At 37.9% G+C, this 72,089-nt stretch overlaps 3 protein-coding genes across 3 annotated transcripts; all 3 read right to left on the reverse strand.

Moving 5' to 3' along the window:
• Positions 1–19,668: 19,668 nt before the first annotated feature.
• LOC108598664 (thioredoxin reductase 2, mitochondrial) lies at positions 19,669–21,305 on the reverse strand. Its single transcript, XM_017985377.2, has one exon. The coding sequence runs from the start codon at positions 21,249–21,251 to the stop codon at positions 19,710–19,712; it is 1,542 nt and encodes a 513-aa protein (XP_017840866.1). The 5' UTR covers positions 21,252–21,305; the 3' UTR covers positions 19,669–19,709.
• Positions 21,306–24,041: 2,736 nt separating this feature from the next.
• LOC108599327 lies at positions 24,042–24,898 on the reverse strand. Its single transcript, XM_017986133.2, has 3 exons — positions 24,769–24,898; positions 24,550–24,713; positions 24,042–24,492 (listed from the first exon to the last, which is right to left on the reverse strand). Exons 1-3 carry the CDS (start codon positions 24,851–24,853, stop codon positions 24,208–24,210), a joined length of 534 nt encoding a protein of 177 aa, XP_017841622.1. The 5' UTR covers positions 24,854–24,898; the 3' UTR covers positions 24,042–24,207.
• Positions 24,899–30,917: 6,019 nt separating this feature from the next.
• Positions 30,918–34,908, reverse strand: LOC108598134 (adenylyl cyclase X E). Its single transcript, XM_017984752.1, has 11 exons — positions 34,828–34,908; positions 34,635–34,775; positions 34,423–34,582; positions 33,601–34,366; positions 33,449–33,549; positions 33,060–33,396; positions 32,190–33,005; positions 32,043–32,137; positions 31,839–31,990; positions 31,654–31,786; positions 30,918–31,595 (listed from the first exon to the last, which is right to left on the reverse strand). Exons 1-11 carry the CDS (start codon positions 34,906–34,908, stop codon positions 31,078–31,080), a joined length of 3,300 nt encoding a protein of 1,099 aa, XP_017840241.1. The 3' UTR covers positions 30,918–31,077.
• Between the last annotated feature and the right edge of the window lie 37,181 nt (positions 34,909–72,089).

The following is a 72,089-nucleotide window of genomic DNA, read 5'->3' on the forward strand; positions in this document are numbered from 1 at the left end:
GTTACGGGTGCGGGTGTTTTCGGCCTGGTACATAAAATGTTACGTATTGTCGACTGAAATGTGTCTCTTGGGGGCGAGCAGCAGCTCGCTCCTCTATTATATGCACATAAAAATAAATTCCAAGACTTTATTATGCCCATGTACTTGTCGTTGTTGTCATTGTCATTGTCAATGTGTGTGCAATGGACTGTGTGTGTGTGCGTGTGTGTGTGTTGGGGGTGAAAGCGTTTGCACTTTGCATTTTGTTTTGTTTACCAGTCACACAAGCGCTGCTTGACTTGAATTCGTTGCTGTGCAATTGAATCAGCAGCGAACGCCTCATTGAGCCTGCACTCAATTGCAAGTTTGTGTGGCTTGATAAAGTCATTTTATTGCAGCTTTAATTATGCCCAAAGTGCTTGGCAACAACTTTAAATTACCTGCGCCGCGCTCTCAACTTGCCAAAGTTCATTGGAGCACAAACTGGCACAAACTGACAACTGAAGTTGCCACCGCCCCCACAAACAAAAACAAGTTTTTGGCCAAGTTCGCCTATTGATAAGCGTTTTTGAGTGCTTTTTTAGCCAAAGAGTCAAAGAGTTTTTGTTGCAGTTCTTGTTTGTTGCATGCAACTGTAATTTTGTTAATGTCAAGTGCTCTTTGCTGCTCATCTGCAATTCACATGACGACATTTTGTGCTCTTAAGCACTTGAGCATGTCTTTTGGTCGCTGTCAAGTGGCAAATTGTGGTCAGGCCATTATAACTTATAAGTCGACCGACCGACCGACCGACCAAGCCCAGCCGCCTGCCTGTCGCTCAAGTGCGGTTTGCTAAATTTTTGCTGCCCCTCTGCGCTCAGCAATTTACCAAATGAAATTCAAACTGACATCGTATCAATTTAAATCAAATGAAGTGCACTCGTACAGCTGCTGAAATATTGAGTGCACAACATCCATGGGCTTAAATCAGGCTTGGCTTTAGCTTTAGCATAGTTTGCATTTAGTTGGCAGTTGACATAGTTTTGGGCGCCCCAGCACGTGCGAATGCGAGCGCTTCAGTTAAAGTTTAAGTTGAAGTTCGCACAGTTGAGAGCGAGTTTCTGAACTGAGCTGAGCTGCAGCTCATTACGTGGTCAGCAGCCCAAACGATGTGACAAGTTGTTGGCCAAATTAGAATTTTCTGCAATAGTGTAAAGACTACTAAACGACCCAGCACAGCGAGCGAGCACACACCTGAGCAAATTACAGACGCAAAACGCTGCCCAGCAATTTAATGAGCTGGGATTTATATACAAAAAGTACGAAAAGCGGGGTGCAGTCGACTTAACGAGACCCGATACACAGCATGAATATATGCAAGTTAACAATTATAAAAAATGTTAAGTAATTATTTTCTCATAGCTTTGGGCAAATTTGAGGCTTAAACAGCAAGTGGAGAATGTTAACAACTGTAACTAATCAAATAATTTAAATTAATAAAAATAAAGGCTGTACTTAATAATTAATACAAAATTAGCAGCATATATTAAAATGATTATAATATTATGAACTTTTCACATACCGATATGAGTTTTTTTAATTTATCGATTTTTAAGTAAGCTCGATAAGCTTAGAACCAAGTTGGCTGCATCGACTCAGTTCTGTAGTCTAATAAAGAATATATATTTATAGAGCAATAAAAAGGACATCTTAGCCGGAATTCAATCACGAAATTCGAATAAAATCTGTTGAGGAGTTACATTGACAAATTTAAAAGTTAGAATAATAAGTGGGGAATATTAACAACTGAAAGTTTTCATCAGATATTGTTTCCACATTAACGTTTGTGCTTATTATGTAATTGATAGAAAGTTAACAGCATCAATAAATATGACAGTTTTGCATAAACAAGTTTGATATCTAGATAGTTGTGATTGCTATAGTTTGTCTTTTTTTGTGGGAAGTATAAGTATTTTAAAATAAACAACATTTACTTAGGAAATAAATGGACTTACATATGTATCAAGCTTTGTGTCTCTAGCTCTTATAAATGCTGAAATCTTGGCGTTCATACAGACAGACAGACAGACTTAAGAATATATATTATATGGATTGCCACACTTTCCATGTATTTATCATTTGACTAACTTAGAAGACCGTTTTGCTCATTTAAATGTACCGGGTCTAAAAAGGCAGTCGAGTAAACGAAAGGTAGCTAAACATTTAGCAACACTGCGCGTCCAGACGCACACCCAGACACACACACACATACGCAGAAGGTGCTCGGCATTCGACACTCGACACTTGGCGCTCTCGACACTCACATGTATTCTCACTGTGATTCATGCAATTCGCACAGCCAGCTGCCTTCATAAAAATGGCTTAAAATGATCATCATAAACGTTGAGTGAGCAAATATTGCAATAAAAGTAAATGACTGAAGGACGTCGTAAAATATTTATACGTGCTGCAAGACACACGCACACACACGAGCACACACACACACACTCCTTGCCCCTTATGAATATCATAAAAAGCGGCAGAAGCAGCAGCAGACACGGCAGCAAATTAGGGCAACAATTGAGCAAGTGATGCAAAAAAGTGCTAAGCAAGCACAAAAGTAAGCTCTGTATGTGTGTGTGCGTGTGTGTCTGTGTGTGTGTTGGCAATAACAAGCTAAATTTAAACGTTATGCGTTGCGTATTTAGCGACAGGTGAGTCAAGCATCTAATTTGACTTTATTTATAGCACACTCTGTGCGGCATACATAGTTGGTAGCTGTTAGTTTCGGACAAGTTTATGGCACAAGCGACTGTTATAAAAACGCACAGTTTTATGCCAGTTGCAATCAACTCATACCAAAAGCTTCGTAGACACAGCGCCATAAAAGCGTCTCAATTGCCATAAAACTGTGCTACAAAAAAATTAATGTCATAAAACTAACAACATTATATGTTAGTTAGACTTAAAAAAAACTTATGCGCTTGCTTTAAATTTAGCAACAATCTTCTGCGCCCATATCTTTGATTGAAATACAGTTTGAAATCAAATGCGCTGCTCTATTCGCTACCCCAAGCTGCCTGCTTCGCTCTCTTGTGTACTCAATTCCAATTTTACTACCCCAGTTTGTTAAGCTTTGCAGCAGTTTCGTCAAGGTTGCTGCTTTATCTAGGGGTAGCTGCAAACAGGGGTAGTTAGATAAATGTTAAATAAGCTGCAGGGGTGCAACATAACAGCAAATGTTAAGCGCAGTAATGTAAGTTGTGCTTTTAAATAACATTTGGCTAACATAGCATCAATTTAACATTTTGCTGCATTTATTTAATTTTGCTTTAATATTAAAATAAATATATTCAATTTTTTAAAGTTGCATAAACTATTTTGTATAATTTATTTGATATATATTCTTAATTTTTCTAGCATATAAAATCGAAGCATATTTATTATAGAAAATTCAGCTTATTGCTCAACACTTCATTGACTATCGCTCATCAACTTTGCTTAGCCAACTACTTACAGTCCTTACAAACTTTTAGTGAAATATTAACATCAGAATCAGCAGTAAATTCATCAACATACGTCTGCTTTGTATCAAATTCTAAAGCAGTTATTAGTTATACCAAAAAGCAAGCTTAGCAGTATTTGAACAAAATGCATTTGCTTAAGTACAAGCTATAAATCAACAATAACTAGTGTTGGTGAACACATTGCAATCAGAAATAAATTCAACAATAACAACAATAGCCAAAATATTATTGCTTTACATTTCTTAAGTCTTAAATGTTTACAAACTATTTTTAAGCCTCATAGAATATTTCCAGCTGCCATAGCTACTGTTAGCCTTACAGTTTACTCTTCTGTCTACCACATACAGCAAATATAAATGTTTACTAACAGCAGCTCTACTAAAGCTTACAAAGCTTAGAAGCTTGCAAGCTTAGGCTGCCATAAACTTGCAGGGGTTGGCACCCTAAATGCTGCAAGCAAAGCTTTTGCTGCAAAGCTGCGCTCAGTTAGGGGCAAGCAAATTGACAAGAGCGCAAAGTTTTGGCAGTTTTGGTTTCTCATTAAGTTAATGCTGCTTGCGTCGACGTCGCTGCTGGCGCTGACGCTTACAATGAATTTTTATGCTGTAACGGCTGCTAGGTGGCCCTTTGCATAACTTTTATTGTGTGTGGCAAGCATCACAGCTGGCGAAATTCGGAGCAGCGAGAGCGAGAGCGAGAGCAATGCGGAAGTTGAATCTCTGAATTTTGCTCTCAGTTGAAGTCGCTGCTGCCAGCGTCGTCGACTGTTGCTCATCTCCCAAATGCACAAACACACAGTCACACACACACACACACACATTGTATGTATGTATGTGTCGACAGCGTAGACGATGATGTTGAAGCTAAAATGCGGCCGGTAGTCGCATCGTCGCATCAGCCAAGCGCCGCCATAACGCAACGCATTCAATGTGGCAAGGCGCAACAATGAGCTGCTGCTGCTGCTGCCGCACTTCGTTGCCGCTGCTGCCGACGCTCTCGCTAGCGTCGTCGTCGTTGTACTTCTCGCTGTCGACGTCGTCGTCGCCGTCGTCGTCGTCGTCATATTCGGTTCGTGTGAATGCAATTTTGCATTAATTTTTGTTGCTGCATCCAAAAACTTAACTGCAGTTTGGCGTACATTTTCAAACGATGTGCTACGAAATGCCATCATCCAAATGGCTAACGGGCAAGTGCTGTGAATATCAAGTATACGCCGCTTGTTGCAAGTGAACAATTTTTGGGCGCTGTGTGTGTGTGCGGCAAACTGAGTGCGGCAAAAACATTTTTCATTTGGCGCCAAAACACACTAGTGTGCATGTGTCTGTGTGTGTTGGTCAAAAATAAAGCAAAAACCTAATTTTGAGCTGTGGCACTTGCAGCAAACTCAATTTTCGTGCCTCTCTAGCTATGAAGCTTGCCTGCTTATTAGTTTGGCTTTCAACAGTTGCATAAGCACATGTGTGTGTGTGTGTGTGTGCGTATGTGTGTGTGTGTAGCCAATCAATTGGCCAAAAAGCATTGCAAGCTGCGTTTGGCGTATACGTAATATTGTTTGTTAGTCTAGTCTGTACCAAATTGCTGCTCAACAGGCTGTTACAATTATTAAATCACACACATATATATGCGTGTATATCATATCTGACTGGCGCTCTGCCTTTGTGCACTTAATAAACAACACTTTCAATAAAATAAGCAGCCGCAGGCAAGTCATAAATTTCGCCAGCTGACGACGCTCTGACGTGCAGTTTACGCATAATTCGCGTGCAAATAGCAGTAGATGCGAAACTCTTAAAACTAACTGTACACAGCAACCAGGCAAAACACTTTCCCAAACAGCCGTAAGCGGTTTTTGCGTTATATGCGCGCGAGCATATTCAAAATTTAAATTAACAAGCAAACAGACAAACAAACAAATAAACAAACAACAGCCAGAGCTAGCGCCAGCGACGAAAGCAAATAAACAAATAACCCAAGCTACACACACACACACATGTGTGTGTTTGTATGTATGTATGTGTGTATGCTGCTGGCAGCGGTTTGTAGCTATGCAGGCCAAAGCCAAAACCAACGCCAAAACTCAATAATTTGCCAGGCAAATAGTCCCATGCAGTTGGCACAAATTGAAGCATAAATCGAACATTACCCCGCATGCCAAAAACTAAGCAACAATAACAACAGCAAAGCAATAACATTCAATATATAAAAGCATAAGTGCGCAAATAATTCAAGTGTATATAAAAACAGTTAAAGCCAAAGCCTTAAATGTTTGAACTTTAAGCGTGAACTACAAGGCTCGGCTCGGCTCCGATGTACAATGAAATTGATTGTCCAAAAGGTAAGCGCATAAAATAAAATAAGTAATAATAACAATTTAAAATGCAGCTAAAATTTATAAACATTTATTGTTAGTATCTAATTAATATTTTATTAAAATTCAGCAAAATTGCTGACTAACAATAAGCGTTGTTTTTGTTTTGGGCTTCAAATAAAACTTATAATAATTGCAGTGCCTAAAAATTATTAAACTAATAGCTTAAGTAGCTTGAGCTGCTCAGCTGTTAACTTCAAGACTTAAGCTAATGCTTTGTTTTATTATTTACAATAAAAACTAGTAAAGTATAGTATATAGCCTGCTTTAATAGTAAATAAATTAAAATATATACTACCAAAATTTATATATAAACTGTTGGCTTAAAGTTAAAACTTAAGCTTCAGGGGAGGCAGCCTTAGCTACAATGGGGCTTTCGGCTAGGAATGTGAGGATTTACCTAGTGTTGGGTGACTTATTTACATATGCATATGATATTTACATTTTTGGCATGTTTTCCATTTATTTCTGTTTCATTTGTTTCTATTTAATTTTTCATAGTATTCTTTCTAGTTTGGCTTTCTTGAGAAAGTCGTTAATTATTATAATATTTTCTATCGTTGGGTGCGATAGGAGGAATGTGAGGGAGTTATTTGGGCTGTGCAGTCGTCCAGTATGTGGTCTATTGTGATTGTTGCAGTGTTGACAAGTTGTTTCACTGTTTTGTAAAAATCTGTGTTGGTGAGTTATTTTAGTATGTCCGAGTCGGAGTCTTAGAAAGAAAAATATACTAGCATTTATTTATAAACGCTTTTGCTAAAAGTAGTTCAAAATGCCTGCTATATAAATTAATCAAATTTAGTTTATTGATTCGTTGGGCTTTTACTAAAAGAACTTCAAAGTATCAGTATCAATGAAGAGCAATTCAATTCATTGAATTCTGTTCTATCTACCTAAATATTAATTTAAATCAAATAGCTTAGCTTATTTACCTTGTCAGCTGAACTTTCAACTCACTTTGGCAGCTGCTTAACTCTTGCTCTGTCGTTAGCTATAAACTTAACTAAAACAATGCTTAATAATGTAAGAGCGCTTGGTTTGTGGACTTGGCAGCTCAGCTAACAATTAGCTTGACCCAATAGCTAACCAACTAAGCAACAAGCATAAAGCAGTAAACTAAGTGCACTAATTGATGCACTAAAATTAAGCAACATTTTTAAAAATCTAAAGATAAGATATTTATATATTTTTTTAATTTATATTGCAGAGTATTTTATGATTCTTTTATACATTAGCGTTGCTGTTGTAATAACTTGTAGTAAAGTATTTTCGTTTCGATATTTAAATGGCTAAATTTTATGTAAATCTTTAGCCTTCTACGCGTTGGCTAAGACTTGATTTTAGACACATAATTTCTTTATGAGATGTTTGAGAATTCTGCGTCGCTTCAGACTTTTTTGGTTACTCGAATAATTAAATTAAATTTTGTAAGTCTATTATTTTTAATGTAGTTGGAACTTTAGTTATATTATATTTACATTTTTTTTTTATGAAATGTTTGAGAATTCTTAGAATTCAAACCTTTTATTACTCGAGCACTTAAATTAAATTATGTAAGTCTACTAGTCTTAATATAGTTGGAACTTTATTTATATTTTATTTATTATTTATATTTTTTTGTGAATTCTTCGTAGAATTCCAACCTTTTTTTACTTGAGATGTTTGAGAATTCAATACAATTTTTTGTTTACTCGAATAATTAAATTAAATTATGTAAGTCTATTAGTTTTACTGTAGTTGGAATTTTATTTATATTTTATTTATTTTTATGTATTATTTATATTTTTTTGAGAATTATTCGTTGAATTCTAACCTTTTATTACTTGAATAATTGAATTAAATTGTGTTAGTGTAGTTCGAACTTTATTTATATTTTTACTTCTGCCTAGTTTTTAATATTTGCCACTTAATGGCTCTAGCCAAGCTACAAAGCAACTAAAATATTGAGCAGCTTAGCCAGTGGCTTTATAAGCAACACACTTGTTGCTCAGTTTAAAAATAAGTGCCCACATTAAATGCCAAGCTCTTCTTCATGTTGGGCACAAAAACTTGTGCGGCAAACACTCGTGAAGGAATTGAGCGAAGGCTTTTAACGCATTTACCAAGACCACAATGTGCAACCAGCTGTCTATGGCTGCCTGCTGGGTTACATATTAAAAGAGAATACAAGAAAATGCTGGCAAATATTTTATGAATAATGCAGACAACAAATACAAGCAAAGAGTTATAGTAAAGTACAATTCAAATTGAAGCAAAGCAATAGACTTGTGTCTATGGGGCTTCTGGTAACGCTGCTTATGTATTAAATGCGTGAAACCATGTGAGTGAGGCAGGAATCTTATGATTATCATATTACGCATACGCCAGGGCATACAGCAAGCAACGCATGCAGTTTGTAATAAACTTGCGCAAGGCTTAAAATGAAAAAGGCTTAAAAATGGTATTTGATTTAACTTCGGTGCGCATTTGATATTTTTTCATTTGAATTTTCAATTGTATTAAGATTGCTGCTGCTGCTGTGCTAAATGCCTTTGAATTGAATAATAAACGTTGCTCACTTTACTGTGTGTGTGTGTGGACTTGGCCTAGGTACGCGTCAAGGAATTTTTCAATTTTATATTTTGCAGTACAATATATTTATGCATACGTATGTGGAATGCAAATGTATTTGTGATGCTGCTGCCTTCTACTTCATTCGCTTTACATAACATATAAAGTGCAGGCAGCACACACACACACACATGCATTTTGTATATACTTATAGAGATGTATTCATACGCACGCCTAGTGTGGCACAGACAGGATGCCAAGCAGGGGCAGGAACCCGAGCAGGAACTACCACATGCGATTTGCATAGGGAAAAATATCATCAAGTCGCTGGCGGTTAGCTTGTTTGCTTGTGCTTGTTTGCTTGTGTGTGTTGCAAGAATGAGATGTTGCTCTAGTGATTGTCTCTTATTCTTACTCAATTCGCCTTTCTTTTGTTTGCTGCTTCGGGCTTACGCTACGGTTGCCCAACGCAACCAACGCAAATGTGCTTTTCATATATATGTATGTGTGTGTCTCACACACACACAAGGTGCACAGTTAAATATACATTTGAATTCCGTTTCAAGTTAGCGCAACAAAATAAGCCAAACAAAATGTTAACGGCCCAGACGAAATGTAGCTTGGAAATTATTTTTTAAAGGTAAGAAAAATATGTAAAAATTTATCCTTTCACACATTGAGCGTGCGTTGCTGTCTGTGTGTGTGTGTGTGTGTAAAAATTGAAAAGCTGGCAGGGCGTGGCGAAGGCCAAAGATGCTTACAAAAGGCGTTGTGGAAATAAAATAAAAATGTTAAAACACGAAGCAGCAAAAAAAATAAGATGAAGCAGCAGCTGCCGCCAGCAAAAGGATTTGCATGCGTGTGTATGTGTGTGTGTGTGTGCCTTTTTGCCGAGCTGCGGCACTCGGCGCTGCTGTCTCTCCCCGGGGAACTATTGTTCTTATTGTTGCCTTGGATATTTTCTACACTGTTAAGTTGACGCAAAAGGATCTGAGGATCTGCCTGCATTTGCAAGTGGCTGCTGTGTATGTGTGTGTGTGAGGCACTAAGTCGTAACAAAGCTAAAAATTATGCAACATTTTTTTTATTTTATTTGCGTTGCTCGAGCTACTTTGCCTGCCAGCATTGTCAGCTATTTATTGCGTATTAAATGAGCAGCTGAGCAGAATATAATTGTATAGCCTACACATACATTGCTAATGCAGCTTACAACATATTTAATTAAAGTTGCCTAGCATAAACAAATGCGCAAAACAAATAAAAGATTCGAAAGCTTTGCAATTTTCTAGTGCAACTTTTTTGATAGAGATTGAGAGTGAAGGCCAAAAACTTTAGTTTTTGACTGTACGTTTTCAAATAAATTAAATTCAATGTCCTTTCAGTCAAGTCAGCAGCAGCACAATGGGCACACGTTTGGCTCGCTCTCTGTCTCTCTCTCTCATTGTGCTGCATTTCGATGCTGCGATCCATTCAGCAGCATTCACAGACTTTCGGCTTTCACACAGCTTTTCCATAGCCTGCTGGGCTCTCTTACTCGTCGTTCGTTGGGGCAACTTTGCAATGTATGCAAATTGTTTGGCACCAAAGAAATGGCCAAAAGCAAAACTTTTTGACACTTAATGAATTGACAGTGGGCTTGTACATGCGCAAATAGCACAAGAACGGGCAAGGGGACGGACTATGGGAATTGCTTGATTGGCTACTAAAAAGTACAAGTGCTTTTGGGGCAGCCAGTGCGTATGCTTAATATGCCATTGCACATGTTTACTTTGACATAGTTCTAATTGGAGACTTTGGGCAAGACAGAAAACTTGCTCAGTGTATATAGTTGGATAACTTTGTAGACGTAGCAACTTTTGACATTGCGGTTGCCATCATAGCGGCTATTTTAATGCCTATTCAATTATGTGCTTAGGGCATGCGTTAATAGAATTTAAAAAATTAATTTCATTTATTAGTTGTAGCTATATATGAAATTGGGTATATGTAGCTTTAAGAGTCAGCGAGATATTGATGCTCATACAGACGCACTCGGCTTAATCAACTTAGTTGCTGGCACGCCTACATCTTTTTCAACTTTTATATAATTGTCAATGTTTTAAACAGGGAGCATAAATCAGAAAATCATGGTGAATACGCATAGAGAATCCAAAAAGTATTAATATGACGTTATCCTTTTTTTTTGTATGTCGATTCTAAGTGGTAATCATTATATACGTTCCCTGATTATAAGTTTAATTATATATACTAAGTCTCATTAATGCTTACTCATTGTTCATTATTAGTTTGCATTAATTTAACTAAACTTAGATTGATCATAAAATATTTTCACTACGCTCAATTCAAAACTCAATTATTTTGAACACTTTTAATGCCGAATCAGACAGCCAAACTATTATTCACTTTGCAAGCGCAAGTTGAAAGCTTTTTAAAGTAAAATAAATTTGCATATGTCCACTTAAAGAATTTAGATTTCATTTATCGCAAAAGTTTAGCAGGCGAAAAGCATTAAAAATAGCTTGAAAATTCAATTGGCCAAAGCAATAAGCAGCTGTATCTGGCTCAGACCACAAAAAAACAAGAGTGTGGCTGGTGTGACAAAGAGAGAGAGAGAGTGTGTGTGAGTGGGATAGAGATGTGGCAAATTTAGTGTAGCTGTTAGCATAAAATTCACTTTAGCATTTCCTGCATAGCTGACTAGTTTGCGTGGGCTGCGTTTAAACTACGCAAAGTGCTGCTGACAATTATTACATCCGCAGGATATTCACACACACATACACACGCCTGACTGTGTAATAAAGGCAAAACGGAAGTCAAAAACGTACTAGACACAAACGAATGGAAAAAAAAAAACTAAAACGTTCACATGTCATACATGTAAACGTCGCAGCGCGTCGGCTTTGCTTCAACCCCCCCCCAAAAATTCGTAAGCGGGCAGGCAAGCAAATTAAAAAGGAAAAGGAAATGCATAAAAAATGCGACGATTGAATTTAAATGCTTGGCCACTTGAGCTTAGGACAACGCCCAATTGCCAAAAACGCCAGCGAGCAAAGTCAAAGTCGATGGTGCGACCCTTGGCTTCATTCATTTCCTACTTGGGAACTGCCAATATGCATTTGACTAAGTTCAGCCAGTTGCTAAGATTTCCCAACCACCCACACACAGACACACACACACAGACACAAGCAGCAAGCGAGCAAAGGCATGCTAATGGCCACTGGGCATTTGGCAAAGTCGTTCTGGTCAGTTAGACTTTACCCTTGGCAAAGGCAAAGGCAGCAGCAACGACAAGGCAGCAGCCTAGTCGACATTATAAAAATAGGTTGTTAATATGCATGACCATATGCCAAGTGGGCCGTACGTAGCGAATGCCAAGTTCGTCTTCTTCATAGCTTAAGCTGCTTGTGTTGGGACCAACTAAACTTAGCGTCGTTTTGCGCAGAGCATTGACTGACAATATGTCCTGGTAAACATTCAAATAGTTTCTCTTTCAGCTGCTTGCAATCAACTTGAATATGAGTGTGATTTAGCTGCTGCAGCTATGCAAATTAATATTGAATTTATTGATAGCATTGATAACATACAAATTGAAAAAAATTACAATTATTTTGTTATTTAATTAAACACTTAAGTGTCTTATTAAGCTTTCAATTTTTATTATTTGCAATGCTTGCTTATTGCTAATGCTGTTGACTGCTTCGGCAATTAAATTACACATACGCAGCGTAAATTTCTCTCTGTCTCCAACATCGAATTACCAATTATCCAACACAAACATTAAGCGCACACATGTAAGCAAGCAGACAAACACACACACACACACAAGCAACTAATTAAGCGCATTGCTGTCAAGTACAAAATACTATATAAAAATATAAACAAATCAAAATCAAATAAAAATAAAAAGTTGGCTTAAACATTTTTGTTTTATATAATTTTTAGCTAAGTTGCATATACCCTTTAGCAATTAGCATATAGTGAAGGGTATAAAGTGGCGGAAGAGCAACAGTAATGAAAATGCAAGCCAGCGTAAGTGTGTGTGTGTGTGTGTGTGTGTGTGTGTGTGAGCGAGAGTCTGCATAAAAATTGCGCTACATGACAGCAAAATGCATATTATGCATAATTAACTGTTTATGCGACTGAGTGACAAGCGAAAGGACATAGACGCAGTCATGGATAAGCGTAAGAGAGAGAGAGAGACTGCTTGATGATAATGATAATCACGTTGATGATGATTACACTCACTGAAAGTGAAACAATGCTTCTGCTGTCGCCCTGATTGTCCTGCTCGTCCTCTCTCATGCTGCGCCTTGCTGCTAATTTAGACATTGGCTGCTGTTCTAGTAGCTGCCGCCGCTGTGGCTTTTAATAATTCACACCCCAGAGCCAACTGCGACAGCAACAACAAATAAAATGGGTTAAAAAAGGAAAGCGGCAAGTCTTTGTAGGGGGCGATCGACACCACGCCCCGTCTCCCTGACTAGGCAACTGTCTGTTGCTGCTGCTGCTGCTGCTGCTGCCTTTGTCATTTGTCCGACGTCGCTTTCACTCTGCACACTGTCAATTTGACATGTTTACCATGTGTCTGGAGCCACTGCTTGGGTCTCATATAACAAAAGCCTTGTTAGAGCAAAACAATAAGCAAAAAAAAAGAGGCTCATAGCCAATCTATGGCAAATAGGCTTTAAATGTGCACAGACAAAAAAAACTTTAAGCTTCATAGTTGGCAGCAAAATTACAGTAAAAATTCTATTGAAGTAATATTCTATTGTTGCTGAAATTAGATTCAACAATAGTGTACAATTTAAATTAAAAATAATAATAAATTGTATTTGAATTAGACTCGAAAATATATACATTTAATTTGAATTACAGTTCAATGAATTCAATCAGTTAAATGCTTTCAAAATTAAATTGAATTCTAAGAAAAGTCATCAAAATAATTCGTCTGTTAAAACAACAAGTAATAGGCTTGCTTTTTATAATAAATTTATAAAAACTCCTCATTATCGATTTTATTAATAATCAAAATAAATCGTGGCAAATTAGGATTAATAGAAAATATTTTGTAAATTACAAAACGAACTTGTGCTAAAATCTAGACTTTTTTTATATAGCTGCGAGCTAATAATTAATTTAGAGTCTTTACTTTATGAGTATTTAATTAATTTTTTATTTTTATTTTATTTATTTATTTAATGTCAACTATGGGCAGTCGACGATAAAAGAAAAGAATTACAACAAATATTTAAAATTAAATTTAGAAAATATTTAAAATTAGGTTTTTGTTTTTAGATTTGATAAACTTATAGATTGGGAGTGTTCAGCACACCCAACATTTGTTGCAAGGATTGGGGAAAACCCAAAAACCCAATCAAATCATAAATATATTATACAAAAGCCTTATCAATTATCATCAGTAGCTCATTTAAGTTGCAAATATTGCATTTTGTATTAAAATGTTTACAATTTACAAAACTTAGCATAGCTGTAGCTATAGCTGCTATATAAACATTAACAAAGTGTTGCAATGACGAAATTATTACCGCAATGCCACATGCAGAATTTTGTTTCTTTTTTTTCTGACTGGCTGGCTGACTGTCATGTGTGTGTGTGTGTTGTCTCTCGTACCCATTGGTGCTGCATAATTAAATGAATGATTCCATGGCAATTGCGAATTGTGCAGAAACTGCAGCCAACTATTCAATTTCAGTCATGTGCAAATATTTTATTACCCAGACATTGCAAGCAGGCCAAAACAGCAACAGAGAGCGACAGGCAAGTCGCACACAGCTACAGGATGACACACACGCACACACATAGATACAGTGCATACAGCCGCAGCAAATTAATTAATAACGCAGCCAACAATGACAATTTTCCGCATGGAAAAACTACAAAACGCTGACTTAACACCCCAAACAGTAACAAAAGTCGAAAATAATAGAAAACAATAGGCTATGCCATTTGATTATGATCAGCCTGCCGCTGTTTATAATGATGCGGGTTATGATTATATCGACATGCAAAATACATTGATCAACATAATGGCAAAAGTACTGTGGCGCCATCTGTTGGCCACACACACACACGCACGTTGGTATGTCTAAAATGTATTTCGATTGTTTGTTTGCTTTTGTGACGAATGCCTGTCAGGCCTGTTGACTGTTCTGAGTCGCTCATAACTCTTTGAAGCTGCCGCAGCTGTTGTCATAATTTCTTCAATGCTGATTTTTGAATGCCAGAACATACTTGGGCTTAGCATTGTTGCTATTGTCATTAAACAACAATGTACTGTACGCTTATGTGAAGCTTTTCGTTTATTTTTTGTAAGTCAAGGCGTATGTCAAAGCAAAAGTCAGTTACTTATGTTAGAATTTGTTACAGTTGTTAAGTGTCTAAGCGTTTTTTTTTTGATATTTCTTTAAATATTTGATATTAGAGTAAGCAAATCAAAAGCTGTGCGCAATAAGTTTAAAACATAGCAATAACTTTAGCCTAAGTCTTAGTGAAGCGATTGTCAAGTAGCGCAGATCTTTGATTTGATTTGATGAGATTAATTAGTTGAGTCTTTAAGCATTATTAACATGCCTTGACTATATCCTGAATAGGTTTTTGTAGATAAATCTGCTGTACTAATTTCTTTGGGCGCCATTATAAATATTTAAACTTTTATAGTAAGCTCATTTATTCTTCACATTTAATTTAAGAAAGCCACAACTTCTATGTTATTTCTGCATTATAAATTAAAGACTCTAATCTATATAAAGAAAGCAAACAGCGCATATTCGAATTTCTGCATTTTTGAAATGAAAACAATGAATTCCTTTTACTTCACACAACTTCGCTTCGCTAGTATTTGATGCTATCAAACTTTTAATTAAAACTAATGCAACAAAGCCAATTAATGAATTGCGTTTGCCATAATTTCGCTTATGAAAAGCCAACGCTTATCTTTAATTTACCCTTATATTTATTTCAATTAATTACATTTAGCAACTGCGCTGCACATTTGTCATTATTAGTAGCACTAAACAATTGCAGTCAAAGCTTAAATTTAATAACTTTAAAACCCACACACCAACACATTTGCATTTATTGTGCGGGCTTATGCTATTTTTATTCTTTTTTGACTGTAACTGCGCTATCTTTGCAGTTACATTTGCCGTTTTCAGCTGTTGGCTGCAATTTTAATTTAATTTGAAAATGCTTAAAACGCGCGTTGCTCTTATGCCTTTTGTTTTCGTAGAAAATGCCATTGCACACACACACACGCACACATGTGTGTGTGTAAATTCCTCTTTGTGGTTAGGCTGGGCTTGCTAACTGGCAAGGCTTTGGCCCTTTGCCTCATATCTTGGCTGTCTTTAACGTAAACTAGCATCAAAAAAAAAAAAAAGAACAAACTGCGCACAGCAGACAAATAAAAAGGCAGCCGGCGACTTTGTTGCATTTGTGAGCGCCGCCAGAGTTGGCAACGTTTGTGCATAAATGACGATGCGAGTTGAGTGTGTGAGACGTTGCGCATACGTCGCGTTGCCATGAGGAAAACAAAAATCACACATACGTAAGTAAACATGCAGAATTATATGTGACTGTGTGTGTGTGCTGGCAGTGTTGCCAACCATTGTGATTGTTTTGGCTGGCGCAGCTATCAGAGCTCACAAGTCCAATGTCAAAAATGCGACTCTCGCGTCTCGTCGCGCGTTTTTAGCAAACAAGACAATGAAAATACTTGCCGTGCCGTCTGTGTTGGCTCTCGGCGTTGGCATTAAAAAATAAAATAAATACGCACACACACACACACTCGCGCTCTCTTTAGGCAGCTCGGCTGCTCTGTTCTTAGTTTTCACTGGCGGCGGGCAACGTCATATTGTCATTCCCGTAGCATTGCTAGAGAAGTTTGTCGAGTCTCTCGTTTAATGCCATTCTCTCTGGTGAATTCAGCAGTTGCCACATGGCTCGAATACAATTGCTTTTATCAAATTAAATTACGGTACACATATTAAGACACACGTTGCGGCTAGCGCAGCTCAAGAAATGTGAATCGAGAGACAATTGTATAAAAAAAAACAAAATTCTATTTCAACTGAAGACGCGTAAGAGCTTTGAAGCTTGCTTTCAATTTTATAAACGCAGAAAAACAGCCAAAACTCTTAAGAGACTTTGATGGGATACCGACTCAGCTTGTGACTTTCTTATTGAACAATAGTTTTAAGCATAAAGCTTAGCAGATACTCCAACCCTAAAATCATTGTTGAAATGAAATAACTAGTAAATTGTCTAATTATTTATTAAAATGCAATCAACTGTAATGCAAATGTTTGCATTAAGCTAAGATTATGCTACACCTAGTGTTGAATAATTCATTGGTGAAACCATGCATACTATTGGTGAAATTAACAGTAAAATCAACAACATTTGTATGTTTTTTTTTCTTATTCTCATACAATAAGCTGCAATTCAAATGCTTCAACGAATTTTATTTATTTCTACAATACCAAGCATTGGTGAATTGTTGAATGCAGTGCAAATATCAACAAAAATAAAATCAGCATGTGCTAGCAATTCGCCTAACATGCTATAGCTAACTGAAAAACATATTGTATGCTCATAAATAAAAATATATAATAGCAATAATATTTAAATATAATACTATCATTTATTTATTTATACAATACCAAGCGTTGGTGAACTATAAAATAATCAACAATTGCTACAAATCCTCAAGCGTTTTAGCTAACTAATAAACATATCATATGCCAATAAATTAAATCAAATAATTATTTAATAATTTAATATAATAATATTGTTGAACTTACATATTTATAGCTACAAAATATTGTTTTTATTTGTTAGCTACAGCTGTCAACTGAAACGAGCACTTGAAATGCATTTAAATTATTTAAAAATTATTTAAATTAATCCTACAGCTGACGCTGGCTCATTCACTGCTCAATCTCCTGCTCTTGTTGTAATCGTTGTCTGGACATTACAAACAATTCCACTTTAGGCACGCAGCCACATCAGCTTGTGGTCACACGGCTGTCGCACATTACGAGTTTGTGCTGAGTACTGCTTGTTGTATTGACACACAGATACACACATACAGACACACTTACCTTGGTCAAGCTTAAGTGTTGTTTAGTAATTTGAAATTTTTAAATGCCATTAAATTTGTTTGCCAAAGACTTCGGCATTGGAATTGCGATTTGTATTTTATGCAAGGCAATCGATACTCGAATGGTTGGTTCAATAGTTTAATTTAGTATTTTGAGGCACATGAGCAAATAGCCTTAGGATAAAGATACATAGAAATGATTTCAGATTTGTTTAATTTACTTCTTAAGCACACAATATTCAATTCCATTTGGCATATTGCCTTGCAATTTAGCAACAAAAGTGAGTCTTGTGTAAATTTATTACCATTCAGAGTAAACTTATTTGTTTTTGTATTTCCAAGCATAACATCAATTAAAAATATGAACTAGTTTTCAGCAAAAAATTGTTGTAGACTGCATTTGTAAATAAGAAAATTACTATGGAAAAGCAAATATAAACTGGTTTAATGTTTAAATTTTTGGCAGCTCTTTACTATTTGAATTTATGCAAATGTTTATTTCTTATTGCATATTTTCTTAACATTTTGGAATTGTTAAAATTGTGCAACAATATATCAACTCTACTGTATACAAATTTCATTAGCAATAGATTTAAATTTGGTTTTGGAACTGTTGCTCATTCTTTTCATATTATTTTAGTTAGCACAATTAGTTAAATTTTTACACTTTCCCCTTACTATTGGCAATAACTTTCGTTTGTAGTTTGCAACCTGTAACATCGGTCAACTGACAGCGTTGAGAAACATGAAACAATAACAACAAGTAACAGCAAATTGCGACTACAATGCAATTCTCAAATGTTTGTCAGAAAATAGTTCAAGTGCAAAATTTTACGCTTTATCGAATTACCCGCGGGCGCTTTAACTTACTGCGGAAGTTTTCACAAGCAGCAACTTTGCTGCAATCCCTTTTCTACTAAGCTGCCCACTTGGGCATAGACAGCGGGTTAGTTGGGTGGGGCGCTTTCAAATTTATGAGCGTAAGGTGTTGCAATGGAAACTACGAGCAGAGTTTTAGTTTTGTGCGATTTTCTCGCAGTTTGAAATTTGTTATATTTTCTTCTTGTCAGCTGGACCATTTGTTAAATGAGTTGGCAGCGCTAATCGAAGAGTTATGGACCACGTTACAACAGCACAGAAAATGTTGCCAAAGTGTTTTGAGCAATTGCCTTGACCTCAATCCAATCCAGCCCAGACTACCTGTGAGCTCTACCAAACGCATAAATAACATGGCAGCGAACTAGGCAAAGCAATTAAAACACAGCAGCAGCAGCAAAAAACAGAATAGAACAAAAAATGTATATGTGCAAAGCAAAGCTAAAAATGCTAAAGCAAGATTTATGTAAATCGGAAGTAAACATTAATCAAACTTTTTCTTTTTTTCTCCCTTGAAACAGAACCGTTGCTATAGTAGGCATAGGCAAAAGCCACGCTTATGAGATTTGGGACTAAAGATAGTCACTTTGCTTACACTTTTTTTTTTATATCCATAACTCACAACTTAATATGTCAAAGCAGCGAGACGGGGTCGTTGTCATTAAAATGACAAATCAGCAAAAAATATTTTGCTTGCTCTATAGACTGGAAAAAAATGAGCATTGCTTTTTATATAAACACATACAATTCGCAGAATTTTAATTTCATTTTTTTGTATAAAAAGAACGTACATTTGTTTATTTGAAAATCCTATTTATATTTTGGTTGATTGTGATTTCTATACAAAAAGAAATATTTTTATTTATTATTTAATAACATTGAATGTTATTGAAATTGCAAGCAGTGTTGACATTAAAAAAACTGCTAGACTTAAAGTCTTAGTTAGCAATTTTAAATTTAAAATATTATACATATATACAGTAAAAATATGAGGCATATAAATGTGGATAGGATTATTATATTTCTTATTCTAATAACATTCATTGAATAAACTGATTTTTATAACTGATTTTATATATAAAATATCTACCCAATTCCAATTGAGTGTTTGCTCTAGCTTTGGTAATACCAAAAAAGCTAAGTCTAGCTGTAAAATGGCTAACTTGGCAACATTAATTGCGACACTCTGCTGTGATTTTTTATGAAAATCTCATTTGCAAATGTTAATGCTTTTATTTTTTATAAAGTAGATTTTACTTTTAGCTGGCATTGCACTTTATTTAAACACAAAATTAAAATAAATGAAAATTCAACTACAGCAAGAAGCAGGAGTTGGGTCGCGACCCGAACGTTTTGTAATTGAAAGTCGAGTAAACTCCTCCGCTGTGGTGGGATGAATGCCAACAGTATTAAGTAGAGTGTTAACAGTTAGTCCCGATTTTAAAGCAGCTGCAAAACCTTGAATTACTTCACCAGCCACTGGGCCCATATAGTGTAAGCCCAAAATCTTTTGCTCACCACCAACTTCAGCTACAGCTTTGAGATAACAATGCCGCACGCTCTTTTGTGGTATAAAGAACTCGGTGGGTTTGTAGTAGCCATGAAAGACTTCGACATTCTCTGGGCCTAGTGTTTCAATAGCCTGCTCCTCGGACATGCCCACACAAGAGTATTCCAGTGGTGTAAATACTGTGGTGGCAACATCTCTGTAGTCCATGAGCTGCTTGGAGCCAGCGAAGAGTCGACGCGCCAGCAGGCGACCTGCTAAAATGGCCACGGGCGTAAGCTCGGGACGCCCATAGATAATATCGCCCACGGCGTAAATGTGAGGCACACTTGTAGCTTCAGTGCCATCTACAATAATTTTATCATTGCGCGTTTGCACGCCCGCTGCAGCCAGATTGAGATCGTCTATAAGTCCCTTGCGTCCAATAGCCCATAGAACTGTATCGTAGACTTCGCTGCCTTTAGTTTGGTTGCTTGTATTGGTAAAGTTGACCAGCAGTCGACCATTGGGCAAACGTTCCACTGCAGTGGGTATGGTGGTGTGTAAGAATTTAATGCCACGCTCCGTCATCATGGCAGCCAGCAGCTCAGACATCTGGCGATCAAAGCCACGCAGCACTATGGAACGCACCATAACCGTGGGCTCATAGCCCAGACCCTTAAGAAAACAAGCGCACTCCAGTCCCACATAACCAGCACCCACTACAAGCGTTTGTCCTGGATCCTTTTCATAGCTGAATATATCATCGCTGGTAATGCCCAGTTCCTTGGCGCCTGGTATATCCGGATAGCGTGGGCGTCCACCCACAGCCACCACCACATTCTGCGCTGTCAGCTGCTTGGTCGCGCCCTGCTTAGTCTTATACTCAATTGTATGCGCATCCACAAAGTAGCCCAGCGAGTTGACATACTCCACCTGCTTGTCACGCAAATCCACGCGCGTTACCCAGTTCACTGACTTAATGTGATTCTGCACCGACTTGACCAGCTTCTGCCAATTGGGCTTGATATCGCGATCGTTAACATTCCAGCCATAAGCCACCGCCTCATGCACCGCCTCGCCCAGCAGCGAGGCCTGATGCATTAGCTTCTTGGGTATGCAGCCCACATTGACGCAGGTGCCGCCCACGCCCCACTTGGTGCCCGCTGGCGTTGGCGTCACATAATCAAAGCACAGCACGCGCGCTCCATATTCCACCGCCTCCTTGGCACAGGCCAAACCGCCGGAGCCACCGCCCAGCACCACCAAATCGTAATCAAACTTACGCTGGCCGCTGGCAAAACGCGCCAAGGGCTGCCAGCAGCGCTGCAGCTGCGTTTGCTTTAGATTTTTTAGCAATAGCATTGCAAACAAATTAAAAAGAGAAACAGAACTTGTGAATTTGTTTCCTACTACTGTCAAAACGACAGTGTCAACTGTCTGACTAGTAAAACAAATAGTTAATTATATAAACTAGCTTATAACTAGCCAAATGCTTATAGGCCATAGCATATTTAGCTGCATAATTTAGCTAAAAAAGCTAAAATTCATTATATGCAAGTATGCAGTCATCTCTGATAAAAACAATAAGAATGAGGGACAAAGCAGAGAGAGTGATTGAGCATCCATTTTGTACAGTCCTTTCATAAATGCTATTTGTTTACCTTGGGATAAACTTACATAACATTGTGTGAAATTTTGTTCAACTGACACAATTATAAGCTCACTTTAAATTTGTCTCAATTGTATACTAGGCTTCGATTAAAAACAAACTGTAAATTTGCATAACTTTCTTTCTATTTTGGTTATTTGTAGCTTTCCTGTTATTGCGTTTTATACTTTTTATTAATTTTAAATATCCTTAGAGCCACTGTGTTTAAATTCCAATGTGCAATATCGAAAAGTCTAGAAGAGCTCGTGCAAACGAGAGAAGCAAATTTTGTAACTGTAAAACTGTTACTTGGAGCACAGCTGCTGAGCGCAACACACTGAGAGAGTGTAGAGGATGTTTACACAGTGGGCATTTGCTGACAAAACTATGAGCGATAGAATTTTGGATACATACACAAGACTTAATTAGTCCTAACTGTATTTTAGTATAAATTCGGATTAAATTTTTTCTATTTTGGGTTTTATGGCGTTGCTGTAACTGCGTTTTATGCTTTTAATTAATTTCAAATATCCTTGCACCTACTGTATGCAATTTGCAAATGCGCATTCAACTCCGCTTACTTGCAAGCACACACACAAAATATCACTCTCTCGCTCTCTGCGCTCACCAAAAAAAAAATCACGCTCTCTCTTTAAGCTAATTGCGCAGTTCGTCCATGCAAAGGCTTGCATTAGTTCACGTATTGTCGTCCGCCTGCTTAGAAGTCAGAAATTTGTTTTGCTATAACCGCGCAATAAATTTAATAAATATAGTATAGTTTCTAGCTATGGTTAATTATTTATTAAAATGTGTTGTTTGTTAAATCTAAAGTGAAGTGAAAGTGCTGTGAAAGTGAAAGCCATTCTGTAATAAGAATGATAGCCAAAGCAAAGCAAAGCTTGAAAAGTGTCGAGCACAGTGTTCCAATTTTTTTTTATTTACCTAGTAAAAAGCCCACAAAAATGTGGCATCTGTAAACTTTTAGTTAAGTGGCACAAGTTAATAGTCCATAGTTAGTCCAAAGCTGCGTATTAGCCTTACAATTAACTCTTTCTATTTTTGGTCTCATGGCATCCCTGTCACTGCGTTCTATGCTTTTTATTCATTTTAAATATCTTTAAGCCCACTGCATTCAAATTGCAAATGCGCAATTTCGAAAAGTCTAGAAACGAGCAAGGCAGATTTTGTTAACGGTAAAACAGTTATTACATGGAGCAGAGCGCAACTCGCTGAGAGAGCGTTTAGGATAATACGTGCACAGTGGTTAATGGCTTATTAATTACCTCGTGAAAAGTTAACCAAACTGTGTGCACAGTAAACTTTTGATTAGCTGGCACAATGCCTAATAGGATCAATATTTAGTTCATTCAGCAGCAGAATACGTGTCCTGGATACAAGACTAGGTTTTGTGACTTTCATGTCATTTTGCTTTACACTTTTAATTCATTTTAAATATCTTTAGACCCACAGTATGCAATTGCGCACTATTAAGAACTCAAGAAGAGCTTGCGCAAACGCACGAAGCCATTTTTAATTTTTGTCTCCTTCTTGCTTACGATCCCATTTACGCTCAAAACAGGTTTTTCTCACAATTCAATTGCAAAGCGCACACACACATACAAATTCTCGCGCTCATTGCGCTCACACGAAAAAATTTTACGCTCTCTTCTCTCTTTCCAACCTAATTGCGCAGTATGTCAATGCAAAGCTATGAACTAAGTTAAATTACGTGTTTCCGTCTGCGCACATTAAATAAAATAAATATGATACTTTTTGTGTTAATTATTTATTGTTTGTTAAATAGGGACTGAAGTGAAAGTGCAGTGTTTATTTTTGTTGTTTTTTTTATTTGTGTTTCTATAATTTTCTACACCAAATTGTGATTTCGCAAGTGTCAACGCTGCAGCAGCATGTTAAGTAATAAGGTTAGTATACACAATTGAATAGCAATAATTTAATTTGCAGTTAGTTTTGTTTGTGCTTAGGATTTGATTTGGAGTCTGAGCACTGCTTTGGTGCAGAGATTTTCATACAAGGAAATCTTAAAGAGAGTTGACGAACAGCAGAGCTATTGTAATTCCTTGCAGGGTCGCCCTTCGCACACATCTAACAAAATGTCAGTTGGGAATGATTAATGCTCTTCCAAGAAACATTTAGAACTTTTGGCAGCCCACGGCCGCCACCACCCTTGCTCAGGTCTTGAGCTGCCCAGCACTTGACTAAATGGAGACCATGCTGCTGGCCCTTGGCTGTCAAGCGGCTATCCTAATTTCTAATCTAATATTTTTGCGTACGCACAGGCCGCAGCCGCCGCCTCAGCAAAGGGAAAACGAGCCTATAGAAATTCTTTGGCATACTTGCTGTCTACTTTTTGGTATGATTTACTTTTGTGGTTTTGCGTTTTGGTGCGTTTAACCGCAAATATTTGTTGGTTTTATTTTGCTCGAAGAGCGAGCGCTCTCTCTCTCTCTCTTTCAGAGCTGCGCCCTTAGCTGCGATTCATTTGTATATACGCATTGGTATTTTTTGGCATATTTATTAGTTAGAACCAAACGACCTAGAATTTGTAGCAGAGTGTGGGAGTGGGAGAGCAGGTTGGTCGGTTGGCTGGCTGAGCTTAGTGGACCAAGGTTACAAGCTAAGCCTGTGAGTGATTTGTGAGTGGATTTCTTAATAATCATTCCAAATGCCATCGCCAATCGTTTCAATTTGCGCCAAATTCGCCACCTCAGTGGCTTCTAAACAGTAACGCTGCAGCTTCATCGTATCAATGATAAGCATTATATGGAAAATATTGAAAATTAACACGCTTAGGCCCACCATGATATAATCTGTGTTGTTTATATCTGTCAACCAAAGAAAGCACAATATGCTGAGCAGAAAGGCCAACATGCGTTGTAAAATAAAAAAGTTCCACATCAGTATGATACCCAATAATAAGCTATACCGCGGTCGCTGCAAATTCAAAATTTAGCTGCATTTAACTTGCTGCATTTTATGATGGGTTATTACCTGAGAAAATGACGGCAACAGCACCGCTAAGTTTAGTAAAACATTCGTTATAATCAAAGAATCTGGAACCTCAAGTGAATTCTCAGTTATTTTCAATTTCTTGATTGACCAGTAATCGCCCCATATCGGTATATAGCTCCATAAAGTTGTATGAGTTTCACTTTCTGCCAAAATACATTTACTTGCTTTATTTTTATTTTTATTAGCTTAAAAACTTACCATATGCAATGCTCTTGACGCGCTTGATAATATGCACCAATACCATATTATATATGCAAAGAGTAATGCCAGATGCGGATATCATTTTAGTAATTAGTTAGTCAATAATATTTATATAAACTATATCTTGAGTAAATATATTCAATGTTTTTCTATTTATTTTCAGGTAAGTTCAAGCAAACGCACAGCAATCTAAGCTACATTTTGTAAGTAAATTTATAATTCTCTTAGAATCATTCAATTTAACCGCAGAAGTTCAATAATAAATATAAGCAACAAGAATTGCTTGAAGCAAAATGCAAAACCCTTTGCATAAATTAAGATCAACTTAAGCAAATTAACTCGTAGTCAAGTCTACCTAAATTCCCATGCATGTAAAGTCTATGCAAAAATTTCTTGACACTTGTATATGCTGTGACACTTAAATATTTTTCTCCGCATAATTTTAATTCTTATTTTCCCTGCCCCTGAATATCATTCAAACAGTCACACACATCTTTATTTTTACCTATGAAACTGACAACAAAATGGTTTAACATGCACTCATCGCAAAACTGTAAAGTTTTTATGTAATTTTTGCTATAACCTCAGCGCGTTTCCTTTGCCTACAAGCTTGAGTCTGCTCTTGAGTACATTTTTTGATAAATTTATTTTTAGGCAACATATAAAGTTGAAATGCTTTTTGCATGTATCTGTGGTTACACATGGAGCAGCTAGCTTCCATGCAAATGTCCTTGCTCATGTTCATGTGCGAACCTTCTTCATCAATGGCTTGATCTAGGGTAAACATGTGTTGACGACAATCCTTTCCATAAATTCGAGCTCTTAACCTTTGATTTAATTATTGATATGTGGTGAGCTTTGAGTTGAACATATAATTAGATTAAAAACGGCAAGTTCAATCATATAAACGAAAAATATGAAAGCTTCTATTGTTTCTTTTATTCTTACAGATTGCGCAATAAATTAAATTAAATTTCTTTCGAAATCATAGCCATGTGTTAAGCTAATTCACTTGATTCTACTGAATCAGAAGTTGCCTTTGTTGGGGAGCATTAGGGCAGGGGGTTTCTTGTTAAGTTGCTTGACCTTTTTGTATTGCTCTTTGCTCTGTCTTTTAAGAGTAGTAAAAATCTTTTGATGATTATTTATATAAACTCTGTTTGAAATTCTCTACAAGCGTCTTATTACAACTTTGTTTTCAATAGCTAAATTTATTTCATTAAATCAATCTTAGGGTCGCAAAAGTTAAGAATATGCAGCTAATATCTATATCTTTAAAATCATAAACCTTTTAGCGCTTTGCAATTCAAGTTGTTCAGCTGCAAAGTTAATAAAACCATTTGCACCTTGCACTAAGTACAACTGTAACTAACTTAACTAAGCTGTTTGCCTATTGCTGTGAAAGTTTGTTCACAGATTGTGTTCTCAGTTTGCTTTTGCATGTAGCTTTCATATGTAGAAATGGCAATGTGCATATGCTTGGGTCTTGCAGATAAACAGCTTAGTGTAGATGAATTATGGCAAGTGCATATTTAAGTCTCATTAGCAACAAAACTGCAGCTCAACAATAATTACGCAAACCTTAATATTTTTTAGATTATCAAAATGCCACAAATTATATGTCTGAGCCATAGAAGAAAAATGTCAATCTAATTGAAATTCTAGACAAAATCTTCAGCAAATTACGTACATTGACAAAAATCTCTAATCCCTCGATGCGCAGTCGTTGCGAAACCTGAAGCCAAACTCCAAAGTCAAGCGTCGTGCTAGCTAAATAACAAATATAAGCAGACTGGGCAATACTTTGGGGGGCGCTGCTGCTGCTGCTGCTCACATAAGTTATTGTTTAAAATACAGGCTTAAAGGGGGGTTAAGGGTGTTTGCAGCACATTCTGAAGATGATGCGAGTCATGCCACCAGAGAGAGAGAGAGAGAGAGAGACCAAAGCAGCAGGAAACGGAAGTGCAGTCAGTATATGTGGCTCACCGTTGAGCTGCAGGTGAAGCTGCTGCTGCTGCTGTTTGTTGACAATGTCTTCTTCATAAGCCAAGGCAAACAACCAAAAAAAAAAAGAAGGTCAAATATTTTGTGCCATTACGCTGAGTACATTTGGTGGTTGCGCCATCCCTAGTAGGGAGTGAATTTTTCATAGCAAGCAGCTTCTGTGTAGTTGCCTTAGCGATTTAATTTAATCAACTGAAAGCGCAATTGAAGCTCGACTTTATACACAGCGCAGAGAGCGCTGCATTTTAATTCCAGCTATTGGACATTAGGATCACCCCAGCTTGTCACCAAAATATTTTACGCTATTTTAGTTGCACTTTGAGGCAACATTAGAAAACATTCAAAGTTAATTCAATTAGAGAGTTTTTATTGTTTAGTATTTTTCATTCTTGCTTCAAAATAAGAATCTGCATGTTTGAGTTGATACCAGGCAAATCTGATTTAAGATTGGTGTGAAGTAAATGAAATAAATTAAAATAATACAAAGCACAACTTTTTTTTTCTATTTTGTGCTAAAATACTTAATTTGATTTGGTTTATTGCTAACATTACCAACTAGCTCTACTAAGCGCTCATTTTAATGATAAGTTTTAAAGGCTCGCGCGGCTGTCACACGCTGCAAAAGATGCATGAGATTCGCATTTAAATGCTGCGCTACGCAGTCAAAAGTTTCTGCTGCTGCTCTCATGGAGGCTTTCGCAGTTGGAAAACAAATGCGGATTACAAATTAAGTGCGCAGCGTAGGAATTGTTACTACGTAGCAGCGAGCACACGAGTTGGCCCAAGGCTATCAAAAGGTGGGCGAGATTATGAGAGCTGTTGCAGCAAGTTACAGCCAAAGCAGCAGCAGCAGCGATGGCCGGAGTGAGTGGCAGCTGGCTTGCTATTATCCCAGCGGGTTTACAGCTCCGCGCCGTGGCTGCTGCTTTTGCTGTTCATTACAGTGCTTTGAGGTATTTTCATATCTCTCGTGCAAAATTTTCATTTGTAACGGCGCGTGAAATTTACACGCATTTTGAAGTCTAATTTGACATTAATTCAATGCCCTTAGGATAGTACCCATTACGTTGATGTTGCTGCTTCTCTTGTTGAGCACATGGATGTATTAATATGTGACTCGACTTCAAGATATATATACTGGCTGTTCAACTTGCTTTAAATAGTTTTAAGCTTTTACAAATTTAGTAAAATTTACAGAGAAAGTCGATTTAGCCATTTCAGACAAGCAGCTAAAACTCAGAGACTAGCAGACTAGATGTTAAATATGATATTTCTATTAAGCAGCAAATTGTTTATATTTTTGAATATTAAATTGCTTTGCGAATCAAAAAATGTTATGAAAGTCCTTCATACTCATCTTGTTTTTATTAGAATTTAATGTACATAGTTTTTGGCTGTTAACTTGAATTTCATTGAATCAAATCAAACCACCAATTAAACTGGAATCGTTTTGGTTTTAATGCATTTTGACGTTTTTCCAACCGCACGCCTACTCTAAAAATTACTTAGAATTTGCAAACGCAACCAAAACACATTTAAATTGACAACCGACAAGTTTGGCCAAATTCCAAAAACCAGAAAAAAAAAACTAAAACCAAAAGCGCTTCAAACAATGGCGCACTCAGTTTGGTCAAAAGCAAATACCACTGATTGTGACAATCAGCGTGAGCAGGAAATTGGCGACCAACTGCGAAGAATTTGCTTAACATTTGGTATCGATTTGGCGAAGCAGCTGTGCCCAGCTGAACAAATCGCAGAGCTTAACGCATGAGAGCGAGCAGCAGCAGCTTTAAAACATTTGCTAATTTGCCATGCTAAGCTAAAATACTGCGTGATTTCCTTAGGATTTTCTTTTTTCTTCTTAGTTTGCTCTTCAAATGTCAACATGCGAGTTTGGGCGTTGGGGCTGTGGGCGGTGGCAATGTGACAGGCTACTGACACTCACAGGCCAACTGTCACACCCGCTGTGCCCCGCTACGCTGAGTGTGGGTCTAACCCTTATACAATGCAAAAGCAAATTTTATGAAATTGTCATGGCAAAAAGAAAAGTCAACGCAAGCGGCAAGCGAACGCAGCGCAAAACTCTCTTCAGTTTTCCTTATGCTCGTCGCCTGCGGACACAGCTGCTGTTGCTGTTGCTTTAGTTGTTGTTGCTCTAACTGTAACATTATCTAAGCTAACAAATTGTCAACACGTACAAATGCGTTCACTCAAACGTAAACGGGGTAATAACCATTTTTCGTAATAATTTCATGTCATAACAAATCTAGGTTATACTATACGTATACGCAATATTTAGCAAATGCAGCTAAAAATATTCTGCTGTGTAGCCAAAATAGTAAAAATTATCTCATTTTATTGATATTATTTTATTAATTATTTTTAGTGTATTTTGTATAATTATTTTTGTTTAGTTTGTGTGAAAATGTTATAATGAGCTTTGAATTTTGTGCAAGATTTGTTGCTTCGCCCCGAGCTGTGATACAAATTGCTGACTTCCTGCAAGCTGCTGCTGCTGCTGCTGGCACTGGCTGCTGCTGCTTTTGTATCTTTTTCTACTGGCAGCAACACGTCGTCAGCAAGTAGCGCTTGGTTCCAGGTCCCGTCTGCAACGCATAACGCGTCCAACTTAAGAAATAAACTAAAGTTGTCACGTAAGCAAAGTTTATAGCCAAAAAGCAAAAAGATGCAACATTCGAGAGAAAGAGAGAGAGAGAGATGGAGGCAACGTTTTTGCAATGGGCACACAGCAAGTTGGACACGCGCCATGCTACCAAATCATCTCATCCCCCGTCTGCCCATTCCCCGCCTGCCATTGAAGCAATTGCACACGCGCTGACTGCGCTTAACATTTAGCCGCCCGACTGACTGACTGACAGACAGAAAGACAGACAACGCCTACTGGGCGTGGCAGCTACAGTTACACTGTGAAAATCAAAAGCATTGGCTTTGCGCATTATTTATGTGCAAAAATGAAAATATTGCCAGGCGTTTAAGCAATTGATTGACCAACTGATGGACAAGAGACAAGACCAACTTGAAAGTTTTGCTTTTGATTGCAACTTTTCTTTGTGGACCACTTAGCACGTCTTGGCATTTGCCAATAATTTTGCTTATGCTGCAATGCTGTCTACTTGTTAAATATGCAGTTGCTCTCATTTGACTGTAAATAGGTTGAGCTGAGTGTAAAGACTTGAGTGCAAATTTAAAATTTGTTAAATAATTTAAAAGCAGCTACGAAATTAATCAAAATCAGCAGTAAATTGTATTGTTTATTCATTTGTATTTAGATGGCAGTGTGCAAAAATTAGTTTTGGTTGCTTATTTATCAATTTATAACTCAGTTGGGCGCTTACTCACACTAAGCAACAGCTGCGCTCTGTCCCACAAACAGTTGAGCAACCCTTACTTATATTAATGCAAATAATTTAAGAATATAAAAATGTTGAAGAAATTGCTAAACGGATTTGTTACATCCCATTTGATTTTCCCAGAATTTATTTTGAATTTTGTGCGTTTGCAATTCATGCGATTTGTAGCTGAAACTCAAGTCGATAGTAAGCATAGCGGGCATTGTTATCAAGGACACACTTGCTCATTAGCAAACGAGGCCAGTGGCAAGGACTGCGCAATACACATGGGCTTAGCTTTTGTGGGTGGGCAAACAGTCGCAGCTCTCCCCCAGCTCATTAGTGTTGGTAAATCTGCCAATGCAAATACCATAAATGTTACCTAATTGGATTTTTGACAAGCTCTCGGAAGGCACGACAGCAACGTCAGCAGAAATTTTGTCGAAAATTTTGGAATTTATGAATACGTATGCGCAATAATGCAAATTAATTGCAAAATTAGTGACAAAGTGTTTGGGCTAGAGAGAGAGCCCAGTTTACGTTTACTAATTAAACGCGCATTCAATTACTGCCTGATTGACATAAAGTGCTGCAAATCATTTGGGAGCATGTGTCAAGCTGCTAGCGAGTCATTAAATTGACAGCCAAGTGTGTCTCGGTGGATTTGATTTTTGCTTGCCACACAGCATCAATAATTGAAAGCAACTTGACGCAATTGTCCAGCCAAAGATTTCTGCAAATATTTTGATTTTCAAACTCACACACACACACGTGACCCAACAAACGCTTGATGGGGGGTGGAACTTGAGTAAACTTTTATTTTTAGCGTGATTATATTTGTTTAGCTGTAACAATTGGCCACGTGTGTGTGTGTGTGTGGCTTGCAGTTAAAAACAAGAATATCAATAAAGGAAATGTCAGCTGCGCAAATTTATAATCCCAAGTGGTTAACTTAACGCTGAGAACTGGACTGCTCTGATGACGCGGAAAACGTTGCGCGTGGATATACGGGGTCAGACTCCTCCTGGGTGAATTTGAACTCGAAATCTTCGGTGATGCCAACAAAGTAGGTCGGCATTAAGCCACGACCTTTGACATAGGTCAAGCCCCTATACTCGCAGTCGACGCTGTTTTTGCGCAACGTTAGCGCCGTCTCCTCGGTCACTTGTATGTGCCCGGCTATGCCCGTTGAGTCCATGCGCGATGCCATATTCACCGCATCGCCCCAAATGTCATAGTGCACCTGGGAGGCGCCCACAACGCCAGCCATTACCTCTCCACTAGAGATGCCAATGCTCATGTCGCTGCTCAGTATAGACTCCTTGATGACCATATTCTTGTAGTAATTAGTGCACATTGCGAGCGTGCGCATCAGATCCAAGGCAAAGCTAGTCATAACATAGGAAACATCAAGCTCTGAAACGTGGTCGTCATGGTCGAGCAGCGTGGAACGCGAAATTTGTATGGGCACTACAAAAGATTATTGATTATATTAATTAATTGCTTAGCAATAGCTAAGATTACTCACGACTTTCGCGGCCCTTTCCACTGTCGCCCCTCATGCGCCCAGAGAAGCGCACATCCAATCCGCAAGCTGCCATATAAGTGCAGCCAACAATTTTAATCTTCTCCACCATATAGACTGATCTATATTCCTTTAGCTGCAGCACAGATTTGTAAGCTGAGCATTGATTTGCTTATAATCGAACTTACCACGCTATCAAATTCTGAAATAATTTCATTAAGCACACGCAAATTGGCCAGATCCATGTCGAACTTCTTAAGCGTGGCAAACATAACAGCGACCATTTTATAGTCCTCATAGTAAAGCTCACCCTTGGCCAACGAAGTCAAATAGACGCTGACTGTAGCACAATATAGAAAAAGTAGCTCAGCTAGCAACAGTTAGAGACTCACCCACATGCGATGGTAAAATGTTATGTAGTAGAATTGTTATCGATTCATTTGCCAAATCAGCATCGCGCTGTTTTTTAGCCAACTCAATGCGCCAGCTATATAAAGTAAATAAATTAATTATTAATAATTAAACTGAAATTTACTTACTTAAAATTAACCTTGTTATTGAACTCAGTCTGCCGCTCCATGAGCGAAAGACTAAACAGAGTTGTGACAACGAGAATGCTGTGTGCATATTCAGATATAAAATATGGATTTGTGGTGGGGCTTTGATGCACTATATAATCGTATTGAAATAGAATAATAATCAAATATGCTAGCGCCTCCACGATACTTGCAATTAGCTTGACTATCATTGGAATACGTGTAAATATTATGCTCATGCCAATCACCAGGCACACAATATTGGTGAGCACCCAGGGATGAAAGCAGCTTCTCAAGTCGGGCTCGTAGTGATAAAGTTTGCCCTCGATATGCATTAGAATATATTCGCTGCGATTGCAGCCCATCAGCATGAGCGATATAACGCTATAGTAAATGACTAATATATACATATAGATGCATATGCGTATTGGTAGACTGTGTTGTATTCTATCCGCTAGGCGAAACATGAAGCAGCTGAAGGGTGTGAAGACATGATCGGAGTTGGCGGCAAAGCGCCAATAGCATAAACGCTTATACCAAGTGATGAACACGAGACTGCTCATGGTAAGAATCAGCGTGATATTCACCAAGTAGCTTACGAGCACATTTTTCATGGAGTTCACCATTTGTATGTATACCAAACAAATGCCTATAAACCAGGCCAAAAGTATGCTATACTTAAGCATATAGTCCGGTTGGTGTATATAGTTGTACTCCAGGCGCGCATCCCTGTAGTTCAAACATAACGCACCAAGCATTGGCCTTGAAGAATCTAATTTGCGCCCTTTCTGATACCTGCGACATCTAAATTTGCGCATACTATGGAAATTACATTTAGACTTGCATTATACTCATTATATGCCATATGCTTACATAAACGCGCCTGATGGCAGTTTTTTGAACTCCTCACGCAATTCCTGTATAACTGATTCTTCCCGCAACTGCGTCTTTGAGGCTACCTTCATCACATTCACTGATTCCAGCTGATCCAAATCATAGCCGCGCTTAACGAATTCGCCACTCTCAGCTGCAGCTATGAGAAATGTTTCAATGCCATATTTTTGTAAAAATGCATCGTTTTGCGCTGCCTCAGTGGGTGGCAAAATTTCATGCGTATGACTCGTCATCATGTCCAGCGTTCTCTTACTTATGTGTATGTGCCCCGCCAGGCCAGTGGATTCCAAACGATTGGCAATCATTACATCTCTGCCTAGTGTAGCTTAAAATTAGTAATTGTTAGTTATTGCTTAACTAGCACTTACCCCATATATCAAACTGCAGCTTAGCCCTGCCAATAACTCCGGCAAAGAGTCCGCCCGAATGCACGCCAATGCGCATATCAATGTTGAGATTACGTTCCGCTCTGCAAACAATATAAAAACGTCTAAGGCTTAATAATCGATAAACAGCTTACCTCACTTCACGTATATTTTCGATCATGCACAGTCCCAAATCCACACAGCTGGAGGCATGCTCGGGATTGGGTTTGGTCAAGCCTCCAACGCAATAGTAGCAATCACCCAAAAACTTAATGCGCTGCACGCTAAAGCTTGAGGCTGCCAAATCGAAGCGTGCGAATAGATCATGCAACAATCTCACAAGATTCTTCACCGACAGCGTTGTGGTCAAGTGCGTATAGTTGACAACATCGGCGTACAAAATGCTAACCTCTGGATGCATTTGCACAGCCATAATGTGATCCCTTGTGATACGCTGTGGCCGCTCCGCATTGGCAATGCGATTGCGTATGTCTTCCTGTATGGGCAGTGCAATTTGCGGTGGCAAAATGCTGTGCAGCAAAAGTTTCTCCTGCTTACGAGCACTGCGTAGCGCAATGTCCTCCATAACATATTGATGTCGGTCCAGAAACGAAGAGCGCACAATAATGTCGCTCATGAGGCGAAAGAATGCGCCAAGCATATTAAAGCAAACATAGTGTATGGTGTCAATGGATATGCCATAATACTGACTGGCATTGCTGAATTCGTACTGGTATTTGGTGGATAGATATATGAGAAAGTATAGTATGTACAGAAAGGATACAGTGCAGCCTAGTATTAGTGGCCCCTTTATATATGGTATGGGTAGAAACATGTAAATCATATAAAGTATATACGTGTCATAGAACGAGCCAAGTATCCAGTCATCTTGATAAACATGCACAATATTTATGGTTAAGTCTGCGCATAAAATTAATTTAACATGTGCTTTTTCTTTGAGTGTATAGCATACACACCAACAAACACCAATATAAATGCAGCAACAATGGAGGTGAAATAAAGTATCCATGGTTGTCTGAACACCAAATTCTTGTAAAAGTTTACATAAAGTACTAAAATAATTGCAACATTAGCGCCCGCATATGATATGACATCGATTTTAATTAATTTTGTATACTAAACAAAAGTTTTTAGCTGTAGCTAAGTATGATTTTAATACATAGCTTACCTCGCATGTTGTTAGCAGCAGAATACAGTGAGTTAGGGTTAGTATGGTGTGCAGTATCATAAAAACGAGCAGCGCAGTATTACGTAAACGTATTACATACCAGAAATAGTCGTTTTCCAATTCGACTTCTTTGCATTTTTTCTTAAACGAGCGTAATAATGAGCGAGTTGCAGTTGAAGCATTTTATGCATACCTTAAGATAATCATGTTGCCAGGCACGTTCGTCCTCGAAATCTAACTGGCAATGTAAAGTTTTTTTTCGTTTCAAAGGCATTTTTATTATTTTAACTCAAAAATCTTGACTTATATACAAACGAACTTATGATAATATCAATTATGATATGATCAAATCATCATCAATTTTTAAACTTTCTGCATTAATGTTAAAAACGCTTATTTTTCTATGTCTTTTGAATTATTTAAATGCAAACTAATTTGTATTGCTAATCAAAAGCTGCAATTTGTGCGCATACATTTGAAAAAGATAAATAAATACACACTAACAAATTAGTATTGAGGCGAAACCTGTGTGTGTGTGTGTTGCGAAGAAATTACATTTTTTATAATTAAATTGCAATTTGTGCTAATTTCACGCATTTGTCTTACATTACGCGCCACGCCCATTGGGCAAAGACAAGCAAAATAATTTTGGCAAATTCATTTGGGCTTAAACGAACAGTGAGATAGGTAGACGACTCCACTACTACTACGCAACTGTTACTAATTAAGACACAAGTGGAGTAAAAATGGCGTAAAAGAAAAGGTATTCGCGACTATGAAAATTAATTGAAACGTTTAGACAAAAGTTGGAAGCGACAAGCACTTAATGCATTTAATAGAAGTCTAAGTGTTGCTTTACCGTTAAGTGCGCCGGAAGTGTACAGAAATGAAAGAGAGAGCGAGATGAAGATATGGCAGTTAAAAGAAGATAGCAGCAAGCTCTGAGCAGCAAGAAGCAATTTAAATCTTACTAATTACTTGGGCGACAAATTACGCGGCAAGACATTCACTGCACCCAGAGCTCACACACACACACACACACGCGATAAGCTTTGCACTTGAAACATGGAACAGGTGTCGCAACTAGCGAACGAACGTCGTTTGCTTTCGGTCTTGAAGTCGTCGTCGTCGTCGTTGTCGTCTATGTTGAAAAATTAAGTGTCATTTGCTTGTCTCATGGGTTCATTGTTTTGCAGCATGTGCCGCTTGCCCCACTTCAGTAGAAGTAGAAGAGTCACTCTTCTCTTGCTTGGGCTCAGCTTAAGCTAATGCTAGTGTGTGTGTGTGTGTGTGGCAGGCTGGCATTGCCTTTGGCTGCCGCATGTTTAATTCAAAGACCGCAGCCGCTCCCGCCCCCCGCACTGCTACTGACAATGTGATAGTTAAGCGTAATTACCAAGGTGCCAAATGAATAAGAAAGCGACAGAGAGTACGAGAATGTGTGTGGGCGTAAGTAAAGATGAGAGTTTGGTTAAGTAGGTTGAAACATTACTTATTAATTTGACGCATTTAATTTATATACAGTGGGGTTATTACAACGAAACAAAAGTCTGACAATAACGTTGACTTTATTACATTACAACTAGCTGAGGTCCAATACTTAAGAATAATCAAATCAATGATTAAGCAACTTATTAAGTTTATAGCTTAATTCTAACAAAGACTAAGCTGAGAATATGAGTGAAATCTTTTATTAAGTAATTAATATATTTTTTAAATAATTTAAAATTAAAAATTAGCATACAAACCAAATGTCAAGCTTGTCAACTAACTAAACAAATTATTGTAATTTGTTTGAGCATCTTGTTTATAAACTATATCAACAAAGTAAAGTATATCTATATCTATGTTAGAATTCAATATATTCTTATATATATTATATTCTTAATTGGCACAAACCATAATTGCCTCAATATAGTGAATAAATTGCCGCCTTGGTTAGCAATTAAACGGGCCCTTTACTTTGTTGACAATACAAATTTGCATTTAGTAGTATTTGTTGCTAAAATCGACACACGCACTTCAAGGGGCCACACGCCCTTTGTCAATCAATGCCCTCAATATAACAATTTCGTATTCAGTTTTGCAACTCCTTAACGTTTATGTTGATTTGCTGAAATTGCGTATACGCCACGTATAATTGTTGTGAAAATTGTTTATCATCGTCACGTGCTGCCTGCCTGCAAGTCGCTTATTTAGTTAGTTATTCAAGCAACTGCATTTTCCAATTAACTTTAATGGATTCAATTATATGCAGTTAGTAGCTCTCGGCCGACTCGACTCGGTCCGCCTTTCATATTTGAGTTTACATTCAATCTGCTGAAATTTAACAAATATATATGTATGTGTGTGTGTGTGTGTGTGCATGCAATGCATTGACTTATTGTTTTACTGCAATAAAAGAATTGAGGAAAAACAAACTGTGCAGGCCTCGGGAAATGAATTAAAAACATGCGCCATCTGCAATTTGTTATAAGGCGCAATGCAATTGGATTTTCTTGCCATTATTTTTTTGGTGTGTGTTTTCCTTTTGACTTAAACAAAAAGAAGCAAAAAAAAAAAAAAAAAAGTAAAAGACAAACGCCAGCAACGACAACAGCAATAATGTTGGATTACGTGTGGAAATTACTTAAAAAGATTTTCAATTGTTCCTTCTTTATGCGCCTGTCTGCGTGTGTGTGTGTGTAGTTTAGCTTGCTTTATTATTTATCATTGGCCAGCCAAATGGGGTAACGGCTGCTGTTTATTTTCAGCAACTGCAACTCCCAGCTGCTGCCACATGGCCCAGAGACGTTCGCAGAGTTGCAGTCAAAATGCCGTTGCAGCCAGCCAGCCAGTCCAACTGTAAAAATAATGAACTTTTGCTGCGACAACTACAAATTTATGGCCAAACTACAGTCGAACAGGCGGCAGCAGAGGCAATGGGCATGGGCATGTGCTTGCAACTTCTGCGCTGCTCTCCATTGATTCGAAGCTGCCAGAAACTGCAAAAACTTTGGGGGCCCCAAAGCATATAAAAATCATATACTCAACTTTATAAGCAGCGCTGATAAGACATGCAGTTATCCCAAGCTAAAGTGAATAATAAATAAATAAATAATGATTAAAGATTAGTTATTGGATTATTTTAATTTAAAGCTGAAATTATGAGTACAGTACAAATATTTTTAGTTTTGCTCAATTAAAAATAAATGAAAAAATAATGCAGTATTGCTTAAAAATACTTAAAAATAATCCGGAGATTATAAAAATTATTAATTATAGATAGATAAAATTAGATTAATATAGATTAAATTTAACTAAAAATAATTCTAAAATTTTTGGTGTGCTTTTATTATTTTAATTATGATAGTTCTTGGTATATTAGTCATCAGCTTCCTATTTAATACAAAAATAAATATAACTTGCAATTATTATTATTTTCTCTATTGCAACTTAACTTCTATGCTTAATATAAATTGTTTCATACCACCGCAGCTTGAATTTATGCTTGCTAGCTTTTATTAATGCGCAAGTTTTATGTTTTAATTATGTGGTGAAAATTCGCGCTAATGAAAACATAAATCAATAAAAGAATACTTAAGCCACAACGCCTGATGAAAATTATGCGCAACGCACACAGAGGCAAAAGCCAATGCAGCAACAACAGCAGCCATACATAAATGTAAATAAGCATGACCAAGGGGGTGGGGTGGGGTGGCGTGTACTTTTGAGCTGTTGTAGCGTCAACTCATTTTAGCCAAGTTAAGCTGCATTCATTACATGTATCTAAACTATGCAGCGCAATTTTTTATGTTTGCGCTCTCAGCTTTTCTGGTCTTTGTTTAGCCAACTGAGCAGAAATGTTGCATGTTGTTGTTTATGCTGGGATTATGTTGTTGCTGCTGCTGCTTTGGCATTGTAGAACATTTATTGATGCTTGGACAGGCATAATAACAACTCGCTGCCAGCAGCATTTGAGTTGTGCTTGCTGGGGATTAATAAGGCAGCAGCAGCAGCAGCAGCAGCAATGTCGACTAAAGCTCGAAAGCTGCATTTCATCTAATACGGGAGGGCAGAAATTGAAATTGCTGCGACGAGTCGAGACGAGACGAGACGTTGAGGCATAAGCCAGCTCGACGACCACTTGCAACTTTATTAACTGCGCTTTATACCTTTTCAATGCAAGCTGTGCGTTGAGTTGAGTTGAGTTCGGTGCTGCCAGCTGCAGTTTGCTAACGTTGGCTTATTAGTTTTTGCCTGTTTATCGTTTTGTATTTTTTTTTTGCTGTTTTGTATGCCAGTCAACATTTGGTTGCATTCTGAAGTGCGTCGACAAGTTTGTCCCTACCAATTGCTTCGGTATACAAGTGCCAGCAACCGCTGCTGCTGCTGCTTTGTCAACAACTGTTGTTGTTGTTGTTGTTGTTGTTGTTGGGGGCTGCATGTTGCTTTAATTTCAGTTTTGTGCAGTTGCGCCGCCAAAAACTTTACCGCTTGTTTGTTTGCTGTCGTCGTTTATTATTATTATGTATATTTTATGTTTTTTTTCGCCCTCACTTTTGCGCTTTGCTGCTGCCACTACCGAATCCCGATTTATACGGTCGGCGAGCGTTAGCTGCGCTTTATTTAACTTTGGGCAGTTTGATGGCAGGAAATAGAATTTTAATGGATTTTGTAATATCCGCGTTGGCACAAAACTTTGCATTTCTTTGCCTTGCCTGCCCCGCCTCTGCCTTTCGTTTTATTTTTACTTTCTGCCATTTGCTGCTTGGCGGCGATTCTTGAGCTTAGTGCTATTGACATTTCTGAGGTCTGAGGCTCTCCACAATTGTGGGCGGTTTAATTAAGTTGACTTTTCGCGCTTGCAAACTCTCGGGCGTGTCAATTTGCATTTAGTATTGAGACTGTACCGAACTGCCAGATAGCCTGACAGTTGCCAAATAAAAAGACAGCCGAACAAAATAAATATGCGCAAAAACTTTTGTAGAATTGTAAGTGCATTTTGATATTAAAAGAAGGTAATATTAAAATTCAATAAAACTGTCATAGAAAGCGAGGGAAGTTATGCAGCTGTAAAAGACGCGCTGAGGCTAAAAGCTGCATTTGAATCTTAGTGTTGAGAAGTGCTAAGAAGCGCCATTTAAAATTGCAATAATTGATGAGAAGAACTCAGAGAATTAAGTCTTATAGACCTCAAACTAAAAATCTTACAAATAAGTAGTGAGCTATATGATTAAATTATTTATTCAGTTACAGAGATAGGAAATATATTAAACATTCATAGTAGATCCAGATTCTTCTTTTGTATACTTAGTAACACTTCCTATGAATGTTTAATATATTTCCTAAGTCTACAAAAGAAGAATCTGGATCCACCTTGAAGCTAATTTTGGGTTGTGCTGAGATTGATTTAGCACCCAAGATAATAAAACTATATAATAGATATAAATCAATGTTCTATTTTATGTTGCTGTTAACGATTTAGCAAACAACTTAAAGCATTGCCAAAAAATCTCCACCTCCCCTCAACCAATGTCAACTTGAACTTCAAGCTGACATCGCACTGATGGCAACTGTCGATGAAGTTAATATTTTTTGTGATGACGCACAATATGTCAATGACAGCCAAAAGGAGCAAGAAAAGTGGAGAGAAGAGAAATAGAGCAACAACCTGAGGGCAGAAATCAAGTCTCTAGTTTATAAATTAGATGCCCTCAAAAATGTTGCAGCTGACATGGCGCATTTGTATGCGTGTGTCCACTAATCGTGTCAATTAGGCATGGACTTTACTTTCATTTTTCATCAAAAATTATCAATAATACCAAGCAGGGGGCCGCAGCAAAACAAAAAAAAGAGAAGCAATTGAGGCAGAGTAAAGAGCAGCGGCAAGAGGTTTGCTTATAAATTGCCAAAGACCCGCAGCAATTTTCCGGTTTCAATGTCGCCATTGACATTGTCATCGTTCGACTCGTCTGTTGTCATTCGTCAGTGTCCCCAGCCCCACCCCAGCCTCACTTTGCTTAGCGGACGCTATGCACTCGCAGCTTGGGCTGCCTTTGATCGTTGGGCGTAGCTCATATTTTTTTTGTAGCTGCCCCAGACGCATTGTCAGCATGCCCCATGCTACAGCAGCTAAAGCATATTTGCTACTGTTTTTTCTTACTAGCTAGAGCTATGCTATGCCTTGTGGGTTGCGGTAGCCCTGGGGGTGGGGGCTGACGTTGATGATTTTTCATTGCTCGAGTTTTAATTTTACACTTGAGTTGAGGCCAAAACCTCCCCCCAGCAGCAGCAGCAGCATTGACAACAATTGCGTTTCTATTGTTGATTGCAAGGGTCGCATTGGAATTTCTTCGTCTATATCCTGAGGTGCGCCTGTTTAATCGCATAGAGTTTATCAAAAAATAATCTGGACTGCCGCAGATTTTGATCAAGTTCATTGCACTTTAAGTCGGGCAGCCCCCGCTTTAAACAAATTGAGCATTAAAGTTTAAAGTGTTGCAAAGTTATTGCTGCTGCTTCAGTTTTTTGTGGCCCGTCTGTGATTTATGGCCCTGGCGCGCTCGCTGTCCAACATTTGACAAAAGCTCCGTCCACAACGTCCACAGAGCTGCCCTAACCCTTTTGGCTATGTTATGTAAATGGCTCAAAGGCAAGTCCAGGCGGGAGTCGCTCTCTCTCTCTCTTCCTCTTGCAGGTTGCAGATAATTCATAGCCTGACATTGCGTACCAATTTAAGGGTTGAATGATTCGCTCAACCAGTCGGGCGGGTGGACAGACAGCCCAGAGCTGGCTTTAACTTTAACTAGGTGTGGCGTCTGGCCTTTTTGGCCCTCAACTTTGGCCCCCAAGCTAAATGGCAGCCAAAGCTGTGGCTAGTGAAAAAAAAGGTCAGTCGTCAAGCTTCATATGTGATGGAGTCAACCCCAAGCAGCAGTCGCAGCAGCTGGTTAATTAGACATGTGAGTTGGCAGCGCTTTGGGGCCTTTGCCATGTTTTTTAGCTTTAAATACATATTAATGGCTGAAGCTCTCGCTCTCACTCTCAGTTGGGCTGCTGCTGCTTAATTGCAGCAATTGAAATTAAGTGTTTGCCCTCTTGCAATCACATGAAGCGTTTATTACAACATTTGGCATATGTTGTGCCTGTCATTAATTGTGAGAGAGCAAAGCATGCATGGATTAGTTACTAATAGATTTGCATAGTTTGCGGCCACCTGATGTGAGCCACTTAGCTGAGGTAACTGGATACCCACACATACATAGCTGCCTTAGCTGTAGTTTATTCCAACTGCTGTCATTATAAGCAGGATGAGCATTGTCTTAAGTCGCCCAGTCCCAGCCACAGCCTCAAAGCCAACTTTGGTCACATTAAAGATTGACACGTGACCGTGCAATGATTTTCAGTTTAACATTGTCATATGCGCGCTGTGCTTGTGCAATCAGCAAACGCTCAACGCTCCAACCCTCGTCGTAGCAGCTTCTTGGGCTGGGCTGGGCCAGTTGTGTGCCGGGTCGAGAGTTTGGCTTGGCTGCTGCTGCTGCTGCGGGTTTTGTTGCTTTGGTATCGGTAAACGTGCAAAGCTGCCGTTGATCCTTATTTCTTAACATTTCTTTCTTCCTGCTGCTGCTGCGTTTCAACTTGAGTTTGCCCGCCCCCTTTACTTTGCGCTGTGGCATTTGTTATGTGGCTCGGATTACGCGCTTCACTTAAGTGTGCTCAGTTGCTTCCTCTACGCTTTTGTCTCTCTCTGGCTACGTGTGTGTGTGCGTGTGGGTTTCAGAAACGTCTTCATTAATGACAGGTTTCAAATGTATCTATATAGTTAAAGTTGCTGCCAAAGTTAAAACTCAAATACAATCAGACAGTTGTCGCTCATGTAATATTAAACTACAAGTTAGTAGCTGTCCAACTGTCCAACTGATTCATGCTGAACGCATCAACTTAAGCTAAATATAACGTGAAATAATTAATAAATGTAAGAAACATAAGTAAATGTTGTAGATATATAAATTACGAATATTATTGTGTGAAGAACTAAAGTAAATTAATAAGAGTTATATTTTGAGTAATTTCTTAGAGCAGACTATAGTATTTTATTTATGAATTAGTAACATGACTAAATAAATCATTGATATATACCAATCCAACTGCTTTCTTATTAATTCTAATATATTAGATATATAAAGAGTTGTTAATAGTTTGAATTTATTCTTCACCTAACTTAAGTTCGTTGCATTTTTTAATTTTATTAATTTTTTCCTGATTTTTAAAGCCTTTATAATGATTGATGCGCTTTTTATTTAAATACAAACTTCTTGTTAAACTTTAAATAAAATTTCTCAATATATTGAGCAATTGCAACACATTTAAACAATTATCAGCGACATTTAGCTGTCAGTTTGAAGTCTTCAATCAAAACTCTTTATGAAGCATGAAATCGTTGTCGTCTGCTGGGAATCGATGTGAGCTCACGTGCGGCATTTGCAATGAGATCTACAAACGCATGCCACACACACACACACACACACACACACTAATCACTGACATCATGTTGCCGCTGGCACACGCCTTGTTAACGAAGCCAAAAGCTGAATTCGCAAACGCCTCCCAAATGCTTAACAAGGCAAAATGACCAGTTCGACATGTGCGGCTCATTAAAATGGTGCCAAGCGCAAAAAAAAAAAACGAGGAAACAAAATTAGAACGCAACAAAAATTGTGAGCAAAGTTTGGCATAGCAAGCAAATTGGCTGACGGCTGACTGTGTGTGTGTGTGTGTGGGGCATGCAACATGCAGCTCAAAATGGGGTTGCAGCAGCGTAATTTTCGGTAGTGAAAGAAAACTAATTTCAGCGCAAATTAGTTTCGCACCTCAGAGCGAGCGACGACAAAGCAATTGAATGGGCCAAAACTGAATTGTGCGAGTGTGTGTGGTGTGTGTGTGTGGTGTGTGGGTGTGTGCACTTAATAACCTGATCGAATCGCCAACACACAAAAACCCATTGAAATGCCAAAATCAACAAGGCAGTGCAGTCGAGTTCAAGCGACTGGGCTTCAAAGGACGCAAGGGATAAACGACAGAGAGAGAGAGAGAGAGAGAGAGCAAAATCAGTGAATCACAATAATGCCTCAATTTCCGCTGGCCCAGCAGCAGCTCAAACTGAAAAGCTCGTTCAATGACTGGGGCGTGCTGGGATTGTTGAATGCATTGGAGCAGCAGCAACTCACAAGGACATCGATGGAACAACAGCAGGCAAAAGGGGGCTTGAGAGCAGCGTAATGAAATCGCATTCAATTAAACATAACACAAGCGGGCAGTCCACCAAGGGTTAAGGCAACAGGCAGCAAACTGACTGAGCAGCCAGCTCAGCTTTTGGCTACTGACTTCAACTACAACAACAACAACATGGCATAGCAGCAGCTGCTGCTTCTTCTTCTTCTTCTACGGCTCGCTGTGGCTGCTGGCGAGCATTTCTTGCATTTAACACTCCATTGAGAGGAAATGAAAGCTGCCTGCCAGACTCAAATTGACTTTTTATTTTCACACGTTTACTTTCCAATGCGCCGTCAATCTCAACATTGACATATAGTTCCAAAAAAAAAAATAGCCAGATGCCAAAAAGAAAGTGCAAAATAAAAAACAACAACAACAAATCGTAAGCTTTTTGTCGAACATGCACAAGCAAATTTGTTGGCACGTCAGATAGGCCCAGGGCTGCATATTTTCTGTGATTGTCACTCTCTTTTACTTTTGGCAGTTTTAAATGGGCAGCTGTCATGTCTGTGGGTCAGCATTCCAAATGGATAGAACAAGATATACCAAAGCTATGTCGGTTTTAAGCTCAACCCTGTTTAAGGGAAATAAGTTAAGGTTAAGTCAGAGATTAACAACGATGACCAGCATTCAATATTATTGATAGGAATATGAGAGTTAATCAATTAATAATTTGGATAATTATCTCCAGAATGTTCAGATACGCATATATATAACTATTTATTGATTTTGATTGATGCTACATTGCATTTTATTTTCTTAACTTCTATTTCTACTTGCACTGAAATTTAAATTCTTAGAAATTCAAAGTAAATTTTGTGTTATTGTTTTCGCAAGCTCAACAAAAATGTTGCTTAATTTTCGCTGTTCTCGCTGGCAACTGAAATTACCTTAGCTGCCAAAAATATAGTTAATGATGTGCCAAGATAGCAAAATTGCTTACAACCAACGCGAGGACAACTTTTGGAGCTTGGCGCTTGGGTAGTTGCTTATGATTTCATTTGGCTGGCATTGAGGTATGCAAAGCATTTCGTGAGGCGACAAAACTCATAAATATTAAAATGGGAAAATTTTACGTTTTATTAATTTAACGCTTTGGCGCTGTAACGAACGAACGAACGAACGGCCAACGGTAGTTTTGGCAGTCCAATCTGCAGCTTCTATAGGTGCAAATAATGCAGAACAATGTCAACTAAAAAAGTGGCCACGGCCATGATGCCGCTTGGGCTGCTGCTGTTTGGCTGCTTGGCTGCTTGGCTGCTTGGCTTGGCTGTTGCTTAGGATTTGCATAAATTTGCATTTCTCGCTGGGCTTAATTGAAAAAGCAAACGCGAGTGACATGCTAAAGCGACGCATAAATTAAATAGACAGCGGCGCGCAGTGCTGCAAAAATGTTTTTTAAAGGCTTTTGATTTATATGAATGCCTGACTGCAGCTAAATCATTGGCAAATCAGTAGTAGTAGTAGTCAAGGGTGTGAGTTACAAATCTTTGTGCGACTGCAGCAGGCAGCGCGCCTATAAATATCAAAAGTAGAGACGCTGCTCCCTATTTTGGCTGGGAAAGCGAGCAACTGACAGCTATCAACTCACTGCTGCCCCCTCTCTCATGTCTGCCTGTCGCATCGATGGCTCAACACTAATTTCTTGCTACGTTGCCGCTGCTGCTGTTGCAAATGTAATTTTAGTTTTGCTTGTGGCTGCTGAGAAATTGCAGTTTTCACACGTGCTTCCCATTAAATGAAACGATTACAACGCGATTTCTACTCATAAGTGAAATTTATTTGCCAAGCAGCAGACTGCTTGCATTGCTATATACACACACACATATATATACATATATATGTACATGATTTTATGATTTAAGTTGCCTGCGACGCATTGCTGGCAATGGTTAAGATGGTGCCAATTTTATTTGTGGGGCCAACTGCGCTGGCACTTCACATAAAGAACTTTGACATAAATTATGGATACTAATGAGCTCTGTGTGCGCACATAAAGCATTTCATGCGAAGCAACAAAAGCAGCTTACTCCACTCGTCTCTGTGATTTCTGCAAAATTTTATAAATATATATATATGGCTCCAAGCAGTTGCATGCTTCACTTAATGCGTAGATTTATACAAGTGCTACAATCATAGACATAAGGATTTTTATTAGCTTAGTCATAGTAAGCAAATTGCTGTTTAGAGCTTAGCTGTGCTCAGTTTTTCTATAATTTATTGGAACAGCTTCTAAGTATGTTGCTTGTTATTATTTATTTAATGTTTATTTATTTGTAATTATTTGAATTAATTTTGCATAATTGTAATGTTTATGATTTTAGTTTAATTAGTTTAAAAAATAATGCGCTATTAGCTGAGCTTATTAGCAATAGAAAACAAATTTTTAATAATATTTTTTAGATTATTTTTAATAATGCAATTTAATTTAAGCAATTTTTCTTTAACAAAGCGCTTAATAAGCTTTAAGTTTAGATAAATAAATAAAAGTTAGCTCAATTATAAACAAAATAATTAAGTTAAGGCGCAAATACATTTTCAAACTTGTAGTAGCACAAAATACAAAAATTTATGCTCTCAATTTACAAACATTTACAAAGTTTAGCATTTAGTTATGCATTAAGCATTGTAATTGTGCTTGGCATTTGCAATTTATTGTTTTTTTTGCTATAAGTTAATGTGCCACAATGCAATGGCTGGAGGCAGGACGTAGAGTAGGCTAATTAACAAGCAACTATCGAGTGCAGAGGGCCAAATAGTTCAACGTGCGAATCAAGTTGAAGTCGAGAGTAAAGGACAAACAGTGCACAAACACACACACATACAGAAAGCCAAATTAATTATGCATTTATGTCGTTGCAATATGTTGTCCACACACACACACACGCACATTTACACACATTTGCGGCTGGGCAATATTACAACAATGGACCACAACGACAAAGACAATGCGCCCAACAGTCAGACGAACCTGTCGCAGCATATTCGACCGCAAACAATAAATGCTTGCAACTAAATGCACTTTAGGGGGCAAACCAAATGCGCCCATGCGTGTGTCTGTGTGTGTATGCGTTAGACGCAAATTAAGCACGACGAGCACTCACACACACACACGCATACGCATGCAAAATGGTCGCCCCGGCCAGTCAAAACGTGTCATGAGTGATGTTGTTTCAATTGCTGATTTAATGCGCTGCACCAACTACTTGGCGGCTTTTTGGTTGGGGGTAAGTTAGAGCGGCCAAGACAAGCAACATGCATCTTCTTGACAATACGACAAACGATGACGACGACGACAACGACAAGCTACAGCGCTCGCTCCTCTCCTGCTGAGAGAGTGAGACAAGCAAACATTGAAGCCAAGGCATATAGGTACATATATCAACAAGCCCCCCAAGCAGCTTGACACACACACACACACACACTTGTCCATACATACATCAGAGCATTTGCTCGTCTGTCATTGTTGACTGCGCCCTGCACTGTGGTTACAGATTTATAGCTCCGATCACTGCACTTGCTGCAGCTACACAGAAAATTCTGCGCTCAAATATTTTAGCTATTTTTGTAATGAGCATAAATAATATAAAATATGCCAAAAAACAGCCAAATCGTTTATAAGAATCAAAATGTAATAATCATTATTATTTTTATATTTGTATGTCAGCAATAAAGATTTATTTTACTTTTGCTTTAACCCTCTTACAAGCATTAACCCTACACACAAATTTCAGCAGTAAAGTCTCTTGGGTGCAGCATTTTCTAAATTGAATTTTGCTTGCTCCAAGCTAAATTTCTTATAAATAATATTAATTTCTATATAAAATGTGCAGCTGCTTATGTGTGGTTTACTCATATATAACTGGGAAAAAAGAGGGTTATAATTTCTATATAAATTCACCAATTAAGTCTGAATTATTCTTCAGAGTTCATTGAGTAATTTTTACATTGGCGAATCAACAACAATCTTCATTTATATATCAAAAGTATCTTACAGCTTATGCCAGGGCTAAAATAGCTCAAGACAATGTTAAATAATTTTATTTTAATTATATTAAATTTCTTGATGCGCTTTTTATGTCCACTCATTCCACTGTGCAGCGGCTAAGCTCTTTAAACTAACGAAAATGCAACGACGACATCAACGCTTGATGCCCGGATAGGGTTAACCTGATGTTTATGTTTTAGTTGTTGTCATTTTTGTTGTTGTTGTAGCTGCTGCTGTTGCTGTTGTAGTAGTTGCTGCTGCTGCTGTTGCTTGCTGTCTGTCTTTTGTGTAAAGATGATTAATAGCCAATGTCGCTAGCTGCATCGCTCGATGCATTTCCATTATCATTAGCACAGCCAGAAGCAGCAGCAGCATCATTGTCATCATCATTATCATCATCATTATCATCATCATTGCTATTATCGTGTTCATTGCAGCTTTTGCCAAATTACTCTATGCTAGCAACTGCATTAAAGTATGAGCTGCTGCTTCACTGTAGCTTAGGTGTGTGTGTGTGTTAGGGTTAAGTTCTTTGTTTTGGTTTGTACCACGCGCTGCCAAAGTCAAAGTCGTTTGCTATTCATTAATACTCTTAGCTTTTTTAGTTTTCGCTCTGCCCACACTCTGTGTCTTGTTTTTGCTGCTGCTGTGTTCTTGTTGCTGATAATTAGCTGCTCTGTCTGTTGGTTTTGCTTCAACACTCAGTGTTTTCTCAGCTTGTTGTTGGTGTCGCTTGTTTTATGTATTTTGTGGCTGCATTACTTCCGTTGATGTTTATTCTTAGCTGTTTGCATTTGACAAATGACATTTTTGGCATTGTGCAACTTGCAGCACTTGCCACAGCAGTCACAGTCCCTTTTTTGTTTATTTGTGATTCTTTCGGTTTTTGCTTGCATTTCCATGAAGGAAATCTAAATTATTTTCAGACTTATTGCAGTTGCCTGCAAAAGTTTTTCGTTTCTCATTTTTGCCCCAGCGCAATTTGTCCTCAGCTGACAATGGACACGTGTAGTGATTAATAATTCCTCGTTGAATAGAAATTATTTCGCAAAAGATTTAGTCAATTAAATATTTTTTTGAATACTGTGTGCAGCCAGCCAAATGCCACTTTGGCTTGCCAATAAATCAATCAATCAATTTACTAGCCCCTCGACTAAAATTCAACGCAATTGCTGACAGCTGTCAATAAAACACACAGAAAAACGAAAGCATAAAAGGCAAACAAATAAACATGCGAAAAAAGTGAGAGACAATTAAAACATTAAAACACACAATGTTATTGTTGTTTTTAATATTTTTATACACTTTGATATTTTTATAAAAAGCAAAAATATGTACATTTTTATTGATTAGGCAAACTGAGTAGATTAAATGTCTGTATGAGCAACAATAACTCAAGGAATATAGAAGCTAATTTTGGTATATACTATTTCCTTATATAATATTTTAAAAATCAATAAAGTTTGGAATTTTTTTTTGTATGTGTTTCAAACTTTCCACACTAACTTAAGTTAAATCTCTACCGATGTCAAATAAATATTCAATTTTCAATTTGTGCATCAATCAAAGTGTATTAATAAGTTGTCTTTGCTCAGCTTTGCAATAATTCTAAAAATAAGCAAAATACGCGTAAAAGTCGTCAACAAACTTTGACTGTCCGTCGTCGTAAATAGTGAACGAGATTGAAAGAGACGGCACTAGTTAGTTTTATACATTTCAGTAGTAGTAACATTAACTTGTTCTGCTTCTACTGTCTCCACTACTTTCTTTTGGTCGCCGCCATCTCGTGCTGCTGCTGTTAATAACTTGCAAGTCATCAAGGAAATTAAAAATTATTAATAAGGCTGCGCACAAAACTCTTTGGACTTACTTCCATTTTATAGTTTACAACAGTTGCTATTTACTGTTGCGCTCTGTCTATCTCTCGCTCTCTTTCTCTTCTGGGCTGGGCTGTCAGTCGATTTGAGCGTCGTCGTCGTCCCCTTGGTAAACTTTAGTGGTGGTACTATAATTTTACAGTTATAGCTTTTTAGTGTGCAACTATTTTTCGTGTAAAACTTTTAATGGAATTCACAGGACCCAAAGACGCTCTCGGCTTCGGTTCGATAGTGGCGAGAGAAAGCGCGTCAAAAAATAGACACCAAAATTATGGGGGAGCTGGGAACTCCTAGGGGGCTTTACGGCTGCAGTTATAGTAAAATGAGCGGAAATGAATGGTTTTAAATAACAGCAAATTATGAGTTAAGTTTGCCAAGAAATGGGAAACAAGTTGGCGAGTAAAAGCGAAAACTTTTCGACGTTTGCTACTTGAGGGGGGGCGCAACCAACGCTGTATAAATAATTTTTGCGGATGCTCAGATATTTTGAGCACTAAGAAAAAAAAATATATATATAAACTGCTAATTGACTGATAAAGAAACTTAAATAACTTTGAAGTAAAAACTTCAATTGGTCGAGAGAGCAAATATTTTGTAACCGGAAAATCAACCCATAGCCAGCAGCTAAATTCTGAAAATAAATATAATGCAGTTAATAAATAAACAAATATGTTTAAAACTCACTTTTCCATCACATGCGGTAAAACGTAAGACGTAAGCATAAGAAACAGGGTGGCTTGGCAGGAAAGATTTCTTTTCTTACAGCTGCAGGCTACGGGCTGTGTTTATTTTTGCAAAATATACTGGGCACATATTTACACAAATGCAAACACACACACACACGCACACACACAAGAAAGCAGTGTAAACTCATTTTGGTGTTTCGGCTTTATTTTAAATTGCTTTGGCACTTAAGTGGTTTGCATGCCACACCCCCTTGAGTTGTGGCCACCACGTGTCGTCGTTTTGCTGCTAAGCGAAAATTATAAAATGTTTGTTTAATTAGAAGTTAAGCGCAGCCCCCACCACCCATTGGGCTAACCTTATACCCACGTGTGTTTATTAATTTGAAACCATTGAATAAACGACCCACCAAGGCTGCAGTTCAGTTTGTTTTATAACTCAATTCGCAAATCAAAGCCCACACACACACACACACAGAAACACACACACACACACACTCATATGCATCAAGTGATGCGTTTGGTGTAAGCCCCATTATATACGGTCAACTTAACTTTGAAGTGCTCTTGGCCGTGGTTATTTCAGTCCGACCCTCATATGCGCATACGCTCTACATAATTTAATTTCAGTTTTAATTTACTCGATTTAGGCGGTCAGGACTCAAGAGTTTTTTACGGTTTTGCTGAAGCCTTAACTGTAAAGTCACTTAATTAACACAAATAGTTTAAAAAAGGTATAATTAAGCTTTTCTAATAATTATTTAAGCAATTTATGTTGCTAAGAACATCATTAATCAAGAAATAATTTAATTTAAGCATTTTATAATATTATTTTATAGCTCTCAATATTAAATATTTACTTAAATTGTTTTACTAAATATTTAAAAATATTTTTTTACTATTTCTAGGTGAGTGCATAATTCTTTAAAAAATATTATGGGTAAGCTATATCTAATTTTCTTCACTATATTATACAAATCTTTAATAAAATGTGTTTTTAACAGTGTGTTCATCTCTAATTCAAAACTGCTCACGTTCGTTCTTAGTTTTAGACGTGTTTTGGTGTGTTTGGGGAGATTAATTCCGATTGAAACCGTCCAAAACTGAGGCTGACTGTGTGGCAAAATCAACAAATGAGTTAACTGTGTAAAATATTGTGCATATTTAAATAATAATGCGTTTGAATTAATTAAATGCATTGAATTTTATGTGTTTTTAGCGCAAACAATTAGATTTAAAAATCATACTTTTTGTTTTATAATTGCACAATGCCGCAAAACATTTGTAGTTTTTATTTCATTTTAATTGTGTGCACCCAAGTCCACTTGATTTATTAACAATATTTCAACTTTGAACCATTTACTTTGTTCACCAGCTTTTTAAATTAACGTGTCAATAATATACAAGCCAAAGAATAAAAAAAATTAAACAAATGTCGTACAAAAAGTGTAACAAGTGCTTTGCAGTGTGATAAATTTTGAGTGTACAATGAAAGTGTCTAAAAGGGAATGTGCAACGCGCGTATAAACAAATAATAAAGGACTTTGTCCACACACACACACACACACACACACACAAAACCATTAACAATATGATTTATGCTTTTTACAAGCTATTTACTTGAATTTATTTGTTTGTCGCTTTTGTGTGTCTGTTTGTACTTACAAATGTATATGACAGTCCCAATAGATTTAACACTTTTTGCACGTGTTTATTTCAAATGTGCAAAACTGTGCTTATCCCATATTCAAATCTCTGTAGCTGTGAATATAATAGCATAAAGAATTTAGTTAAGCTAAATTGATTTATTAAGGTGAATAATTAAAAAATACCTTATAATTCTTGCATGTGAATAACAAGCATTTTAAATTGGTTACAAAAAGGAATTGAAATTTTATAGATTTTTTAAATGAATATTTCTTTGGTTTTTAGTTAGTTAGAAATTATACTAGACTGAAATAGTAAGAATTGAAATCTTTAAGTGAAATGCTTTAGTAAATTCAAATAATTTTATAGCCTATAAAGTCAATTAATATTTTTTATACCTATACTCCCTTTTCAGCAATTCATTTTTCATATTTCAGCAATTGCATGTCCTTCGGGAAACTATTCGTATAGTCGTTATAATAATCATAATCATAATTCTTGTACACATCGATATCAAATCGCATTAAACTGCGTGGAAACTTATTGCAAATTCATGTGCAAAGAGTCAATAGCAACTTTTCCCCATTGATTATTGTTGTTGGTTATTACTTAAATGAGTCATGCTACCTCTGAATCAGTTTTTAATGATTGGCCAAGATAGTTTAGCTTCACTTTACCAACACACACACACACACATATACATGGGGTAAAAAAGAGATATTGAAATTATGGCACTGTAGGAAAAAATTTAATGCATTTCGCTTGCAAAATTTATTGCCGAAATAAATTATCGTAATAATATCAAATAAAAAGCAGCGCAGCGAGCGAGCAAAGAGCAACACAAACGTGAGAGCGAGAGCGAGAGCGAGAGCGTGTTGGTACGCACTGAAGCTAAAGCTAACGGTTATTAACATATGCACATGAGCAAAGAGAGAGAGCCGAGTAACGGGGCAATCTTTGGGCTTGGAGCTTCACATACACTTGGCTTGGCTTGGGGTGAGTGAGACAGTCAGGCCAGCGAGCAAGTTGAGCGTTGAGGAATTTTGCAAGCAGCTAAGTGGCAAAGAGTGGGTGGTGTGTGTTGGGCAACAAAAAAGAGATGCTGCTCCTGGCTAAGGGTATGAAGCATTGGGGGGAGGGGGTTGAGAGCTAGAATTGAATTGCTTGAGTTTGCGTTTTGGTAAGGGCAGCGTTCTGGAACAAAAATCCTCTGCATGCACAATTTAAGCAGGATTTATGGCTGGCAATATTGCCAGCTCCTCTAACAGGGTAAGAAGATGATGAAGACGTGGTTATACGAAGATTCACACCGTTTGTGTGGGCACTGGCACTCGAGCTTGAGCCACGTCAATTGTGCGTGCCACAAATTAAATGGCCAAATGCCCATTACCTTACAAAAAGGGTTAACATTGGGATTGCTGCGTATGTGTGTGTATCGGATATGGGGCTAAATTGCTAAATTATGTTAATCTTAAGTGTGAATATTGAAAAATTGACATACTTTTCACCATAATGTGCATACAGATTAGATTCGGCGAGGAAAATCGATAGTTTTAAAATCTTAAGCGCTACAGAATCTTCAATGATATATACCAACAATAGTTCAGTTTAAAATTGCATTAAATCATAATGCTAAGCCAATTCGAAAATCGGAGCTAAATTTGTACAGCTCATTTAATTGATAACTAGGACAAGTCAAGTTTATAAACTCATACAGATTAGTGCTGCTAATCAGTAGATGAAACTGTTATTTTATATATATGTAGAATAGTCAAGAAACTCTCTAAACTTCTATAGACGCTGCAGTATAATATTCCATTGAATAAATAAACTTAAATCAATTGGTACTCAGCTCAGTATTTCCCGGAATTCGCTACTATCGATAACCTTATGTAACTAACAATTCCATGAAGCGTTGCCTGTCTGAATTTATTTCGATGTACCTGTTTTATATTGATTGAGAAATTGCCAAGCCGGTCAAAGTTTGCAAGCGCCACTGAATGTGAATGCCAAACGAAAAGAAATCCCATAATTTTCGCTTTAACTCAATTCAGTGAGCCCAGTGAGCTAACCCCATTTGCAGATTCCTTTTTGTTTTCTTGCTTTGTTGACCCTTTTTGGCACACACACACACACACAAAACTTATTACGTATGATGCGACACACACAACAATGGATGCCTGGGTGTAAATATTTAATATGTTTGTTGTATGTGCCATTGCCATTGGCAGTTGTATGCTTTATGGCTATGAGATGCTTTGGCTATAAGCATTATTTTTGTCGATTTACTTGTTCTGTTGCGCTGGCATAGATTTATCGCATATTCCAAAACAGAGCGAATTTGGGTTAGCTTATGGCATTTGGGGAATGATTAGAAACTTTAATTTATTAGAGCATGTACAGATAGTGATTGCTTTAAAAGAGAGAGAGAGGACTAGACGCTTTCTGACTGCTTATACAATTGCTTAAAGCTTTTAAGCCTCAATGGCTTAGCCTCTGAAAGCCAAAGCTATAACTCTTGGTAATATAATCACAAACTCATCACCAACAACAATGAACGCAATGTGAACTTCCTGCCATAAGAAGACTCATCAGTTGGCGAAGCTAAAGCGAGAGATGGTGGCATACAAATGAATTTGCCAGGCAAGTAACCAACCCCAGCTGTGGCTCAAACCCAAGCCTCCCCTATTATTATCATAAACATAAAGGCTCAGCTCGCCGCTCACCTTGCCCTGCCCGCCAGTCAGCCCAACTGCACCTGCTTAACTGTCTGGCGTTTTAAACCCTTTGTCCCGCAGCATCCATGCCGACCTGGCTGGCTGACTGGCTGGCTGGCTGCCTCGTCTGTTCACTTGTCGTCGAGGCTATTGAAAAGTTAAGTCGCGTAATCGATTGATTTGCCGGGCACCTCTTTTCAAGGTGCGTCGAGCGCCATAAACTTCTGCCTGGCATCTTTCCTGACGTCTTTGGCTCTGGCGTCTTTGTGTTGAAATTGAGATTTATTGCAAAATTTGAATTATAATGCAATTTATAATGCGAAATGCCCGACAAGTGAAACGAAACAGCCTCTGCCTCAGATATTGATCAGCATCATAATGATGATGAAGCAGCAGCAGCAGCGCTCAGAGCAGTTGCTTGTTAGCAAGGGTTGGCTCTCTGGCTCTTTTGTTGCTAATGTTGTTCATTCAATTTGACTTTTACTGCTGCCGCTTTGGCTTTGGCTTTGGCCTGCAACGTGCGTCTGTCATACACAAAAGCGTCCATTGAACATCGTTTCGTATTAAATTGACAAGTACTTGGAATTAATTTTGCATTGTTGTTGAAGCTTCATACAATTTAAGGCTATTTGCATGATTATTGCAAAAAGCGAAGCTTGCACAAGTCCCAAACCCCAAACTTGGCCTTCCATTAAGTCAACTAGCATTTGCAAATTTCATAAGCCAAGGGCCCTAACAACAACAACTTGAACAGGCAACAAACTAGAGTGAACATTTTTACTGTAAACACTAATTTCCTGTAGTTAATTGCAAATTTCTAAACAACACTTCAAACAGCAATATTAGCCAAAAGTTGTTGCCTTCGAGCACCGAATGCAATTTCAGTTTTTGCATATCGATTATTAAATGCTCTAGGGTGCTTGAACCATAAGTTGAAAAAATGTTAGAATGACTTAAAATTTTGCTATAAATTATAAATAAATTTTGATGCTATACAATAATTAAGGCAAAAACAATTTAAGCATAAAGTTCGCATACAATATTTATTTTGAAATATTAATAAATTTATTCAAGAATATTTTAATTAAAATTGGCTAAGTTTCTTAATCTCCAATGCAAAATTTTGTTTAAGTTTCCTAAATTCCAAACAAAATATTTATATTTGTAAAATGTTTTTAATTAGAAATGGCTTCAGTTGCATTCAACTTTCATTTATGCAGCCTATTCAATGTTATAAAATACAGTTCAATTTGTTACTGTCTATTTAGGAAGCAAAAATAAAATCAAAATTTGTAGCTACCAGTTGCCAATTCAAGTTTTTGTGCTGAGATACTCAATATTTAGTTTTGATTGAAATATGCCTGTTTACGGTAGGAAAAAGCAAACAGCAGTGAGAGACACACAACTGGTTGAGCTTAGAAATGAATAAATTTTAAGTTTAGGCAACGACTGTTTGATGCACTGTCGAAAAGAAATGCACAACAAACTGTCTCTGGAAAGGTAATGTTAACTCGCCTGAAATTTGTTGCACAGTGTACAACTGTGTAATGGAGTGTGTGCGTATGGCAGACAAGCCGTCACTCCAACTGAGAGCAGCAATGCGGGCTGGGGGCTGGGGCTGGGGACTGGTTTAGGGGTGTGTTGAATCTAGGCTGCGTATTTGTTAAGCCAACGAGAGGCACACACACAGTTGCGAACGTATGCCCATGTGAGTGTGCGTGTCCTTTTGCTTGTAAAGCAATATTTCAATCAAAACAAGAAATAAATTACAGGCTTCACTAGCAGCCAGCGACAGACAGAGGCACACACAGGCAGTGGCTGCAACTAACGCAAAACTAAAGTAAAGCCAAGGCACAGAGACATAGTGAGGAGCTGAGAAGTGTGGGGGGGGTGGGGGGCCAGGCCAACTAGCAGGCTGGCAACTGCAGTCAAAAACAATGCAGGCAAAAAAGTTGCGGCAACATTTTGAGTGCCCCGCTGCTGCCCCTGCCCCCATACACAGTAACAAAAGAAAGCACAGCTAAAAAGTTCAAGTAGAAGTAACTACAAAACTATTTTGTAAACACACACACACAGACATACACAAGCTACACTTGAAAGTTGCAAGTTGCAAAATGAAGTGTTACGTAGGTGAGGCAAATAGGCATGTACTACGTAGTACGTACGTAAACAGAGGCAGGAGAGGCACGCTTGACAGCAGGCCGCACTTGCAGCCAACTCAAAATGTCAGACGCTGCTTCAGTTGACTGACGTATGGGGTTTGAAATTGTTAAACAGAAAACACAAAAAAAAAATAACAACACACATACAAACAATTAAAAAGAGGCAGTAAGGTCAGTTAGCTATGCTTGCCTTGCCTAAGTGAGGCCATAATTAAATTTAAATTCAAAGCATGACAGTCTGAAATTACAACTAAAAGTATGCTTAAAATTCAAATTAATAATATACAGTAATTGGAATTTAAATTGAACAGAACTTAATGCATAAAAATTATGTAAAGCCCAAAAATGAATTTCAGCAGTCTTAAATTATAAAACTTAAAGCTGTAGTATACAAATTTAATAATAGAATAGAATTAATCTAAAATTAAAATATAATTTGTGCGTAACTCAAATTCATAGCAAATGCATTGAAGAATTGCATTTCCACTGAATGAATTATTAATTAAATTGAAATTCAAACATTCCAGTTTTAGCTAAAATAGCTGCAAGTTCAATAATCAACTAATCACTGTTAGTATAAAAATTCTTGTGCTGCTTGTGCGCTTGCATATTTGCTATTTGGTTAGTCGCTTCCTATAGCAATTAATAGTTTTACATTATTTAATAAAAGTCAAGTCAAGCTGAATTTATTTAACTTACAAGCGACTTGGTAATGATTTGGAAAAATAGTCGCTCAGGCATGAATATCAAAGCGAAGCACTGACCACAAGTGTTTTGTGTGTCTGTGTTTAAAATTGAAAGTTATGCTTTTATTGCAATGCCTTTGGGCACACAAAGACAATAGTTTGAATGCTTTTGCAGTTCAGTGAATCTCTTAAAGTGCGTAATTAAATTAAAACCAAGTTCTGAATATTTAAATACATCTTTAAACTCCTTTATGCATATTTATTTAAATTAGTTTTCTTGGCTTATTGCCAATGCGGCTTGCAAATACAAATAAATATCAATTTGTACCTGTGGCTCAGTCTGTCTGTGTGTGTGTGTGTATCGAAATAAAAAATATGAAATACAAATACGTAAAAAGCCCAATTACATAAATAACTGCATATGGCACGAGTTCGCTTTTTGGGGTTCGCAGCTGGTATCGCGCGTCGCCCATAAATCGGCTGAAATCCATTTTAAATATTATTATACGCATGCCAGACGAACTTTTCATGGTTTTATGCACAGTCAGTCTTAAATCTTTTTTTTTTTTTATTTTATTACGGCGTCTGGTAAAGCGTAGTTAATGATAACCTGCGGCCCGTTTAAATATATTAAGCATATTATATATAAGGCATTAAATTAATTATTCTAGCATAGCATAGCCAACTATTTAATACACTTTGAATAGCATTTAAAGCCTTATTACATTTTTTTTTTGTGAAGGAATTTAATAAAATAAATTTACAAATTCGGATTTAAAATTTCCGCATCTCAGCTCTTATAGTCTTTGAATTCTTGTTGCTCAATCCGCTCAGTTTGCTTTGCTGTTATACCCCTTACCATATTTTATTCAATGTCAAAGTGTATAAGTGTGAGTTCAATAAAAGGCTTTATTATAATTCATAAAGGCGCGCGGCTGAGACACAAAAGCGTCTGACAAGCTCAAAGAGTCTCGAGCCTGCCGTGTCCAGCATACAGTAGATATAGATACATATGTAACTATATAGAAAACTTTTTATCAACTCAATTTTCTACGTTGACTGCAATGCACAAGACTCAGGCAATGACTGTGTGTTGTTGGCAGGATTTACGAACAGGCCAATGACATGGCTAAGAAAACTGTCAGAACACAAAAAATAAAAAAAAAAAAACGAAAAGAAAGAAAAAGCAAAATAAAATTGAAGCGAAAACTAAAAGAAAGTTTTTGCTTGGCTTCCATCTGCTGCCTGATGTTGTCGACGTCATCATCAGCAGCAGCAGCAGCAGCATCATCGTTGCTGCTGTAGACCAGACGGCGGCGTTAACCTTTGCTGCTGCCATATTTTTGTGCTGCCTTTTTAGCATTTTTATTCAATTTTTGCGCGTCTCGATTGCAGCTCAATAAGCTGCTGAGAGACTAGAGACTGAGACTCTGCGTTTGGATTAGAGCCTTGGGAATTGTTGTTGGCTTCCCTGCAACGAATTATTATTCATTGCAGCAAAAGGCACTTCCTGTTCTGCTCTGCTGCAGGTTTTCAGCAGCTTATCACTAAATTATTGCAAATGAAAATGTATTTAATTTGCCAAGCCAAAGAGGCAACCCCCCAATCCCAAGCCAAGCTAAGCCAGCAGCAGCAGCAGGAGCTTGGAGCACTGCAGACTGCAGTTGACACCTTGCACTTCTATTCAGAGCTTGGTTGGTTGCATTGCCTGAATGCCTGTCAGTTATACAGTTAGCAGTTTTCTCAGCTAGCCAGTGGGTTCTTTCTTGTGTTCCCTGAGCTGAGAGGTGTTGGACTCTGAGACGGGCACGTCAACACGACGGCTAGGCAAAAGTCCAACCGGATTGCCAGGTAAACGCTGCCGGGCGTCGTCTGCAGTTGACTTTGGCTTCCGACAAAAATAAAATATTTATGCCAGCAATAATTAAGTTGCAACAAATCTTCTTTTCAATAAAGCAACACAGATTATCATTTATAAATTCACAAAAATTTCCAATCAATGTTAAGCAATTAGACAAAAAGCTCTCAACTGCACTTGTATGTGTGTGTGTGTGTGTGTAAGGCAATCAAGACGTGTGTAAGCAGCTTGTGTGTAAATAAAAGATGGAAACAAAAAACGCCAATTACCAACGAAATCAATTAGACAGAAAAGAAATGAAGCAAACGTAGTAGAGGCGACAAATACAACATTTTAGCAACAAAGACACGTAGCATAGCGTAGCGTCAATAGGAAGAGAATGGGAGCCAAGCACACGTTGAATAAATATGGAAAAGATGACAAATCAAGCCAAAAGCAGCAAGAAACGAATCAAATCTCGAATCAAATAGGGCCAAAGCAAACAGAGCAAACTATTCGATAAGCCATGGCAAGGCAACAAATAATTCCATTAGTTAAATAAATAAACAAAAGCAAAATGAATGATTGAGCAGGACTTGAAGCAGCAGCAGCAGCAGCAGCGAGAGCCTTAAAGTTGCGCCTGTCACTGGCAGGAGTCGGCTTAGCAAGGAGGGAGCCTGCCAAGCTCAAGCTAACAGCCAAACCCATTAAATAGAAGCACACACGTGACAAAAGCTACTCGATGGCGGTGGCGCTGACGTTGGCGTCGGCGTTTGTCTTTGGCTGCTGCTGCTGCGTGCATAAACCAAATGCAAACACACGAGACACATCAACACACGCGGCGGCAGCGGCAATCTGTGTGAGGTCTCAAAAGATGTCACTCGATGCTGTCGTGGTTAATATTACATGAGCATTCGAGGCATTGCCAGCGACATGGCCAACGCCACCATATTGACCCATTTTGACAACGTCAAACAAACCCCCAAGCAGCGCCAGTGACAGCCTCGTGCCTAGTCCAGTCGCCCCAGTCTTAGTCAGAGCGACATACAAACTGTAGCTGAATTGTATGAACGGACACACAGACAGACAGACAGACAGGTGGGCGGTTGTAGTAGTTTTGCGTAATAAAGTCAAATGCCACCAAAATCAAAAGGAAAATGCCACTTACGCCTAATGGCATCACAACAGAGAGCAAGAGACACAGAGCTGCAGCTGACAGGCGCCCAGTATACAGTAATGCCCAAAGCTCCAACACACGGCAGCAAACACAACAAAGATATTGCAAACTGCTATAGAGACGCTGCTTGTGTCTCTCCATCGCATATTCGGTGGATTTTTAATTGTATTAACGTGCTTGGGGGGCCGCCACCGCAGAGTTTGGCTGCGGCTCGCTCTGGCTATGCTTGTGGCACTTAAGTGCGTGCGCCCGCTGGCCTCAAATATTCGTGTATGGCAGCATCATTTGATTAATTCGGAGCTTGAGCTTATATATGTGTATACATGCGTTATGTATGCTAATGGAGCCAAACAGGCTTGGGCTGTTCCATAGCACTTAAAGGGTAATTAAGTTCGGTCAGCTAAGCCCTAAACTAATTTTGATGCTTCTACAATCAGCAAAATGTAGAAAAACAAACTCACATGCTTAATTAATATATTATGGATGGGCTTGTTTTATAATAACAAATCGATGCAGCATATGTTATTTTATTTCTGAATCAGCTTTACTACATTTATGTTTTAGCCCATTTACCTACAGACTCGTCGATTATCAGACTGCAACAAATTATTTCTTACATAGCTAATCCTTTTTACTCAACTACTTCACAAATCCGTTTCACACACGCTCCCAGTGCTTAACTGCAGCTTTGACTGTTGCGCTGTAAGAATTAAATTACGTGGACGTGGCGCTGGCCCCAGCTACTGATGCTGCCACATTGCAAGTGCTGGCGATTAAGTGTAGCGAGAGAATAGTTAACAAAACATTGAAACTAAGCAATTAACTGCAAAAAAAAAACACACACACACACATAAGCTTGCTTCTTACAGGCAAAGAGGGCTGACAAGTGTGCGGTGTGGGTGTGGGGTGGGCTATGGTCAGCCAGCGTACAAGTTCAAAGTGAAATGGCGAGCCACAGCAGCGGCGCTGCCACCAAAGCAAACCAAAAGCTTTCAAGTTGCATTACAAGCGCACAGAGGACACAGCGTGGGGGCAACTTGCTGCACAGTGGGCGCTTATCATTTTCGCAACGAAGCGATAATAAGTCCCGTGGGTGGTGCAGGAGCAAGGAGCAGCAGCAGCCAATGGTCAATGGGTTGTAAGCTTGGGTTAGTGAAAAATCATATTTAATGAAAGCTGAAATGGATATGTGAGCTGAAATTAAATAAGCGCATTAGTGAAATTGAAAATGTAGCGTCAGGCAATTGCTTATGCTATTCAATTTTAATAATAATCTTGATTAAAGTTTGCTTCAACACCTTAAGCTTATTATAATCAACGTAGCGCTCAATATAAAATAAAACTGGCAAGTGGTGGCGTAAATGAAATCTGTAAAGTGTGTCAACGTCAATAACAACGTTGCTGGGGCCACTTGGTGGGTCCCTGGGAGCAGCTTTTTGGTCAGCGGCCCTGACAACTTGTTTGACATAATTCAACACGCAGTGGCGAGAACCTTTCTGACAGCAATTAAAAGCGCATTTCCAAACGATACGCATGCCGATACTACAACAACTCCCAGGACAATACACTCGGAGTGTGTGATGTTCATTTGAGTCCTGCCCACATTTTCACAAGCGCTGCGGGCAATTGTTGTTTTCCTTTTTCCACCAAATACCCTGTGCCACACCAAATTCATTGGTAAAAGGCTTTTGAACGCTTCGGCTTACGCTTTAGCTGCTGGCAAGCGGTAGCTTTTAGTCGATCATTGTCTGCGTCTGGCCTGGGGGCTGCTTCCACAGCTTTTGTATTTTTAATGCTTCAAACAAATAATTGCAAATAAATGACTGTTCAGTGGAGAAAACAATGACATGCATTGACACTGCTGCATCTTCATCAATTTTTATCATCTCTCATTGCGCTGCTGCCTTAATAAGCACAGAAAATTTAAATTACAAATATGCCGATCAACTGAAGTGCAGCGAAAATCATATTATTAATAATAATAATGAGTTCTCGCTGCCTGTGACAAAAAGCGGCTTGTGCACAAACCGATTATTATATATTGGAGCTGCTTGCTGCTGCTTTCTCTGCAATGTCAATGCTGACAGCAGCTGCTCATGCTGCAAGCAAGGCGAGGACCCTTTGTGACTGACGTGCCAGACCAGGCAGACAGGCGTGAATGAGAATTCAACTCAATGTCAGCACAATTTGTATGATTTATTAACATTTCGGATTATAGACTGTCAAGCGCTTTCAAATTTATTTGGAAATATGGTAAATGTGCAATAAGCAGTAAGCAATTTGTTTGCGGCTTGAAGAACGTTGAGGCAGCCATATAAGTTCTATAATTATCAACTATCAATAGTATTGGGCGCAGCCACATGCAAAATACGCTTTGTCTGTACCAATAATAAGAATATTTAGTACATATTTAATTACATTGCATAGGATTAGTTTCATTCTTTTCGAAAAAGTCATTAAAGTGCCTGAAATATCTGTAAAGAAGTTTAAAAGCAAAAACTCTTCTAGATATTATATCTTGAAATTATTTTATACAGAGTAACATAGAAATTCCGGATTAAAAATTTGTGTATAGATGTTTCTTCTGTATTTTAAATATTTACACTATCAAAATGGCTGCAAATTTTGCCTCTGAGCTCTTTTGCCTCACAGATTTAACGTCCTAAGCACAAAAATAAAATTCTAAAAAATATTCGTTGATTAGTTTTCAAAATAGAATTTATTAAATTATTTTTCAAATTTATTAAAAGATTTTTATAAACGCAGTTCTCATTTATATTAAAATAAAAATACAGCTAAGTAATTATTTATATATTAGAGTTATTGAACTTATTTTAAATATAAAAAAAAACCTCTACCCAAATTCATTCACTGCGAGCAATTCCAATCCCCAACTTCTATATACCCTTACCCATCCAGCACATAGCTAAGTGTATAACAATGCGCAGACAATCAGTTTAATCTAGATTTAGTTAGTTCTTAATCCTTGCTCTGCTGCTGCTGCTGCTGCGAAAAGTTGCATTCGAAACAGTTAATAGTGAATCACTTACAAATTGCGTTCATTAATCGTTTTCGCTTTAGCTAGCAGTTATCACTCAATGCTGACTTATTGCTGATTTCTACAGCTTTTCTTTTCACTGCTGATTGCCATTTGATTTCGCACAGTCCTTTCACACACACACATACTAAACCAATACACATGCACATGCTGTGCACAATTGTTCGTTGATTGGCAACTAGAGAAGCTGCTGCACTTTGTAGTGATTATTATGGGAATTATGCTTTCAATCTGTCTGTCTGTCTGTCAGTCTGTCTGTCTGCTTATGCATTGTTTCGCTTTGACTTATTGAGTGGAAAATTTGCAATTACAAGAGTTATGTTAAGAGAGCGCTTGAAGTTAAAGTTAGGTCAAAGCCATGGCCACACCCTCGAGCTAAACACACACACACACACACACAGCTATTTATGAGTTTAGCAATTTATGGCAGCTAATAAATTTCCGGCGAGAAAGCAAATTATTTTCTAATTTCTGCTAATCACGCTTGCCATCGTCTATGACGCCCTGGGCTGGCCAAAGTCCACAATGCAGAGCTACAGCTTGGAGACACTTTAATCTATGTGTGTCGTTGCTCATCGTTCGGCGGCGGCGGCGACATTGTCGCTTCGACACAATCAAAAAGCATTTGACATTGATTAGTTTTCCAAGAATTTTTAATATACATTCGGGTCGTCGTCGTCGTCGCGCTTTGCTCTCTCTCACTCTTAGGGCAATCAGGCAGTCCATTAGGCGGGCGTGTTTTCCACGCTTCATTTACTCATTTCATGCAATTTCCTAATATCAATTTTCTTTTGATTTTCTGTGTGTTTCCTTTTTTCGGTTGTCGCGCGCGCGTTTGCCACACGCAATGCATTTGGCTCCTCTCGTGTTAGTTTGTGTGCTGCAGTTGTGGCCAGCACCTTGACACACCCCAAGCTCAACTGACAGCAAATAATTTGCTGTCGTTAATATTTTTTCTTTTTCGAATCACTTTTTTTTGCTTTCTCTTTTGCTTTGGCGCTCGCTCGGCTTTGTTATAGCTGCAATCGCTGACTTCCGGACAGGTGGCGTGACATTGCAATGACAAACTAAATTATTGGCCAGCTGTGTGGCAAGCAAAAGAAAAGAGTCTATCATTAAGCGTTTATGACAGTTGCAGAACTTCAGCTGAGTGTACACAGAAAATAAAACTATTTGATTGTCAATTTAAGCTTTTTATTGCGCTATTGATATATTTTATACACAAAATATTGAATCAATATTTATATAACGTTTACTTTGGTTTTTATCCATATAAGCTAAAAGTTAGCTAGACCCATGAGCTTAGACCAACTCGCTTGGTTACACCTAGAACGCCAATTCATCAAATTATAAAATATATATATTGGTATATACATATATTGGTATTGCTATAATTTAAATTGAGAGTGAATTGAGATTTAAAACCAGAGTCTGTAGTAATCAGAGGAATTGCAATTCCTATTAAAAGTTGCTCGCATAGATAGGGTTGGGCAGGGATTATCTTTAATATGTTGCTCTGGCTGCTTCCTGGGATTATTGATAGTAAATCCAAAAAATTATATTTTCATCATTTTAATTAATCAACAATTTGCCATGTTTGTTACGCAAACTGCTTCAATTTATTTACAATAAATTCATTCTTATATTGTAGATATTCTCAACATAATTAAGGCAGTTCAATACCAATACAATAATAAAATCAAACATATATGCATTTTTTAAATAATTCCAAAGATAACACAAGTTTAGTTATTATTTTATTTGCGTGTACGAAAAGAGTTCAGAAATTAACTATATTATCAATTGTCATTGTGAAAACTTTCTTTATAGTTGCTGGTCCTGTGTATTTTTTCTTCCGATATGTGATTATTTTCTGTTTGTCAAGCGAGAGTTTTGGCCGCAGTCTATTATTATAGAACATGCAATATGGCAACCGGTTGACAATGCTTCATCAGCCGTAACATTTCATTGGCGGCGCTGACTGCGATTGGCGTTTTAATATTGAACATCCAGTGAATGGCGCACACACACATGAATATATTCTTGGGTTAGTCACAAAAGAAAAAGCGCCAAGAGCGTCAGCTGTAAATCATGTGGCACATATTAAAATTACAATGAGATAAAGCCGTTATATGTTGTCGCCGTGCAACGTAATGTCAATATATGAAACACGGCAACAGCGGCATGCGGCATGCGGGATGCTGGGCATGGTTGCCCTGGGGCGAATTTGTTTGTTGCCAACTGCATAGAGTACCGTTATTCCGTATTCGCAGCAAATGGAATTGTAATTTCGGCTTTGAATAGCTGCAGGGTGGTGCCAGGTTGGAGCTGAAGCTCGGCTCGGCGTTTTATTTGTTGTTGATTTTGTTTGCTTGTTTTTGCTTTCGTTTCGTTTTTTTTTTTTTCTGCGTTTTTGTGACTTAATTCAATTTTGCCTTTCATGTGTCAGTCAATACACCTGAGTCCTGGCATTCAGCTTGCCATTCTTGCTGCCGCTTCACTGCGCAAATACACTTAATACAATTTATTATTGTAACATAATAAAGGGCGCACGAATCCCTCATAAAAAGGAGTTAAATCGCAGAATTGTCATTGAAGCGAAATTGAAAGTAAATTCGTTTTTATTCTTGTCCTGTTTCTTTTATTTATTCTCTCTGCTTTTATTGCTGCACTACTTACTATATAGTATACAGATAAGTAGACATGTGCCAGGGCATGCAAATCAATTTAAATTTCCCTTAGCCTGGCCTCTCGACTCGCACGTACCAACTGCAGTTGCAGCTCCAAGACGAATTGCATTAAAAACATTACGACGAATGCCAATACATATTAAATGCGTGCTTAATTTTTTTTCTTTATATTTATTTGATTGATTAGAGAGAAGTTTAAACAGCGACCTTGCTAGATAAACTTTTGCAAACAATCAGTTTTATTCATTAGCCGCAGCTTATTTCATTTGTTGGCTTGGCGCACGTCAAAATGAAATGCACGTCATGCTCTCACGAACTTTCACTTGGCATCCCTTCAGCCAGAGTATCGACAGTAATCAAGTTTCTTCACGGGCCAAGTTTGAGAACTGTCAGAAGTCGGGAAAAATGCCATTGCGGGTTATAGGGCATGTACGCAGTATCAATAAAAATGTGGGCAAACTAACGAATTGAGAGCGCGAGCATAGAAAGCGCTTTTCACGGCGTATACGTAACATTCGAAAGAGATTAAATGCCTTAAATGCTCAAGTGCAAGTAAAAGGATTTCTCTGCTGAATAAACTCATGCATGTGTGTGTGTGTGTGTGTGTGTGTGTGGGCTTGGGGAGTAGGAAAATGAAATTCATGGCAAAAACCTTGCAAGAATTTTTAATTACATTGATTAATTTGAAGCAAGTTTTTGCACTCGGGCCTTGCAAAACTTTTCTTAAGGCAAAACTTAGACACTGAGTTTTGAAAATCAAGCCAAGTGTGCAAGCTCTCAGCTTATTTGTTAAATATTGATTTGTGCTTTAGTTAGCAAACTGCAAATTTGTGTACATTTCTTTTCTTTTTTATATACAAACAATAACTAAACATATTTTTATACTCTTTTCGTTGCAGGTAAGCTTTACATATTTTAATGAGTAACATTAATGGTAAGTTACGGTCTTTAACTGGTAATTTAGTAAGCTGAATTTATTTTATCTAAGGCATTTGGCATTAGTTTCCAAGAAGAACCTCATCTGTATTAGAATTATATATATAATCATACTCAAAACTAGTTTAGTACCATTGTTCCATGGATGGTACAATAATTAAATTGTCTAGTCTCCAATTCTAATAGTTGGATCATTTTAAATTTGTAAATAATGTCACATAATATTTGGTATTTGATTTGTTTGCTTACATCCAAATTTCAAATCCTCAATGTATCTAAACTTCTTAGCTTTGCAACTTGCATTTATGCTGCTGCAAGGATTCATGGCCGACGAGCAACATGATAACGACCTAACGCCAGAAACTAACACTGGCGACTGTGAATATGCCAATGACGCGACCTTATCGAGAGTATGCCATGGCAAAATATCAAAGCCACTGGCTAAGCGCTGGAAAGATAAGCGAGCACCCGTGAAAACCGAGTACATTGTGTTTAAAGGTGACGATGTTGAAGGCTTGTATTTTATAAGCTTTCATCACTCAGCGCTGTTTAATTGTCATGCTATTACTTTAAATACAAACTACACAATCAAAGCGAAATCAAAGGGTGGTATGAAAACCGACTACGTGGATAATGCGGTATTCGAACACTCGGATATGCATTGCATCAACAAGCATCTTATGTATCCAGCCGCCCTCACTGCGCACTGCAAAGGCCTGAGATATGAGGGTCATGAAGACTTCTATAAACCGATATTGCATTACACTAAGGGACGCATATCTAAAGAAAGTTCGGCAAGCGTTTTGTATGTAACGTCAAGAGTAATGTTATTAACATTAACAATACTATTGCTGTTTGGGCCATAGTTACACATGAGAGCTTTACACATTGATTCAACTGCAATTCATATGCATAGACAGATGAACTGCTGCTGAATCAATGTTTAAAGCTGAATATCTTACGAACTGAAGACGAATCTGAAATGAAAACTGCTGCTGTATTGTAAGACTTTGAGTTTCTAATAAAGTCTGAGTCGCAAAGCTATAATTAATAAGATTAATGGGTGAAAGCTTCAACAATGCCAAAAGCTAATCTCATTTTACGAATCTGTGCTCTGACTTTAGAATCAAAAATCCTGCTTGAATTCGTTTAATTTTATTCGTATTTTAAAGAATAGTTGTAATGTTCATAGGGATAAGACAGTTTATGAGGTTGATAACGTCTAATCGTCATGAGGTTACTTCAAGAAATGTTAGGGTGTATTTATCTATTTGGATAATTAAATAATCACTCTCTTACCTTAGTTAAAGTTCAGTTATACAAAAAGCAAAGGAATCTACCCCACATGGAGTTAAACTTCTAGCAAACCAAACGAGCTTACAATGAATACAATCGCTAGTTTCTAGGCCATGCTATTGGGTACTTACAAGTTGGGAACCAGGAATATCAAATTGCTTCCTTGCTGTCTGCTGTTAATGCTATATCTGACGTCAGTCTCCTGCTCTATCAGCAACTGTTCTTTCATGAATGATCACGTGCTACAGTTTGTCTGCCATGGTTTTTATGATCGCACGCTACGATTAAAGCACAAGGATCGCTTACCAGCCGAGGGTACACCCTATGCAATTTGGCAACGCAGTGATTTCGTGGGTTCTTCAATGCTACTCATCGTATTCTACGAGAGTCCGTTGTCGAAATGCAGTCAACTTGTATTCGATGATGGTGATTTCTACTGCAACGGCAACAACTACAAAATGCTGATTGATGAAAGCATCGACAAGTATTGCCTGCCGTTTCAATTAAGTTATGCCGATGAATTGCACAAGAGATGTAAACGTAGCAAAGATTCGAAACCAGCGAAGACAATATCCTCGGTATTCATTTATATGGACTCAAACATATACACAAGCGCGACAGACGGGAGAACAATCAATTACACACTCTTTGCTATAAGTTTCGTCTTGCAGTTGAATATTTTAATTAGAATTAAATTGATTTGGTGTCAAGTTCAATAAATAATAATGACATTACTTTTTCAGCATAGGCTACTTGTTTGAGAGATAGAGTAGCGTATTGCCTAGCAACAGAGGTTGAGTCAGCGGGTTATTCTAAGTGGGTGCTTGACATTACTTTGGTTGCGGTAGGTCTTTTTGTTGAGATAGTTGGTTAGGACAGTCGTCTTCGTTGATAAACAGAGAATAAAGTATCAAATTTCTTTAATAGAAAAAAATCTTTAATTATGATAAAGGCTCATATACAAATAAATGCACTCATACGTCCATTTGGACTAGAGTCCAACAAGATTTACTATGGCTCATAAGAGTAAAGCTAAAGAATCTGTATGCGTTACAAACATTTATTAGCATATAAAAAGTTTCTAAAAACGTCGTTTAAGTAGTTTAGTAACACCACGTTGGCATAATTTCAGCGTATGCCTCTTGCGCAGAATCAGATTAATAGTCCAAACAGCAAAGCGGGATATATTCCATTGATCCAAGGGCTGAACGCTGTGAGTTTGTTGCTTGCGTCCTTTAACAATGTATAGCAATACGAACATGGAACATAATCTAATTCTGAACATTCCTTGCAACTGACTAAACTGCTTTTGATTTTGAATTTTATTTGTTGACAATAAAATCAACAGCTGCTAATTAATAATGAAACTAGACAAGAATTTCATTAGTAAATTGCACGCAAATATTTAGCATAGTATAAAATAATTTTGGAATAACATTTGTCTGCTTCTTTCTTATTAAATTTATTTATCTTGTATCGATGGTCAGGCCCACTTTCTTTGTTTGTCGCTGCTACAGCTTTGTCCTTTTGCAATTCTTAAATGTCGCAGCATTTACAATTTTGACATTCGTTGATGTGCCCCAAATTCGGATTTTTAAAACGCTTATCTCAGCACTTACACTCAAATGGCGTTGCACAAAACAAACCAAAGCACTCATATTAACGGCAATGGTAGCGATTACTATCCTTTGATATAGAATAAAATAAAATAAAATAATACACAGCAAGGCGGCCGAACTGCGTGTTTGTTTTTTTTTTTTGTCTTTTGGCACACAGACAAACAAATAAACACGGATATGAGAGAGAGAGAGAGAGATAATCATCATTAGTTGAGCAGCAGCGTGTTGTGTGTGCAATGTGCGATATTCTAAATGCGAACAAAAGCTTTTCCTCTCACGCGCATGTCCTGATTTTAACGCATGGATGATAATGCACAGCCAACCGCACAACGCACTAGCGAAATACACGCGCGCGTACGCTGAAAGGACATTGAAAGGACACTGAGCAAAGCAAAGTGCGCATTTGAATTTCGTTTCGTTTCGTTTCGGTTTTTGAAGCAGCCTTTAACATGCATATGCGATAAATATACAAAAATGTGCACAAGTGTGTGCTAAATGTGCCAACAAGGACGCGAGCAAGTCAGCAAGGACATTTGACAGAGGCGCGTTCGCGTTCCATTTAAATCGACAACTACTTAGTGCTTTTTTTCCTTAAATTTAAATCCATTTGATGTGCATTTGTCAAAGCGCGCGAGCTATGCAAATCTGCAACTAAAAATGGCAATGTCGCAATTATAATTTGATTTTATTTCATCTTTTTGTTATTCAATTTACTTTGATTGAATTAAAAGTCATAAATGGACACTCGGCGCACTCGGCACAAATTTAGTTGGCCCCGGCGTCGTCGTCCCTTTTGAGCAATTAAAATTGCGCTGCGCTCTCAGCCATTTGTTGTTACTTTTATGTATTTGAGTTTCGCTCTTTTTTTTTTTTTTTTTATTAGTTTTGTGTGTGTTTTTGCTAGCAGTGAATGCATTTTTTAGCGTTGTGTGTGTCTTTTGGCTTTTCTGTATGTAAAATAAAAATTACGTATACGCCAACAGCTTCAAATGGCGCAACATGGCGTATGCGTATGCTCGCTTGTTGTTGTTGTTGTTGTTAGCATATTTCGCTGCACACCGGTTGCCATTTCCGCGCCAAACAACAAAAGCAAAAGCTACACCTTGCCACGCCTACCACGCGCCACAGCGCCCTACACTCTCTATTTTTTATGGATGCACGTGCATGTGTTTGTATCTATAAAATACGCAATTACAACATGTTGCCACAGTCGCCATTGCTGGCTGCTGGCTGCGCTCTTTATGAATTTATACATGGCCTCACCTCCCGCCTCCCGCCTCTTGCATTTTGTCGCTCATATCCTGCATGTTGCTGCTGCTGCTGCCGCTGCTGCTCGCTTACTTGCAGCACTTGGCAAGCGCACGCTTTGCTGCATCCACTCAGCAGTTGCCATTACTAGGAGATGCCACAAAAAAAATATATATAAGCTACAGTTGGAAAAAACTACACTATAATAATTTTTAAAAATATAAAAAAAATGCTAAGACTATTAATGAGATTTGTAACAATTTTCTTTTGTATAGCATTTTAATAATTAGTCAGACTCATTATTTGTAGCGCATGCTTTGAAGTATGTAGCAAGTTTTTCTGTTCAGATTAAAAGTGGATAATGGCAACATATCTATGGAGCAAAAGAGTTGTACAGTCTGCATGGCAATCATGGGCGGGCGGGCAGACAGCTGCGCGTTTGCTCGTTAGTATTGGGTATGTTGCTGTTGTTGTTTTTATTGTCAACACTCGCTGTTGTCTTTGTGCAGTCAGCTCTAAATTGGTCGCAACACTCACCTAGGCTACTCCCTAGTGCTTGGGCTGGTGGCGCCCACT

Source organism: Drosophila busckii, chromosome 3L (assembly GCF_011750605.1).
Source record: "Drosophila busckii strain San Diego stock center, stock number 13000-0081.31 chromosome 3L, ASM1175060v1, whole genome shotgun sequence".
Lineage (NCBI taxonomy): Eukaryota > Metazoa > Arthropoda > Insecta > Diptera > Drosophilidae > Drosophila > Drosophila busckii.

What these genes read in the sequence shown, in the direction of transcription:
- LOC108598664 (XM_017985377.2), bottom strand. Translation starts at nt 21,251, where the DNA reads ATGCTATTGCTAAAAAATCTAAAGCAAACGCAGCTGCAGCGCTGCTGG.
- LOC108598134 (XM_017984752.1), bottom strand. Translation starts at nt 34,908, where the DNA reads ATGCCTTTGAAACGAAAAAAAACTTTACATTGCCAGTTAGATTTCGAG. An exon ending in GAAAATATACGTGAAGTGAG is followed by an intron (nt 33,550 to 33,600) that starts GTAAGCTGTTTA and finishes TATTGTTTGCAG; the next exon opens with AGCGGAACGTAATCTCAACA. An exon ending in TGGAAAGGGCCGCGAAAGTC is followed by an intron (nt 31,596 to 31,653) that starts GTGAGTAATCTT and finishes AATCTTTTGTAG; the next exon opens with TGCCCATACAAATTTCGCGT.
- LOC108599327 (XM_017986133.2), bottom strand. Translation starts at nt 24,853, where the DNA reads ATGATATCCGCATCTGGCATTACTCTTTGCATATATAATATGGTATTG. An exon ending in CGTCAAGAGCATTGCATATG is followed by an intron (nt 24,714 to 24,768) that starts GTAAGTTTTTAA and finishes GTATTTTGGCAG; the next exon opens with AAAGTGAAACTCATACAACT. An exon ending in TGTTGCCGTCATTTTCTCAG is followed by an intron (nt 24,493 to 24,549) that starts GTAATAACCCAT and finishes TTGAATTTGCAG; the next exon opens with CGACCGCGGTATAGCTTATT.